The 60,948-nt window shown below is 41.6% G+C and overlaps 1 protein-coding gene across 1 annotated transcript; it reads right to left on the bottom strand.

Annotated features, from left to right (window-relative positions):
* Window positions 1-1,527: 1,527 nt before the first annotated feature.
* Window positions 1,528-43,371, bottom strand: LOC132819987 (sodium- and chloride-dependent neutral and basic amino acid transporter B(0+)-like). The gene is made up of 12 exons (XM_060831921.1): window positions 43,251-43,371; window positions 42,420-42,551; window positions 37,323-37,490; window positions 31,974-32,112; window positions 31,036-31,168; window positions 28,472-28,612; window positions 26,379-26,607; window positions 24,487-24,612; window positions 20,956-21,074; window positions 7,186-7,285; window positions 1,790-1,899; window positions 1,528-1,695 (listed from the first exon to the last, which is right to left on the bottom strand). The coding sequence occupies exons 1-12, from the start codon at window positions 43,318-43,320 to the stop codon at window positions 1,528-1,530; spliced, it is 1,635 nt and encodes a 544-aa protein (XP_060687904.1). The 5' UTR covers window positions 43,321-43,371.
* Between the last annotated feature and the right edge of the window lie 17,577 nt (window positions 43,372-60,948).

Raw genomic sequence — 60,948 nt, 5'->3', positions numbered from 1 at the left:
ACGCAGTCATGCCATTCGCACTTGGCTATTCAAATAGCAAATCGAGAGTTTGATGTTGGAAAAGCACAGCAGGTCAGGCAGCATCCAAGGAGCAGGAGAATCAACATTTTTGGCTAAAGCCCTTCATCACGGCTTTAGCCTGAAACATTAATTCTCTGCTCCTTGGATGCTGCCTGACCAGCTGTGCTTTTCCAGCACCACACTCTTGACTCTGACCTCCAGCATCTGCAGTCCTCACTTTCTCCTATTCAAGTAACAACTCAGCTGACCTCCCAAATCCGACCCTCTGTGAACTTAATAATTCAAATCTGTGCTCTTAATTACATCAAGTCCTGATCATCGATCATTCCTTTTTCACTAATTCATATTGGCTCCTGCTTAAGTAAGTACTCAAGTTTAACATTCTCCTGCTTGTTTCCAAATCTTTCCATGGTCTTGGCTCACCCTTTCCTGGAAATCTCTGTGACATGTGTGGTTGTCTAAATCAAGCATTTTGAACCCTTGCTGTTTAAATAGTTTGACCATTAGTAGATGGCCCCTCAGTTGCTGAATTACGGGACTTTGGAATTCCTTCCTCAAAACTCACTGTCTCCCTGCCTTTTCTCTCATTGAAAGCATGAAGAAACAAAATGTGAGATTGATCTTGACAAACCTGTACTGAAACCAGGAAATGTTCCACGTGGACTTTATTTGAAAACTACTGAATCCCACCACCTAATGCCACTACTTGTTATTACAACCAGACAAACGTAAAGATCTGCAATGCAGAAGACACCATTCTGAAACTGAGAGATAGTTTTGAAACAGTCCAAACTCTAACTTTGTAAGGTGCATAAATAGTGTATGAATTGATTGAGAATTTAATGAAATCAACCTAACAATCTGTGATCCATGACTGAAATACAAAACATAGAGTTTAGTGGACCTTTTGTTTATATTTGTTAAATTAAGGTGACCTGCATTTTCCAAGGTATTGCAACACACTGATATGTTCATATTTGTGATGTGTTCCAATAGTGCAATTCTTTTATTATTTTAAAACCTATCTTTGATTTAATTGCATAAATGTGATAAATTATGTTTTTTTGTAACATTGAAATAACCATAGTCCTATCAGATCACAGGGCTGCTCTCTCAACAGAGAGCGAGGTGATTGATGGTGGTTTAACCTGAGGATCAAGGGGAGAGTTCCAAAAGGAGAGTTCATCACAGTAACCTCAGCTGGTACAGGGATTGGCATCACTCAGCATCACCAACTCACCCATCCAACCAACTGAGCTAACCGATCCACTTTCTTTTAGTTGTATATTCAAACATTCACAGATACTACTTCCAGTCCACTCCAGCTTTAGTGCCTGAACCAAGATGGTATCACGGTGGACTGAACTGAGCATAAGTGAAAGGACAACAAAAAGACATTTTGACTTTGAAACAATATGCTTTGCATTGCATCTATCATGATCCAAAACCTAATTTTATGTTCTCTGTTCCTTAATCTTTAAAAGATTTCAAAGCGTCCCTCACCTGCTACAAGGTGGGGCCCTCAGCTTGGACAACTCTCACCACAGCCATGATGGGGATCCACATAATACAGAAGATGGTCATACACCAGCCCAGTGCTCCTGACCAGACAGGGTATTCAACAGATCCATATCTTAGTGGGGCAAATGTTGTCAAGGACCAGATTAAGACTGCCTGAATGTGGATAAGATACAAAACTAAATCAGAAACAGAATGAGAGATTGGGTATTTTCAGTTTAAATCAAAATAATGTGTAACAGCTTCTTACCACCAGCAAACACGGAGAGATCAGAATCCAACACATTCTCCACCACAGCCAGAAGAGCCAAGTCCTTTCCCCAATCATCATCTCAATGTCCTTGATGAATCTGTTTGTCCCTGTGAACAACAAGGAAGAAGAGAGACACCATCACTCACTCTGTCCTGTCTTTAGGGCAGCTTGTTTACTGTTGAAGTTCATCTTGTACAGGGTGGCACTGATGAACAGGTTAACCCAGAGAAGGGATTGCTCCAGATTTCAAACAGGATAAGGAAATTGATTCTTGTCACCAACTGATTGATCTTTCTCTCCCATTTTGGGAACAAGGGTCTGTCCATCCCAGCACAAATTGGAAACATAAGCTTTTCCTGGAATGAGTTCTTCTTGGGCGATGAAGGTAACTTGGAATTTGAAACACAAACAGATCAATCATGACCGTATTGATGGTGGAGCAGGCTTGAGGGGCTGAATGGGTCTATTTCTGCTAAGGACTTGTAAAATATGAAAGTGAGGAGTTCATAACAAACCCTAAATATAGAAACATGTGAACAACAGCAAAAATAGGCTAATTTTCTCTAATCTTATTACAAATCACTTTTTAGGGATACGATTAATACTGATAGAAACCAATGAAGGGTAAAGAGTGGGGTGTTTCCAATGTAAAGAACAGGGGTGTAAGTGTAATTAATTAAAACTTATAAAATACACCATTGAGTTAAATGCAATAGAGATGACCACTTAGGTGATATATTGCAACTGTAGCATGTGGGTGCTGCTGGATTCCTAAAGAAATCCAGTTATATTGGATCAGCTCAAACATTTGATATAGTACCACACATGAGGCTCCTTAATAACCTGAGAGCCCATTGTGCTGGGTGTACAGTATGACCATGGATAGTGAATTGGTGAGCTGACAGAAGATCGACAGCAGTATCTTGTCGGGATCTGGATGATGTGAGCTTGGCAAGGTTTATTCGAGAATTGGATGAGAACTGTAGCAATTCTGATGTCGGGAAGACCATATATTTTTTTTTATTCTTTCAGTAAGCAATGAGCTGAATCTGTCACTCAGCAGTGATGAGTTCCTAATTAATGGGATTATTCCCTATTAAGCAGCAAGCTAATGGTACAACACGCCTAACTAATATTCAGCTTCCTATCTTAAACTCACCTAACAAGCTCAACATTGAGAAAACTTGACCTGGAGATTAGAGTGGGGATCTCGTGAATTCAGCTTGTTACCTGCTCCAAATGACCTAAATATTAGGCACTGAGGTCTCAGAGAATACTCCAAGGATGCCAGTCACATACACTTTACATTCATGGTATTGGATCTGATATGTGCCAGTCTCTAATATCTTGCTGGGCCATCTCAGAAAATTTCTAAACTTCAGTACTGCACCACAGTCTGCCCCAGTGACTATCATTGTAATGCCTCGGCCAGCACACTCAAGAGCATGAACCCAGGCTGCATCTCCAGGCTGGTCACTTGCTGTCCCAATTCTCACTCATTCTGAGCTGGCCTGGATGCTCACAACACCTCTTCCTTGCCTTGCCTTTTGCCTTTGTGTGTTTGCTGCCTCAGCCAGGGATATTATTCCAGTCGCTCCTTGCCATTTAGTGCAGACACAAAGGAAGGAATCTTGTTGTGGTTGTCAACAGGACTCTGTCAAATCAAGGAGGGTATAATGGGGTGCTGGCACAGTAAGTCATGGGCAGTCTCTGATACCAATTCCATGTGCTTAGACATGGGCAACCAGCTGCTCAGGGTGGTCAACATTAGTGTTTACTCCACGTAAGGGGTTAGGAACTGAATGAAGTTCAGCCCACCACCTGGCTTGAGTCTTTCTGCTCTACTGTGGGCTGCTTACTTCCTGAAATGAGACAGAGGCAGGTATTAATGGAGATGAAAGGACGTGTCCCAATTGTTACTGTAGGTGCAGCTGGGAGGTATCCTGAGTGAACAAGCAGTGCAGAGGGACTGCAGGATTAATGGTGTCTGGGATTGGGTAGGTGTGAGTGAGCCGAGGGGGACAGATTGCAAGCTGTAGTGAGATTGGTAGGGCATGAGACTCAGTGGAAGGTGGGTATAGCAAGAGAGTTGCGGTGAGGGTGAGATAACAAACATGGTAGCACTTACTAGCAAAGTGGAGAAGATCATTGACTTCCTTCTTTCACTGCTGGGTATTCCTCCAGATGGCTGAGATTGCACTGATCCAGGTGGCAACCTCGGACCAGGTTGTCATGTCATGCCCTGATCTTTCCAATCCAGGGGTAAGAAGAAATCCCACCTCAACACCACACTATGCAGTAGAACCTTTAGATCCCTACCCATCAGGCAGGACACTCCGTCCCCCTGCCTGCCTGCTATGTCTGGGATCAATATAAGTAACACTGTAGGGTTGTTCTAGACTGTCAGTGTTTGTATGGATACTTAACGGGCTTTTAATGAAGTTGTAACCACATGGAGCTGCCAGTGTTGGCCTGGGTGGACAAGGTCAGAAGTCACATGGCACCACATTATAGTCCAAAAGATTTATTTGAAATCAAATGCTTTCGGAGCACTGCCCCTTCGTCAGGTGAAGTAAAGAGAAGCACACAGACGCAGAGTTTATAATCAGAGAGATCAAAATATCATACAAGTCGTGTGAGTGGAGTGTTGACAGACTGAATAATATGTCTCTGCAGGTGATCAAGAGTGTCAGATGGTGTGAATAAAGTGTCAACAGCTGAATAGCAGGTGAAGGGATGATCTATAATCTGATTCATTAAGGAAGAGAGATAATTACAAAATATTAAAAATAAGGTAGTTCTGGAGACAAACCAAATGACTGGAATAACATGGTAGGTATAAGAGTCACACGCCGAGGGTCTAACCAAAGTAACAAGTACTAATCCAAAACTGTACACATTAAATAAGGTAGAGAGATCATAATAAATTATCAAGGTAATGGTGTCAAAACTGGACAGTAAGGAAGATCTTACAGGTACAGAACAGTGTAATGGGGTCACATGTAGTACGACTTGTAACCAAGATCGTGGTTGAGGCCATCTTCATGGCTACAGAACTCAGCTATTGGTTTCAGCTCAGCAATTCTGTGCTACTGTGGTCCTCAAGATACAAAACAACACAGAATTATTGTGAGGTAGCAGTGCTAACCACTGGGCCACTGTGCCACCCAAAGTGGGGACATTTTCAGGATGGCAACCTGTAACTGTATCACAGAGATTAGAGCTAGGGCCTCGATTATGACTGGAATGAAGAAAGTAAATATACAATCACCAAGTTTCCAGATCACAAAAATAGGTGAGAGGGCATTTGGTGAGGATGATGACACAAAGATTCTATTGCGCGATACAACAGGTTATGTGAAAGAACAAAAACTAGCCAGGTAGAATATAAAGTGGAAAAATGTGAGTAATACACTTTGGCAGGAGGAATAGAGGAGTTGAATATTATTTGACTGAAAAGACTGCAGAAAGCTGCAGCATAGAAGGATTTGGGGTTCCTTGTGCATAAATCTGAAAAGCCTGGCCTTTAAATTTTATGGGTATGAGGGAAGGAAAATGGATAGTTGGCCTTTTTCTCAAAGCAAACAGAATACAAACATAGGTAAGATTTGTTATAAATGTTCAAGGCACTAGTGAGACCATGGCTGGAATATTCGGAACAGTTTCTATTCCTCCATGGGATGAGGATGCCACTGGCTCAATAGAATTTATCGTCCATCCCAGAGAGCAGTTAAGAGTCAACCATACTGCTATGTGTCCAGAGTCACATGTTGTCCAGACCAGGTAAGGATAGCAGTTTCTTTCCCTGAAGGACATTAGCAAACCAGAGGGGTTTTTTCAATCATTGACATTGATTCAAGGTCATAATTGGACTCTTAATTCTAGATTTTTATTGAATTCAATAAAACGGGGCAGCACAGTGATTCAGTGGTGAGCAATGTTGCCTCACAGCACCACGGACCTGGGTTCAAATCCAGCCTCAGGTGGCTGTCTGTGTGGATTTTGCACATTCTCCCCATGTCTGTATGGGTTTCCTCCAGGTGCTCCAGTTTCCTCCCACAGTCCAAAGTTATGCAGCTTGGTTGGACTGGCCGTGCTAATTTCCTCTATAATGTCCACGGATGTGCAGGCTAGGCTGGTTAGGCATGGGAAATGCATGATTATGGGGATAGGGTAGGGGTCTGGGTCTGGGTAGGATGCTCATCAAAGAGTTGGTGTGCACTCGTTGGGCCAAATGGCCCGCTTCCACATTGCAGAGATTTTTTGATTCAAATTGCACCATTTGCCATGATGGGATTCGAGCCTGGATCCCTAAGGCAGTACCTGGGTTAACAATCCAGCGATTATATCATCAGGTCATCATCTCCCCCTCAAAAAAAATATATTGGCTTTGGAGGCAGTCCAAAGAAGGTTCATGAGATTAATTTCGGATATGGAGAGATTTTGTTTTCAGGATTGTTCAAGTAGTTTGGGCTTGAGCTCTTTTGAATTTTGTGGAATAAGAGGCGATCTATTTTGATAAGTATATGATTGTTAACGATTGTGCTTGATCAGATATAGGAATAGAGGCTGTTTTCACTTATGCTAGAGTCTGGGACCAGAAGGCATCTCCTGAGAACCAAGAGGTTACATATTTAAGACAGAGATGAGGAAGACTTTTTGCTCTTAGAGTGTAGTGGTATTCTTTTTACCACAGAGTGCTGTTGAGGCTGGGTATATAAGTCTATTCATGTAAGATAGATTGTAAATCAGTAAAGGAATCAAACATTGTGGGGAAATGGTAGGAAAGTGGAGTGAAGGATAGTCAAATCAGCCATGACCTCATTGAATGGTGGCGCAAAATCAGTGGGGTGAATGGCCTACTTCAACTCCTCTGTCTTATGGTCTCATTGTCTTAAGTACTTATATTGCTATAAAACTCATACTTACACAGTCTGGGCTCTGTGCTGCCTCACTACATACAACAAACACACAGTAACTGCAAGCTGGCTGCTAATATTATCACTGCTACTGAAGGTCAGTCAGGAACCTTTGTACATCACATATTTGTGAAGCAATCTAACAGCAGAAAGATAAACTCCCTATGTGATCTTGGATTTGTGCAATAATACAAGTATCAGCAATTAACAAGACAATGACTGTAGTAAAATTGGCTGAAATCCAGCAAAAACAAGTGCATCCTGAGTGAAGGATGCAAAAAATGATGCTGTGTGTTTCATGCTGGTTTCTGGAACCAATTAGGTTTCATTGTCAGGAAGAGCAAGTGAATTCTGATACACGTCTGCCAGCATCTGATTCATTTGGTCTGATTTTATTAAAGAAACCTTAATTTTCACAAAGTACTTTAAATTTAATATGTTTATTTGTTTTGGTCTCTTTTATGATTGACTGACCATAGATCCAGCTGAGACCGATGAGTTGCAGGAGAGCTGTTATAACGAGAATCCAGTCCGTAACGTAATGATCCATTAAATTTAGCCAGTAAATCCCAGCCTAAAATTAAATGGAAAATTCAAAAATGTTACACAGGAAAATGATCGTACTCTTACTTTCAAATTCAGACTTTGATGAGATTTGAAAAATGTATACATGTAAGTGCTTATAATAAAAGCACAATTCTAACTAAAGCAAATTCAGAAGTCACAATGTCAGGTTATATTCCAACAGATTTATTTGAAATCACAAGCTTCTTCATCAGATGATGAAGGAGCAGTGCTCTGAAAGCTTCTGATTTCAAATAAACCTGTTGGATTATAGCCTGACATCGTATGACTTCTGAAATTGTCCACTCCAGTCCAACATTGTCACTTCCACATCATAACTAAAGCAAAATACTACAGATGCTGGAAATCTGAAACAAACACAGAAATTCCTGGAAAAAATCAGCAGGTCTGGCAGTATCTGTGGAGAAAGAAACTAACATATTGATTCCAGTCTGGTACAACTCATCTTCAGAACTGTTCCAACACAATTCTAACTCGATGCTCAATATTCCCTCATTCATTTGTGTGTGGGATTCAATTATGTTGCTGTTCCCTCTTCTCCATTCTCACCTGAAAGTCATTTTTGAAATGGGGAGATCAGAATTTACCTGCAGTGTTCCAAATGTGATCTCACGTGATCAAATAAGTGAAGAGGTTACCTCAGAGTCCAATTGGACCTTGATCAGCTGGGCCAATGGGCTGAGGAGTGACAGATGGGGTTTAATTTAGATAAATGTGAGGTGCTGCATTTTCGAAAAGTAAGTTAGGGCAGAATTTATACACTTAATGTTAAGGTCCTGGGGAGCGTTGTTGAACAAAGAGACCTTGGGGCGCAGTTTCATGCAGAAGGTGGTGTGTGTATGGAAGTTTTGGAGGCTGGTATAATTACAACATTTAAAAGGCTTTTGGATGGATATATAAATAGGAATAGTCTAGAGTGATATGGGCCCAATGCTGGCAAATAAGACTACATTAATTTAGGATATCTGATACCATGGATGAAGGATCTGTTTCTGTGCTGTACATCTCTGACTTTATGACCCTATGGGTGGCATGGTGGCTCAGTAGTTAGCACTACTGCCTCACAGCACCAGAGACCCAGGTTCAATTCCCGCCTCAGGCAACTGTCTGTGTGGAGTTTGCACATTCTCCCTGTGTCTGCGTGAGCACTCTCCGGGTGTTCTGGTTTCCTCCCACACTCCAAAAATGTGCAGGTTAGGTGAGTTGGCCATGCTAAATTGTCTGTAGTGTTAGGTGTAGGGGAATGGGTCTGGGTGGGTTGCTCTTCGGAGGGTTGGTGTGGACTTGTTGGGCCGAAGGGCCTGTTTCCACATTGTAAGTAATCTAATCTAATCTAAATACATCCTAGATTTAGACATCATGACCCCTCATGTACATCTTAACTCTTTGCCTCCAGTTTTAACTGCCTGGGAACATTGCATTAATGGGATTTGTGAAATTACCAACTCTCCCCACTCAGTATCTGAACTACATTCCCATTCAACACAAATATCTGAATAAGGGAACATGGCTCAGGAGTAGGCCATCCTGTCCCTGGGGCTTACTCCACCATTTAATAAGGTTAAAATCACACACCAGGTTATGATCCAACAGGTTTATTTGGAAGCACTAACTTTCTGACCGCCGCTCCCTCATCAGGTGGTTATGGAGTATAAGATCGTATGACATAGAATTCAAAGCAAACTTTTGAAAGCTAGTGCTTCCAAAAGAACCTGTTGGACTATAACCTGGTGATATGTGATTTTCAACTTTGTACATCCTAGTCCAACACTGGCACCTCCACATAATTTAATAAGGTTACCGCTGTTATGAATTGCTTTGAATATATTTGTGTCCTTCTTTCCATAATACAAGCAATACTGTATACAGACTCTCACATTATGGAACCATCAGTGCACTGTATAACTGAAGCTTAACATCTCTACTTTTGTATCCACTCAGCCTTGCAGCAAATGATAAAGTTATATTAGCTTTCCCAAATATATAGGTGAGGACTGCAAATGCTGGAGATCAAAGTTGAAGAGTGCGGTGCTGGAAAAACACAGCCAGTCAGGCAGCATCTGAGGAGCAGGAGAGTTGATGTTTTGGGCATAAGCCCTTCATCAGGAATGAGGCTTGTGGGCCAAGGGGGCTGAGAGATAAATGGGAGAGGGATGAGGCTGGTGGGGAGGATAGTTGAGAATGCACTAGGTAATATATCTCCCTCCCCACCCCTATCCATGGTCCATAAAGACCATTCCTTCTGCAACTCCCTTGTTCAGTCCATGCCCCCACCAACCCACCCTCCTATCCTGGCACCTTCCCCTGCCACCAAAAGAATTGCAAAACTCCACCCACGCCTCCCCACTTACCTCCGTCCAAGGCCCCAAAGGAGCCTTCCACATCTGTCAGAGATTTATCTGCACTTCCACACACATCATCTACTATGTCTGTTGCTCCCAATGTGGTCTCCTCTACATCGGGGAGACAGAACTCCAGTTTGCAGAACGTTTCAGAGGGCATCTCCAGGACACACGCTCAAACAATCCCATTGCCCCATTGCCGAACACTTTAACTCCCCATTCACTCAGGACATGCAAGGCCTGGGCCTCCTCCACCGCCAAACCCTAACCACCCGATGCCTGGAGGAAGAATGCCTCATCTTCCACATTGGGACCCTCCAACCACATAGGATCAATGTGGATTTCACCAGTTTCCTCATTTTCCCTCCCCCCACCTTATCCCAGATGCAACTTTCCAACTGGACACCACCCTCTTGACCTGTCCTACCTGTCCATCTTCCTTCCCACCTATCTACTCCATCCTCCTCTCTGACCTATCGCCTTCACCCCCAACTTCATCTACCTATCGCATTCTCAGCTACCTTACCCCCAGCCCACTCCTTCTCTCATTTATCTGTCAGCCCTCTTGGGCCACCAGCCTCACTCCTGATGAAGGTCTCATACCCAAAACATTGATTTTCCTGCTCGTTGGATTCTGCCTGATCTGCTGTGCTTTTCCAGCAGCACACTCTTCGTTTTTCCTAAATATATTGGAGGGTTGTTTTTCAGACTGGAGGCCTGTGACCAGTGGAGTGCCACAAGGATTCCTGCTGGGTCCTCTACTTTTTGTCATTTATATAAATGATTTGGATGTGAGCGTAAGAGGTACAGTTAGTAAATTTGCAGATGACACCAAAATTGGAGGTGTAGTGGACAGCGAAGAAGGTTACCTCAGATTACAACAGGATCTTGATCAGATGGGCCAATGGGCTGAGAAGTGACAGATGGAGTTTAATTCAGATAAATGCGAGGTGCTGCATTTTGGGAAAGCAAATCTTAGGACTTATATGCTTAATGGTAAGGGCGGAGGGAGTGTTACTGAACAAAGAGACCTTGGAGTGGAATCGCTGGTAGATAGGATCGTGAAGAAGGCATTTGGTATGCTTTCCTTTATTGGTTAGAGTATTGAGTACAGGAGTTAGAAGGTCATGATGCAGCTGTACAGGACATTGGTTAGACCACTGTTGAAATATTGTGTGCAATTCTAGTCTCCTTCCTATTGGAAAGATTAGATTAGATTATTTACAGTTTGGAAACAAGCCCTTCGGCCCAACAAGTTCACACCGATCCGCCGAAGCGCAACCCACTCAGACCCATTCCCCTACATTTACCCCTTCATCTAACACTATGGGCAATTTAACTTGGCCAATTCACCTAACTTGCACATTTTTGGATTGTGGGAGGAAACCGGCGCACCCGGAGGAAACCCACACAGACACGGGGAGAATGTGCAAACTCCACACAGAGAGTCACCTGAGGCGGGAATTGAACCCGGGTCTCTGGCGCTGTGAGGCAGCAGTGCTAACCACTGTGCCATCGTTGTGAAATATGAAAGGGTTCAGAAAAGATTTACAAGGATGTTGCCAGGGTTGGAGGATTTGAGCTATAGGGAGAGGTTGAACAGGCTGGGGCTGTTTTCCTTGGCACGTCGGAGGCTGAGGGGTGATCTTATAGAGGTGTACAAAATTATGAGGGGCATAGATAGGATAAATAGACAAAGTTCCCTGGGGTCAGGGAGTCCAGAACTGGAGGGCCTAGGTTTAGAGTGAGAGGGGAAAGATATAATAGAGACCTAAGGGGCAACTTTTTTCCACACAGAGGGTAGTACGTGTATGGAATGAGCTACCAGAGGAAGTGGTGGAGGCTGGTACAATTGCAACATTCAGAAGGCAATTGGATGGGTATATGAAAGGAAGGGTTTGGAGGGATATGGGCTGGGTGCTGGCAGGCTGGACTAGATTGGGTTGGGATACCTGGTCAGCATGGACAGATTGGACTAAAGGGTCTGTTTCCATGCTATACATCTCTATGACTCTATATGCTGCATCTGCACAGTAACTTTTGATTGTCACGCATCCTTCTGTCTCTCAGAGTTCTGCAATCTCTAATCATTTTGATATGATGTTTTATTTTTTATTCTTCCTGCTAAAAGGGAAACACTTCATGTTTTCCTACATTATACTCCATTTGCTACATCTTTGCCCACCGACTTAAACCATCTTTCTCTTTTTATAGCCCCCTTATGTCTTCCTTGAAAATTACTTTCCAATTTTATGTCATCAGCAACTTTGGTAACTGTGTCTTCTACTGCTTCATCTATGTCATTGATGTAAATTGTAAATCATTCAAATGCCAGAATTGACCCTGAGGCACGCCACTTGTTACATCATGAGAACCTGAAAAAAAAACACATTTGTGCTGACTCTCTGTTTACTATTAGCCAGCTAATTTTCTGTCCATGTCAATATGCTAACCCCTGTACCATGAGCTCCTATGTTCTACAATAAATATTAATGTGACACTTTATCAAATGCCTCTGGAAATATAAGAAAAAGTACATCCACCATTTCCCCATTATCCAAACACTCATATTATTTCTGACATAATTCTAACAAATTGGTGAAATATGTTCTCTCCCTTCACAAGACGTACTGGCTCTATTTGACTACTTCAAAACCTACATTGTCATGCCACAAATTCCTTAATAATAATTGCTAACATTTTACTTATGATAGATAGTAAGTTAACTGCTCTGTATTTCTTTCTTTTTGAATAAAAGATTTATATTTTCTAACCCAGTCAGAGAGTCAAAAGGTGTGGTGCTGGAAAAGCACAGCTGGTCAGGCAGCATCCAAGGAGCAGGAGACAATAGACAATAGGTGCAGGAGTAGGCCATTCAGCCTTTCGAGCCTGCACCGCCATTCAATATGATCATGGCTGATCATTCCTAATCAGTATCCGCTTCCTGCCTTATCTCCATAACCCTTGATTCCACTATCTTTGAGAGCTCTATCCAACTCTTTCTTAAATGAATCCAGAGACTGGGCCTCCACTGCCCTCTTGGGTAGAGCATTCCACACAGCCACCACTCTCTGGGTGAAGAAGTTTCTCCTCATCTCTGTCCTAAATGGTCTACCCCGTATTTTTAAGCTGTGTCCTCTGGTTTGGCACTCACCCATCAGCGGAAACATGTTTCCTGCTGCCAGAGTGTCCAATCCTTTCATAATCTTATACGTCTCAATCATATCCCCTCTCAGTCTTCTAAACTCAAGGGTATACAAGTCCAGTCGCTTCAGTCTTTCAGTGTAAGGTAATCCCTCCATTCCAGGAATTGACCTTGTGAACCTACGCTGCACTCCCTCAATAGCCAGAATGTCTTTCCTCAAATTTGGCGACCAGAACTGCACACAGTACTCCAGGTATGGTCTCACCAGGGCCCTGTACAGCTGCAGAAGCACCTCTTTGCTTCTGTACTCAATCCCTCTTGTTATGAAGGCCAGCATGCTATTAGCTTTCTTCACTACCTGCTGTACCTGCATGCTTGCCTTCATTGACTGGTGTACAAGAACACCCAGATCTCTCTGTACTGCCCCTTTACCTAAATTAATTCCATTGAGGTAGTAATCTGCCTTCCTGTTCTTGCCACCAAAGTGGATAACCATACATTTATCCACATTAAACTGCATCTGCCATGCATCTGCCCACTCACCTAACTTGTCCAGGTCACCCTGTAATCTCCTAACATCCTCATCACATTTCACCCTGCCACCCAGCTTTGTATCATCAGCAAACTTGCTAAGGTTATCGCTGATGCCATCTTCTATATCATTAACATATATTGTAAAAAGCTGCGGTCCCACACGGATCCTTGCGGTACCCCACTGGTCACTGCCTGCCATTCCGAAATGGAGCCGTTTATCACTACCTTTGTTTCCTATCAGCCAACCAATTTTCAATCCAATCTAGTACTTTGCCCCCAATACCATGCGCCCTAAGTTTACTCACTAACCTCCTATGTGGAACTTTATCAAAAGCTTTCTGAAAGTCCAGGTACATTACATCTACTGGATCTCCCTTATCCATCTTCAGAGTTACATCCTCAAAAAACTCCAGAAGATTAGTCAAGCACGATTTCCCCTTCATAAATCCATGCTGACTCTGTCCTATCCTGTTACTACTATCCAGATGTGCCGTAATCTCATCCTTTATAATAGACTCCAGCATCTTTCCCACCACTGAGGTCAGACTAACTGGTCTATAATTTCCTGCTTTCTCTCTCCCACCTTTCTTAAAAAGTGGTATAACATTAGCCAGTCTCCAATCCTCAGGTACCGATCCCGAATCTATCGAATTCTGGAAAATAATCACCAACGCATCCACGATTTCCCGAGCCACCTCCTTCAGTACCCTGGGATGTAGACCATCAGGCCCCGGGGACTTATCAACCTTCAGACCTAACAGTCTCTCCAACACCAAATCCTGGCAAATACAGATTCCCTTAAGTTCAGGTCCTTCGGTCACTGCTACCTCAGGGTCTTCCCCAGTCTTGTGTCTTCCCCAGTGAACACAGATCTGAAGTACCCATTTAATTCTTCTGCCATTTCTTTGTTCCCTGTAATATATTCCCCTGTTTCTGTCTTCAAGGGCCCAATTTTAGTCCTAAACATTTTTTTGCCTTGCACATACTTGAAAAAGCTTTTACTATCCTCCTTTATATTATTGGCCAGTTTACCTTCGTATCTCATTTTTCCTCTGCGTATTTCCTTCTTAGTAATCCTCTGTTGTTCTTTAAAAGCTTCCCAGTCCTCTGTTTTCCCACTTATCTTTGCTATGTTATACTTTTTCTCTTTTAACTTTATATGTTTCTTAACTTCCCTCGTCAGCCACGGCCACCCATGCCTCCTCCTGGGATCTTTCTTCCTTTTAGGAATGAACTGATCCTGCAACTTCTGCATTATACACAGAAATATCTGCCATTGTTCCACCACGGTCATCCCTGCTAAGGTATTGCACCATTGAACTTTGGCCAGCTCTTCCCTCATAGCTCCATAGTTCCCTTTATTCAACAGAAGTACTGTCACTTCCGACTGTACCCTCTCCCTCTCAAATTGCAGATTGAAACTTAATGTATTATGGTCACTACTTCCCAATGGCTCCTTCACTTCGAGGTCTCTGACCAATTCTGGTTAATTACACAATACTAGATCCAGAATTGCCTTCTCCCTGGTCGGCTCCAGCACCAGCTGCTCTAAGAATCCATCTCTGAAGCACTCCATAAAGTCTCTTTCTTGAGGTCCAATACCATCCTGATTCTCCCAGTCTACCTGCATGTTAACATTCCCCATAACAACTGTAGTAACATCTTTACCACAGGTCAATTTCAGCTCCTGATTCAACTTACATCCGACATCCAGACTACTGTTTGGGGGCCTGTAGATGACTCCCAAGAGGGTCGTTTTACCCTTAGTATTTCGCAGCTCTATCCACACTGACTCTACATTCCCTGACTCTAGGTCCCCCCGCGCAAGGGACTGAATATCGTCCCTTTCCAACAAGGCCACTCCACCCCCTCTGCCCGTCAGTCTGTCCTTACGATAGCACGTGTAGCCTTGAATATTCATTTCCCAGGCCCTGTCCACTTGAAGCCACGTCTCAGTTATCCCCACAATATCGTATCTGCCAATTTCCAAAAGAGCCTCAAGCTCATCCATCTTATTTCTAATGCTTCGGGCGTTCATATACAGCATTTTTAATTTGTTACTGCTCTCACCCTTCCCATCAACCCCTATTCCACTCAACCTTACAGCATGATCCCTTTTTGAATTTTCTGCCTCATTGATACAGTTGTCTTTCTTGACTTCTCTTGTTCTAACTTTTCCTTCAACTTCCTTTTTGTACATCCAGTTTGTCCCCTCCCCCCCGCTACTTAGTTTAAATGTAGCGGTGTTGCAGTAGAAAACCTGCCTGCCAGAATGCTGATCCCTAACCTGTTAAGGTGCAAACCGTCTCTCTTGTAGAATTTATGTTTGCAACAAAATGTACCCCAGTGATTCAAGAACTTAAATCCTTGCTTCCTGCACCAGTTCCCCAACCACACATTCAAGTCCATTATCTCCTTGTTTCTGGCCTCACCAGCCCGAGGAACTGGAAGCAAACCAGAGATAACCACCTTGGACGTCCTGCTTTTCAGCCTTCTTCCTCGTTCTCCAAAGTCCCGCTGTAGTATGTGCCTCCTCTTCTTCCCGACATCATTTGTGCCGACATGTACCACCACCTCTGGCTCTTCACCCTCGTCCTTGAGGATTTCCTGCACTCTGTCCGCGATGTCTTTCACCCTGGCACCAGGAAGACAACACACCATCTTTAAATCCCGTCTGCTGCCACAAAAACCCCGGTCAGTTCCTCTCACGATGGAGTCCCCTATTACCACGGCTCTATGCGATGTCCGACTCTTCCGCTCTGCCTCTGCGCCAACTTTTGATTGACAGACCTGGCCGCCTCGCGGACTGGCAGTGTCATCAGTCTCCACTGTTTCCAACAGCTTCAACTTGTTCCTGACAGGTACTTCTCCCGGGGTCTCTTGCACCTGTCTCCTCTCTGCCTTCCTCATCGTCTGCTCTCTTCTGCTCTCTTCTGGCATGATTGGTGTAATGACCTCGCTGAAGGTCTTGTCCAGAAAGATCTCATTCCCTCGGATGAGCCTAAGGTCCTCGAGTTCTTTCATCAGCGCTGCAATATGCTCGGTCAATAGCTGAATGTGCACACACTTTCCGCACATGTACGAGTCAGACACACCAGAGTCGTTGACCTCCCACATCAAGCACATAGCGCACTGAACCAGCTGGGCAGTCATGTCTTCACCCTCTTCAACTGTGGCGTAATCACTTCACTCAACCTCCTTTTCAAAGACTCCTGAGCTGAAGCCTCACTCTTCGATTAAAAACTTCCTTAGACCCTTGTTTTGTAGCAAGCCTGTGGACTCTTAATTTAGGTTCTTAACACACCCACTCTAATAGCAAATCACTTACCTTCCCGACCGACTTTGCGCTCTGCCTGAACTTCCGCCCAGCTCCCGCCGCTCTCTGCTGCGAAAAGAGAGAGTTGACGTTTTGAGCACAAGCTCTTCATTTCTGATTAAGGGCTTAAGCTCAAAACATCGACTCTACTGCTCCTCAGATGCTGTCTGACCAGTCGTGCTTTTCCAGCGCCACACTTTTTGACTCTAATCTCCAGCATCTGAAGTCCTCACTTTCTCATGTCGGCCCGACCAAGTAATAATTGAAGTTTCCTTCCGTAAAGGACATTAGTGAACCAAAGGGGTGTTTCTAACAATCAACAATGGATTCATTTGAATTCATTAGACTCTTAATTCCAGAGTCTATTGAATTCAAATTATACCACCTGCCGTGGCAGGGTTCAAACCTGGATTCCCAAAACATTCCCTGGATCTCTGGATTAACAGTCTACCGATAATACCAGTAGGCCATTGTCTCCCCTAAGGCTAGGCTAAGCTAAGCATGTTTGCAGACAATGAGGGAGAAAATTCTGATGCCGATGATCATGACATGATGCTGAGTTGCAGCATCTAACATCAAGGCAACTGAGTTACCAGTCAAGAGCAACTGAAAATAACACACTTCTCTTCAAATCGGTATACAATCACCAGGTCAGAATGAGTTGTCAAACCTCCAAAACGATTTATTGATGGTTGGATTATCAATCTTCTTAATTCACATTTTTATTGTTTGTTGGTAACCTCAGTCAATGCAGAAGTTGAACCTGTGTTGTTGGTGCCCCTCTCCCGCCGCCCCCCCCCGCCCCCCCCATTGTAAATCAGCCATCCAGGAGAAAGTGAGGACTACAGATACTGGAAATCAGAGTCAAAACGTGTGGTGCTGGAATCATCTTCCTGTTAAAGAGCTTATGGTCGAAACATCAACTCTCCTGCTCCTCAGATGCTGCCTGACCGGCTGTGCTTTTCCAGCATCACTCTCTTTAAAACCAACCATCCAGCCAACTGAGCCAAAAGAAAACAGTGTGGTGGTGGTGGATAAGCAGGAATATCATAGGGGATAGTGGAGGAGCTGATCATCACAGGAGGAGACTGAAGAGAAACAGAAGGAACATCGGTGAAAAGGGAGAAGGCTAGGAGAGGTGGGGAGGGTATATAATGTAGAGGAGGAGGGTAGAGTGTGAACAAATCAAAGGAAACATTAACGGCCGCATCTTTCTCTTAACTGGCTCATACAGAGGGCTAGCAGAGAATGTGCACTATAATGGGAAGGGTTCAAGATCTCTTCCTGCACAACGCAATTATACCCAACAGAAACAGAAATTGAAGAATATGATTGCACAAGGCCTCATTTGAAGGCTTGGCAATGAAGGGAAGCTTTTGCTACAGATTAAAAGTGAATGAACAATCCTGTGTCTCAAACATAATTTCTCTCAGAGAGAAGCACTTGGGTGCACCAACAGTGACAATGGTGGTGGAGCTGGTGGGAAGCAGAGAGTATTCCACATACAGCCATGCAGGAGCAGTCACAGGTACATGTATCTGGAAGTTAAGGGCATAGGGATCAGGCTGTTCTGCCACCTGCGGAATTCTAAAAGCAAAGGAATGTGGATGCTGGAAATCTGAAACAAGAACAAAATTTGCCAGAGAAACTCAGCAGGTCAGACAGCTTCTGTGGAGAGAAAGCAGAGTCAACATTTCAGGAACAGTGATCCTTCTTCAGAACTCATTGTTGCTAGGAAAAGATGGGATATACACTGAAGACAGGGATTGGGAGAACGGAGTGAACAACAGGTGGAGATGGAGCCCACACAAAGAGAGAACACTTGTTGGGCAGACAAAGGAATGGATACTGTTGAGCCTGGGCGAAAGAAAAGTTGCTTATGGGGACCATTAGTGAGTGAAAATGGGTTAGCTGCGATGAAAGGAGCCCAAGGTCATCTGGAAACTCTGGTCAGCATCCCATTTCCATTTGGGGTCCCTGCTGTTGTCAGGACTCGATATCAAGTTCAATATTTTTCGGGCCTGAGCACCTTCATCCATGCCATCCCTCCCACTGGGCCTGACCTTGTCAAAACAGTGTTGGGGCATACATAATGGTAAATTCATTGCTTTTGGATGCAATATTCTATCATAATAACAATCTAACTGTTTGAACATAGGACAGAAAACATTTCTTCTGGTATGCACTATCACAAATTTCCATATGTACCAGTTTAGTAAATGATTCATTGTAGGAACAAAACATTGAAAATGATTTGACATAAACCACTGAAAAGTGCACCGTCAAGACTACAACAATGTCTCATAAAAGTTCAGGGATATAACTTTGATATTTGTTACAATCTGGGCTACTTCAGACACAATGAGAGGTGTACCAACGCCAAATTAGACAATGGCTGTTTGGCTGCACTTACAAAAAAATTACAGAAGAAAACATCATCAATATCAATCCAGATGAATATTGGTCAACAGTAAGAAAAAAGACAATGAATGATTCACAACTGAGGGCATTTTGGAAAGTTATTATCAAAGTCCGGCCTGATGGGATACAAAACGTGCCAGATGTGCCCCAAGGGATTTAGCCAGACAAGGATGAGCCAGGGACCCTCAAGAGGCATGCTTTTCAAACATAAACAGATGCTTGTAGCTGAAGCTCTTTAGTAAACTCTATTGCCTCATTATACCAGGGGCATATGGGCATAGGGTGAAAAAGGCCCCTGTACAGCTCACTGTGTATTGCTCAGTTCACAACAGAAAAATCGAGAAGACTGTGAGGGTGTATCAGGCATGTCAAAGTCAGCCACCACATCAACAGAAAAAAAATTTCTCTACCCTCACAAGATTCCAATATATCTTTGGTTGAAGCTTGTAACAGATTTACTTACCATCCACGGTGACAATTTTCACCAAGTCACTGAGTAATATTCCAATTTTCCAACCACCAGACATTGGAAGGATTACTCAACTACACCCATGGTAATCACCATAAGTATAAAGTGCATTGTGTACCTGGAGAAAATATCTGAAATTGGATCATACTGCACTGATAAATATCTTATGGACCTAGGGTACCTTGGATGTGTACTACATGGGGTCTAAATCATGTGACAGCCTCACCACATTATCCCAGACCCAATATTTTTGCTGAATGAAATGGTTCATACTATTCAGCCATCCGTCATGAAATGAGCAACTGGACACCATCTCCATATTGCCATGTCACACTTCATAACAATACGTCTAGGTATGGGCTTTCTATTACCAGCAACAATCACATTAAAAAGCAAGTCAGGACACATTTGCCAAGTCATGAACAGTCCAATTTCCTGTAAATATGGGATAAACATCTTGAACATTCAGGCAGAATAAAAACAGCACTCATTTGACATCTGGGTGTGGAATTATCTAGTTTGTGAGAGTGGTAAAAGGTTTGAATCATACATCCCATCCAGGGAACATGGTCACCCACAGAAGTACTCAGAAAGTGCAGTGAGCCTTAAACCCAAGGAGTCACAATATCTAATGGAACAATGGAAAGAGGAATAGAAAATAATTTGGGGAATTGTACAACATTCTAACATTGAGCATTCTGACTGTGCACAGAACACCACCAGAGGTAAACTCAGGGAGTGAAAATGTTGAACGCAACCATGAAAGTAATCTCCTCTTTAACAAAAGGAAAGTCACCAAAATATCAGTGAGCCAAGAACAGTCAGTTGATAAATCTAGATCACAGGACAGAAAGAAGATCATGAGATCTGGAAGGATTATTAAATTATTGATTCATTATACAACCACTTAAAGTCTTAAACAGTTCAATTCTTAAACTCCTAAGCACAGTGACCTATTTTTGGAGTGATAGTTCTCACAACCAGTCTGAGATATATTTATTTTCATTCATGTATGTTATAGGAATATAGTAATATCATTTTAAGAAGAACATGCTGATGAGCATATAACCTTGATATAATACATGTCACTGACAGCTATAGACTTGTTCAGTGTGCAGTACATATTGCGAAGGGAGAGCAGCTATGCTTCCCTGTAACAACTAACCGCGATAACGAATGTGTCTGCTGAGCAATTTTATGACATAATAAACTGAACCGTGGTCCTGTTTCCCAGTCCTATTGTAAGAGTGGATTATCTGAGAATAAACTCAGAATCACATATGACATGATCACTGCACAACATTAAACAACTGCAAAAAGAAAGGACCAGAACACTAATGCCTTCTTTATTTTTTCATCCTGTGAATTTGATCACCTTTTACAGTTACTGAGTACATGTGAAAACAGCTGATATCACTGAAATACAACCTACCTGTGTCACACATAGAAGGCCAAGCAGATAAAATAATGAACAAACACCAGCTGTCAGAAGAAGGCGCTTTGATTGGACCAATGTAGGGAACTGGTCTTGCAGGGCTGTCATAACTGTTTCTAATGGAAGAAAATGTCAAATGAAGACATTAATTAATAACTTGCACAATGACAGGACAAAACACCACTGGACACACCAAAGCCCTGGAGTAAAAGGTTTCTGCATCCATTTTTCTGGCTCTGAGATATGTATTTTTCCCCCAGTTGTATTTTTCCTGTTGCTCTGATGCAGAGGAAAACTGCATCATCGTTATCCTCAAATATCACGTAGGGTGTTTCAACATGAGTGAGTTTCAACATGAGTGAGTTTCAACATGAGTGAATAAGTTTGCTGACCATCCTGCTCCCTGTAAGGCAGGTAAATAAAAATCCCCATCTCTTGAACAGCAAGATCTGTCTCAACGAAAAGATAAATTCTAGGCATGAGAGTAAAGAAAAGATATAGAACATTAACATCTGAGATTGAAAATCACCACAATAGCTATTGGACAGAGGAACATAGAAATTAGGAGCGAGTGGACAATTCAGCCCTTCAAACCCACTCTACCATTTGTCACATTCCTGGCTGTTCTTATTGTGGTCGCAATTCCTGCCTGTTTCCCACAGCCCTTTGTCCCATTTTTCATCAAAACATATCTATTTCTTTCTTGAATTTGTTGATTGATTCTGCCTCTTCTGCACTCTGGGGCAGTGAGATCCACAGATTCACAACCCTGTCAGAGAAATAGTTTCTCCTCACCCCAGTTTTGAACCTACTTCCTCTCAGGCTATATCTATGACCTCTTGTTCAAGACTGTCCGACAAGGAGGAATATCTGTTCCACATCTACCTTATCAATCCCCTTGAGCATTTTATGTGTGTCAATCAGATCATCCCTCATTCTTCTGATCTCCACATCCTTCCTCAAGTAAAGAAACCAGAACTAGATACAATACTCCAAGTATGGTCTCAACATCATCTCATAGAATTGTGACAACATTACTTTTATAAACCAGTTCTTTTGCAATAAATGCCAAGATTCCACTTGCCTTTCTTATTATATGCAGCCCCTACATCCCCACTTTCTGTGATTCATACACAAGGACACCCAGATCCCTCTACACTGAGGCACTTTGAATCTGCTTCTGATTTAATTAATAATTTGCTCTTTCATTATTGTTGCCAAAATATGTAACCTCGTACCTATCCACGTTAAATTCCATCTGCCAGATTCTAGTTCATTCTCTAGCTGTGAATTTTGTTTTGTTACATTCTGTCCCTCCTGGCAGCTCATTGATATAGATTGTCAACAATTGATGTCAGAGGATTGAACCCTGTGCTACCCCAATAGTTACAGTTCGCCAGAAGGACCCATTTATCCCGCCCCTCTGCTTTCTGTCAGTCAACTAATCCTCTATCCGAACCAATACTCTACCCCAAACACCCTCCGGTCTAACCTTTTGTATCAGTCTTAATGCAGCACCTTATCAATGTCTTCTGGAGGTCTAGATATAACACATCCACCGTGTCCCCATTATCCAACTTGATAGTTACATCCTCAAAAATTCCAACAATTTTGTCAAGTTCAACTTGTCCTGTATGAAACCATGCTGCCACTGGGGAATTGAGCTTTGTTGTTCCAAGTGGTCAGTTCTCTCCCTTATTATTGACTCCAGCAACTTCCTCATGACCGAGGTCAAACTAATTGATCTACAATTTTCCATGATTTGCCTATTTCTATTTTCAAATACAGGCTTCACATTAAAGTGTTTCCAAATCACTGGCACCTTTCCAGAATCGAGGAAATTTTGGAATGTAGTAACTAATATATCCACTATCTCTGCTGCCTTAGGGTGCAGGCCATCAGGTCCTGGGGACTAATCTGCCTTTAATCCCATCAGTTTACTTAATACCTTTTCCCTAGTAATTTCACCGAGTTCCTCTATAGTAACTGCAGATTTTGGGAAGAAATTATAATCTTCCACTGCAAAAAGACACAAAATACTGGTTTAGTGCCTCTGCCATTTCTGAGTTTCCCATAATTACCTCACCATTTCCACCCTCTAAAGGGCCACCATTTACTTTCACTACTCTCTTCCTTTTTATATACTTATAGAAGCTTTTGGTATCAGAGCTTATGGTTTTTGCTAGTTTCCTTTTATTGATCTCCTGATTCTCCAGAGTGTCTCAAACATTTGCAGTATGATATGCCCTAGTTTTTGTCTTTATGTTATCCTCGACCTCCTTGTTAAGCCATGGATTATCTTTTACCTTTCTATAATTCCTTTTCCTCTCAGGAATATACTTTAATTGACAGGTATTTAGTAACTCATTGAGCATTTGCCACCATTTTTCAAATGTCCTGCTCCTTTAATATTTTTCCTCAGTCCCCCAGGGCCAACTGCTTTCTCAGGCCTGTATAATGACTTTTGGCCAACATTAAAACTCCTGTATATGACTCTGTCTTCACTCTTGCCATCTGAATTTGAAACTATAGAAGGTTGTGATCACACCTTCCAAGATGATCCTTAACTACATGATCATTTACCAATCCTTCCTCATTACACAATACCAAATGTGAAGCAGCCAGTTGGTTCCATGACACGTTGCCATCAGAAAGAATCCCTCAGACACTCTATGAATCTTCCTTCAATACTCCCCTTGCCAAGTTGATGAATCCAATCAATATCTATGTACAAATCACCCATAATTTCTGTTGTGGCTGGCTCATAAGCCCTCATTACTGCCTCATTTATACTAAGCCCTACTTTGGAAGTACTGTTTGAGAATCTGTAAATTATTCCTACCAAGGGGTTTCTTCCCTTGCCTTTTATTTCCACTCAGATTGATTCAACATCTTGGTTCGTAGTGCCAATATCTTTTCTTAATGCACCTTGATATCTCCCTTAACCAATAAAACAGCTCCACCTCCTATTCCTACTTGCCTATCCCTTTGGAATACTCATTACCCTAGGACATTTCACTCCCAGTACTGATCTTCTTGCAACCACATTTCAATAATCTTCACCAGGTGGTGTGACTGGTCTCTATTTGTGTTGTCAGCTCATCAACTTAACTCTGAATGCTGCATGCTTTTGCTAATATGTTCTACTGGTTTGTCTTTCTCTTTTAATATTTGCTCATACACTCTCCGTTCTTACTTACTAATAACACTGAACCTCATCTCTCTCATTTACTCCAACTCACATTTTGATCTTCTATGATGCCTTCCCTCACCATCGCTGTTAGTGCAAATTGTATTGTGAAATCATTTGGATGCCGATGCAACTTTTCCCCAATTTTTATTTTGATGCAGGTGCTAATCATTTAAGACTAAGAGCTGCATTCTTCTTTCAGACAATAAGGGAACAATTGCTACAAAGAAATGTTGTGCGTTTGTCCACTAACATCACCAACAGCACTTTTTTGCCCAACACTGTCATAATTTCTTCAAAAGAAATGATTTTTTTAAGTGATGCAATGCCATTTTTACCTAAACCTGCAAACTGTGTGTCAACTCCCAGAGTGAGCAGCATGAAGAAAAATGAAACAGACCATAATGGTGCCCACGGTAACTGTGCAAGGGCCTCTGGGTAGGCAATGAAGACCAAACCGAAACCTGAACAGTGAATAGAATTGAAATGACACAATGAATGTTGCTATTAACTTGTTGTTGACATTCATTTCATTTAATTTATTACAGTTGCCAATATTAGCCAACATTTGCAAAACTATTCATGTCACCAAAGTTGTGCGGATATGTGTTTACAATAAAAAACATTAGTTATTATATATTTGTAATATTAATCACTTTCAATTCAGAAATTATAATATTTAGAAGCAGTGAACACTGAGTTCAGAGTGACATTTGCAATCTAAGCAAAAAAAGAATCTCTCAAATATATTGGTGAAACTGCCATTTTAAAACAGGGAATAATGTTGGAGAGTAGAGAATGGGGAGAAATAATTGAACGGATAATTTAGAGTGTTTCTTAAATGGTTGGGGATTGTAAAGTGTAGTTGTACAAAGAGACCTCAGTCTCCTTGGTGCTAAGTCACTGAGGGTTAACATGTGTGTGCAGCAAGCTATTAGGAAGCCTCATGGAATGTCATCCTTTATTGCAAGAGGATTTGAGTACAGGGATAGTGAAGTCTTGTTTCAGTTGTATAGCAGCTTGGTTAGGCCACACCTGGAAACTGTGCACAGTTTGGTCATTTTTTTCTCAGGAAAGATGTCATTGCATAGAGGGAGTGCAACAAATGTTCAGCAGACTTGCTCCTGGAATGGTAGAACTGTCCGATGAAGAAAGATTGGGAAAACTGGGCCTTACTCTCGAGAGTTTCGTAGAATGAAACTTACAACGTAGTTAAAGAGAACAACAGAGGAGCTGCAGGTAAGATATTTCCTCTGTCTGCAGAATCTAAAACCAGCGGCCATAATTTAAAACTAAGGGGGATGCCACTGAGGGCCAAGCTGACAAGAAATTAGTTTATTCAGAGTGTTGTGAAACATTGGAATTGTCCAGCACAGAGGGCTGTGGAGGTCAAGATTTGAGTAGATTTAAGATTGAGATTATTATATTTCTGATTCTCAGTGGTGTACAAGGTCAGGGAATGGAATGAGTAAAAAACATCGAAATGTTTGATCCTTCATTATTACATGGAGTAGTGAGGCAAACTACTCAGACTGAGTGGCCTACCCCTGTTCCTATGTTCCTGCCTCCATTCAGGCTGTCAAACCACTCAGTGCTCAGACTATTGGAGTAATCAGAATGTGTGAACTGTGTTTTATTGTAACTTTACCTGGTCATTAATTACTTATCACAGCATCATCAACCGATACAAGTGGCTTAGCACAGAACATTTCCATGATTCTTGCTCTTCATATTAAACATTTTTTAAAATGTACCACTGTCAAATTGAATATTTGAGCACATAATATGATCAGTAACTAATCGTCAATAAATAAAAACTGTCTCTGATTCACCTAAAAGCACAATATTATGGAATTCATTCAAAATTTACTTCTTAAATATAAAATGTGGCTCATATGAAATGTAATTCTAAGGTAAATAGCAAATCTTACAGCGGATTATAATGTTAACTGAGTGCTTTTGAAATTTACTATTCTGTGATTATTTCAAAAGCTCACTTTTAAGAGCTAGGGTTCAACCCCGGGCATACCATTGCATTATTCAGCTCCAATCCCTGTCCAGTATAAACCAAACATCATGGCAATGTGTCTTCAGAGCCTGGCTATCAGTTTGGATCTGAGGATTGATTATTGTGTCTGGACACTGGAATCACTGGAATGTTGGGTTGAATCACTTCAGAGAGAACATTAAAGCTGTCTGACCCTTGACAATTTTAACAGCTCTAGTTTACCTGACTGGGCAACCTCTGAAACGGGCTTATCTTGTATGTGAGCCATGTGTCCCAGGATGGAGAAGATGACAAATCCAGCAAACACACTCGTAGCACAATTAACAACACAGACAATGATGGTATCTCTGTAGCAGTTATTGTGGAACTTGTTGTAAGATGACAATGCTACTAAAGTGCCCCAACCCACTGAGATAGAAAAGAAAATTTGAGTCGCAGCATCTTTCCAGACCTGGTAAATACAAAATAGAATAGATGTCTGGAGGGAAATGAAACACAAACATGTACAACAGATAAACGACATTAATGTGAAGATAATGAGAACTCGTGTGGTTAATCCATGGTGAACTGAGCAAAGTAGCTCCCTCTGGTCAACAGTAACTCTTCTTAAACAGAACAGTCATCACTACAGTCGATTATTTACAGTTAAATTTCCTCTGGGATATCTGACACAGGTCTTTCTGGTATAATGAACGTTTCATGAACACAAATTACCTGGACCGTGATTGACGATTGGGGACGCTTTTCTAAAGTGCAAAAATTCAAAAAGTATGTTGGCTCGAACATGATTACATCGGCAACACTGTAAGTGCTCCTTGTATTGCGTGATTCTTGCATAGCGCAGGGTCACACGGAACGTGACTATTGCACTATCGAAGACGTGACTGTATACTCTTTCACCAGCCATGGTTTTCAGTGACTGACTCACTTGCAGTATTGTACTGACCATAGTTAATTCCATTCTTTGCGTGAAAGTAACAACAAAGAACACCTTTTACCATAAATAATGATCACTTTCATATTGTAATAATATCACAGTAGCTTAATATCAACAGGAACCAGTAAAATTACACTGTAATTTCTAGGATTATGTAAACAATGGTTAAATGATTTAAATGGAAATCAAAATCCAATTCCTGTCAGAAAAATTAAGCAATAAATAGTGTTCACCATTGTCTATTCACAAAGACTGCTGTATCTTTGGACTGAATACAAAATTCCAGCCATCATTATCCAGTATGCATGAGGACACTGTCAGCCTCACAAATGTGGTATTGCCTAGTCTGCCTATTTGCATTCACTGGGCTCCATGATGTTTCTGTCCTTATGCTGTTGACTGAATCACCTCGGAGATTTGTTTCAAGAAACATGACATTGAAATAGCCTTTTAATGACATGCCAAGCTTTTACTTACAGCCAGTCACAATTTCTGGCACTTAAACTACCTACTGGAAGAATGGAATCACAGCTTGGAAGTCACCCACTCAAACTTACACTTCCTTTTCTGTCTCAGTCCTTGCATTGTTATATTCCAAGTACGATAATCTGACTGGTTCAAGATATAATCAGTTGCTTTCCAATGTTCACTCCAATGTAGATTTCAGATTTAGACAATATTCTTTCAGTTCCATCTCCCACTTCCAGATACTTGCAGCACCAAATATCATTGACATAGAATGGATAAGGACAATGTTCATCAAGAGTGGCTCTTTCTATTGCCCTGATACAGCAAAATGTGGGTCAGTATTTGCTTTGTAGGTCAATGAGGTATTTCACCTGAAACTCCTGAATCATTTCCAAGATTTCAGAAAGGAGGAGGCATGAAGGAAGAATTCTATTGCATCCCAATCCCTATCATAATTCCTCATCAATTTCGATCCTCTCGTCCATCATAGCTGATGCCCTGACCTTCTTTCCTGTTAATGGCAGGATGATATAGACCTTAAACTGACTCTTTGAATTCATCACAAGCTTTGTTAAAAATTTCCAAGAATTGAATTAAGGACTCAAAAGCAATACACTGATTTTAAATCAATGATGAAAGTGAGGACTGCAGATGCTGCAGATCAGAGCTGAAAATGTGTTGCTGGAAAAGTGCAGCAGGTCAGGCAGCATCCAACGAGCAGGAGAATCGACGATTCGGGCATGAGCCCTTCTTCAGGAATGTCGATTCTCCTGCTCCTTGGATGCTGCCTGACCTGCTGCGCTTTCCCAGCAACACATTTTCAGTTTAAATCAATGATGACAAGCTGAGGCACGAATCGATTCAACTAAAAATACTAATGAGACTCAATCATTCATATTGCTGTATTTACCTCAGCATCAGCCAGTCTGGAGAAGTCTGACTGGCTTCCGATGTAGAATTCAATTCCTTTAGAAGCTCCCTCCAGGGTAACCCCTCGGATCAGGAGTATGGTCAGAACCACGTAAGGGAATGTCGCAGTGAAATAAACCACCTGAGCATGGAGAGCACCTTGTTAGATTTTCCTGTATTACTGGTACAACAGAAGAAAATAAAACCTTGAAGCAGTACAAGGCCATGTGGCCCCACCATGCAATAAGATTCTGCCTGATCACCCTGACACTTGCCCTCTCCAGAACCTTTGACTCTCTTGTACATCAACAATTTGTCAAACTCTGCCTTGCATATATTCAATGATCTGACCTCTACTGCTTTCGGAGGAAGAGTATTTGAAAGATTAAAAATTCCACTTCATCTCTATCTCATTTGGAGAACCTTATTTTGTAACTGTGCTCCCTGTTCGAGATTCTCTGAGAAGGTCAAGCTTTCTAAGACCATTCGAAATCTTTGAAGATCATTTCTCGGTCTCCTAAATTCCTGTGAGTACAGGCTCAAACTTATATTTTCAAAAGAATTAATACAAAGGTTCACTGAACTTTCTCCAATACAAATATACCCCCTAACTAAGGAGACCAAAACAGTAGCTGCTGTACCTTTGTAGCAAGTTTTGCCTACTTTTATCCATCATTCACCTTGGAATAAAGACAATATTATCCAACCAAATGGCAAATTAAATGGATTCTCATCAATGCATCGAAGGGAACAGAGGACAAACTGAAGAGGAATAGTAACATGGAAGATGTACGCAAGGATTGCGTTTTCATCTAGTTCACAGGGTTTGCATGTTGAGACTTTGTTTTGTGATACCTTGTTATAATGTGCTTATTTAAACACTGCTAAACCTATAGACATGAGGATCTAAAATTTGAATTTAGGCAACAAAATATGAAGATTTTTATTACAACAAAATGGTTTCTCGATTTAAAAGAATACTATAAAATGGCCTGTGAATCATACTGCTGAACATACTGCTGATTTGCAGAATTAACTTGCAGTTGAAAGATGAGGACAATAGAGTTTTCATAAGATAAACACTGATACATTAATTGACCATTTGAACAAACGTTGAACTAATACATGGCATGACAATTTACGTAAATTAGATATCCTTCTTAAAGGAAATACCATTGGATTAGCCTGTCTTCAATCATATCACCATATTACAATTGATTGGACATTTTTTTGTAGTTAAGAACCCTTTCCCAGAAAATATCATTAGATTAATTCGCTGTAAATCATATGTGATTGGTCTTTCTTGTAATTAAGACTGAACTATTTCTTTAAAAACACGTAAATAATGTGTAATTTTCAAATGTAATTGCGCAACTTTTCCCCAGAACACAGAAGCTTCAATCACTGTGTTGCTGGATAGAATTGCATCAAGGTACCTTAACTGAATCAACTAATGACCCTTGTTTTTTGAATAGACCGCATTTGTCGATTCCTTTGACCGATCTCGAACCCTTCTTAAGGGGACACAGGTCTTCAGACATAATAACAGAAATTACACAATGAAAAGAATCAGTTAAAGGTAATTCTTACCCAAGAAGCTCACCTCCTCACTGGGTAGGTACATAAAAGACACAGCAAGTTGTTCCTGACGTCAAGTTGGACCTTATGAGATTTCTCACCTGATTCTGCATTAAATCTCACCTTAGCACAGGCTGCTCATGTCACTAACAGATTCCACCCACAGTAACTGCTACACAGCTGTTACAACATATTCCTTCAACATTAATAACTACTAAAGGCACATTACACTGGAATGTCACATGTTGTGATTCTTCTAACAGCCTTAAAATTACATTTGCTCTTTGGTTTGGAACCTATCCAACAATACAACGGGGATGAAGGTCAGAGCTTTGTTAGTTAACCTCTGTTGTCCTCCAACCTATCACAGAATCTTCCTTTTACTCACCGAACCATATTCCCCATGTCCATTGTCTTAAGAAACCTCTTAAACTGTTATTTATTTCTCTCGGTCAGATGAAAGTCCATGGAAGTGAAAGATTAGCTCGGTTTGTCTTGACAGGTGCTTCACAAGCTGTTGAGCATTACCAGCATTTTATTGTTTTCACCTAATGATTGTTCCTCAGGTCTCAGTCCCATTCTCATGTTCAGACAAATCTCATTTCACTCAAATAAAACCCTGCCCCAATCCTTCCCCATCACCGCCACCACCCCCCCCCCCCCCCCCCCCCCCCAACCCCCAATCCTTCCTCAGCCTTCCACAGCAATTGGAAATTCACCCAGAATTCCAGTGTCAGTGAGTGAACCCTTAGAATGAGGGACACATTGCAGGGGTTTGGGGAAGTTGCTGTTCTTTCCCTCAGGAGAACGTTCTTCAGATCTCCCTCAGGCCTGAAGTGTTGATGAATTATGAATCTCCCATTTCCCATAGAGACACTGTTAACATCACCTGGGAGATAAACCAGACACTTCACAAATTATTTATCGTTTCTAGCTTTACTGTTACTTTGTCACGAGTTTTAACTCTATTTATCACCAATCATTTACCTTTCCTGAAGATTTGATTCCTTTTGATAATGCTGCCCCAACTATTAGCCAGGCAAGAAGCAGACAGAGGGCTAAATACCAGATTACCTCCCCAGTCTCATCCATTGAACTGGAACGGCGTAAAACTGCTTTACTACAGAAAATAAGAACAAAAACATGTAGTAAGTTAGGACACTCTTCATTACACACAGATGTTTTTAGACATAGTGCATCAATGTGTTTAACAAACAGAGTTGTGTAATATCTAAATTAATTTTTGATTTATAGAAGCTTTGATTCTTGCACTCAGAAATAAATGTGAAGTTTGATATTCTGTATGACATTTTTTTCCTCGTGTGTATTGATATTTTTCAATGTAAAGCTTTGTTCAAACAAGTTGATGAGATTCCCTGCAGAGCTGATTTGATGTGAAAGAGTTTCTGACAATGTTTCACTGACTGCTTCACAATGCACTGTGAAACCTATCTGGTTTAGTCACTATGTCTTCCAATGAATTCAGCTCCTTCATCTTCCTACACATGGTATCTACCTCCAGACAGTTAATCTAAATCCAGTCCCAGGACTGTGTGTTAAAATAATAACTTATTACAATTAAAAGCAGAGAAATGAACATCAGTCACACATGATTCTAACCATTTCATGTTTAAGAATTCTGGTCATGAATATTATCCTTGAAGAGCAAGAAAACAAAGAAAAGTGTTTTGCTTTATAAATATTGTCAAAGTTACAATGCTTAGAAACCAGAGGAATATTAAATAGTAAAAGTTTCCTTTCCATGATGCCATTTTGTAACAAGTGTGCAATGTAAATAATACCTCAATCAAAATGAAACAGCTTCTCTCTCATTAAACACATATAAACAAACTAACCAACCCAAGAGGAGTTACTGGCCCAGCTGTGTAGGTTATTGGTGCAGCTATCTGCAGCAAGGTACTTACTCCCAGTATTGCTCACTCGGGCCCTGGTGAGGATTGGAGATTTCTGATCCATTTGGACAAGATCCATTGTTTTCCTGCAGCTGTGTTATATTAACGATTTCAAAATATCCATCAGTCAGAGTGAGATTGCAGAGAGTCTCTGGAAAATATGTTTCAGTATTATACATCAATTTTGCATTCCATTGCAATATAACCAGGGTCACTGTTTCACTCTGACTGAATTAGTTAATCCTTTTGATTACATGGGTAAGGTTATGCATAGATCAGAATACAGAGGTACAGTCCGTGCACTCACTCTCAGCACAGTCCTGCTCTGGTGCTCAATCTGCTTAATCTCTTGTTGGATAAAAGTCTGCATAAAAGTAATTAGAAAACCAAATTAAAATGGTACTGTATATAAAAAGTTACTTCAAAAGTATTCACTAGTAGTTATTGGAGAAGACTTTAAGGATTATAATGGGCTGGATTATCCAGGGAAGGAGAGTCTCACATACCTTGCTACACCACTCCTTGTTTTACAAAATGAATGAATGGAGCTCCACAGTTCTGAGCGGTAGATTCAACTCAGGGCTCTCTCGGAAATGGGGAGCCACATTTTCAATCTGACAGTGCTTTCACAGCACAGAGCCTGCCAGGGGAAAGCAAAACCCCTTTTCACAACTGCTGTCTTCTCACATTTTAATGTTCCTGACAGCTGCTGTCAAACAGGAAGTTCATAACATAAATGTGTGTTAGGGTGCAGGGAAGGGAAGGTGCTAAACTGATAGGAAAAGGGTGCCAGCTAAATAGGGTGCATGTAGGTAGGGTGCAGATATGCAAATCGAGAGCTATGTAAAATTCCATGTGGATAGGAGCAGGGTGACAGGTTGCCAGGTGGATAAGGTGCCAGCTGAGGAGGTGTAGGGTGCCAAGTGGGTAAGATGCCATGGTGCAGGATACCAATGGAGTTTGCTAAATAGTCCAGTGTTGAGGGTAACTTGAGGATGATAGGAGAATTTTTTGGGGGAAGGGAGCAGTCTTGTTGGTCGGTTCCAGTAGCAACAACATTGGTGGAGGGGGATGGAGTCCAATGGTAACAGTGAATGGGAGGGTGGGGACAAGTTTCATATCGGCAGAGAACTGGGGGTGATATCACATTTCCAGAGGAAGTTGGGGGCAGGGTGTCACAGCTGTGAAGCCATGTGCAGGGTTTTCAGAGCAGATTGTTAATTATTGATTGTACTGAAGCTTTCTTAGTGAGGTGGAGGATTTTCATAAAGAAGATCTCCTTCTCTAGCTTTGGTTACACACAAAAAGAATGCATTTATATTTAGTTTGTGATGCATTTAATTTTAAAAGCCTTTCAGCTGATTGGTGACTGAAGCAGGATGCTGTTAAATAAGATAAGAGCACATGGCATTTGGGGCATAGTACTGGCATGGATAGAGGATTGGCTGCCTGGCAGAAGGTAGAGAGTGGTGATAAAGGGGCTTTTTTTGGGTATTGCAGCCGGTGACTAGTGGAGTTCTGCAGGTATCAGTGTTGGGACCTTCACATTATACATTAACAATCTGGATGAAGGAGCTAAGGGCATTGTTGCTAAGTTTGCAGATGAGACAAGCTAAGTGAAGGGACAGGTAGTGGTGAGGAAGTGAGGAGGTTATAGAAGGCTTACAGAGATTAAGAGAGTGGGCAAAGAAGTGGCAGATGGAATACAATGTGGAAAAGTGTGAGGAAGTGCACTTTGGTAGGAAGAATAGAAGCATAGACTATTTTCTAAATGGGGAAAGGCTTCAGAAATCTGAAGTACACATGGTCTTGAGAGTCTTGGTTCAGGATTCCCTTAAGGTTAACATGCAAGTTTCATTGGCAGTTATGAAGGCAAATGCAACTCACTTCAAGAGAGCTAGAACTCAAGAACAGGGATGTACTGTAGAGTCTGTGTAAAGCTTTGGTCAGGCCTCATTTGGAATATTGTGAGCAGTTTTGTGCCCTGTATCTAAGGAAGGATGTGCTGGCATTGGAAGAGATTCAGAGGAGGTTTACAAGAATGATCCTGGGGATGAAGGGCTTATCACATGATGAGCAGTTGAGGACTCTGTGTCTTTCCTTGAGGGTGTATCTCAGTGAAATTTTAAGAATACTGACAGGCCTGGATAGAGTAGATGTGGAGAAGTTGTTTCCATGCATAGGAGAGGCCAGGATCCTAGGGCACAGTCTCAGAGTGGAGGGATAACCCTTTTGAACTGAGGTGAGGAGAAATTTCTTCAGCCAGAGAGTGATGAATCTATGGAACTCATTGCTACAGAGGGCTGTGGAGGCCAAGTCATTGGGTGAATTTAAGGCAGAGATAAAATAGTTCTTAATTGGTAAGGTGATCAAGCATTACAGGGAGAAGGCAGAAGAATGAGTTTGAGAAACATATCAGTGATGATCGAATAGTGGAGCATACCTGATGGGACAATTGGCTTAATTCTGCTCCTATATCTTATGGTCTTATGATCTTACGGACATCCATAATTACTCTGAGCCCAGATGAACCACATTGTTGAATGTACTCTTATCAATTCACTTTCAGAAACTAGCAATGTAAAAATGAAATTTCAAATAACATAAATCTCAAGGATAAGATGAAACAACTGTTTTCAAAAATTACATTGTAATTTTAGCTCAAAAATAACTTCTTCATATCTGAATTATTTTTGGCAAGATGTAACATTCCAAATTCTGAAGTAGAAGATGTAGAAATCGATCGCTACTTGAATGAGTCCTAGCCTATGGAGATAAGGACTTCCATCACTGAATTCTGTGGGTGTATAATGGGAAATCCATGTCTTCTGGGTGTTGATAGATGTCCCTAACTGTATGGTATTAGACAGACAATGATTCTATTCTTTATAAATTAAAAACTAAAAAGATGACTTCGTCACGGATTTTGAAATACTAAATGGAACAAATAACATCAAGAGTCATCGAGTCAGAGAGATGTACAGCACAGGAACAGACCTTTCAGTCCAACTTGTCCATGCTAAAAAACATATCCGAAATTAATCTAGTCCGATTTGCCAACATTTGGCCCGTATCCATCTCAACCCTTCACATTCATATACACATCCAGCTAACTTTTAAATGTTTTAATTGTACCAGCTTCCATCACTTCGTCTGAGGCAGAGAAAAACTGAGTTCTATTCTTCTGGAATATTGGATAATGGAAATGTCCTAAAATTTCGAGAGTTTTTTTTTGGAATAAAGATATGAAGCTCTTCAATGCAAAAATACAGGACTGTGGATGATCCCTGACTGCATTGTACACTCTGGGACTGTCGGTGATCCCTGACAGTATTGTACAGACTGGGACTGTGGGTGTATCCCTGACTGTATTGTACAGACTGGGACTGTGGGTGATCCCTGACTGTATTGTACACTCTGGGACTGTGGATGATCCCTGACTGTATTGTACAGATTGGGACTGTGGATGATCCCTGACTGTATTGTACAGACTGGGACTGTGGGTGATCCCTGACTGTATTGTACAGACTGGGACTGTGGGTGATCCCTGACTGTATTGTACACTCTGGGACTGTGGGTGATCCCTGACAGTATTGTACAGACTGGGACTGTGGATGATCCCTGACTGTATTGTACACTCTGGGACTGTGGGTGATCCCTGACTGTATTGTACAGACTGGCACTGTGGATGATCCCTGACTGTATTGTACACTCTGGGACTGTGGGTGATCCCTGACTGTATTGTACACTCTGGGACTGTGGATGATCCCTGACTGTACAGACTGGGACTGTGGGTGATCCCTGACAGTATTGTACACTCTGGGACTGTGGGTGATTCCTGACTGTATTGTACAGACTGGGACTGTGAGTGATCCCTGACTGTATTGTACAGACTGGCACTGTGGGTGATCCCTGACTGTATTGTACAGACTGGGACTGTGGGTGATCCCTGACTGTATTGTACAGGCTGCGACTGTGGGTGATCCCTGACTGTATTATACAGGCTGGGACTGTGAGTGATTCCTGACTGTATTGTACAGACTGGGACTGTGGGTGATCCCTGACTGTATTGTACAGACTGGCACTGTGGGTGATCCCTGACTGTATTGTACAGACTGGGACTGTGGGTGATCCCTGACTGTATTGTCCAGACTGGGACTGTGGGTTTATCCCTGACTGTATTATACAGACTGGGACTGTGGGTGATCCCTGACTGTATTGTACAGACTAGGACTGTGGGTGATCCCTGACTTTATTGTCCAGGCTGCGACTGTGGGTTTATCCCTGACTGTATTATACAGACTGGGACTGTGGGTGATCCCTGACTGTATTGTACACACTGGGACTGTGGGTGATCCCTGACTGTATTGTACAGACTGGACTGTGGGTGATCCCTGACTGTATTGTACAGACTGGGACTGTGGGTGATCCCTGACTTTATTGTACAGGCTGCGACTGTGGGTGATCCCTGACTGTATTGTACAGACTGGGACTGTGGGTGATCCCTGACAGTATTGTACAGACTGGGACTGTGGGTGACCCCTGTCTGTATTGTACAGACTGGGACTGTGGGTGATTTATCACCATATTGTGCAGACTGTAGTTGATGTCCAGGATCACCCACAGCCCCAATCTGTACAGTATGGTCAGGGGAACACCCACAATCTCAGTTTATTTAAAAGTAGATTTTCTTTCAAACCTGAAGTGTTTTGTCCTCTGTTTCAGAAATTTCAACTTGACTCACATCAAGATTTCACATTAAGTTTTGTCAATTCACACAACATGAACCTTTGATAGTGACATGAGACATCCTGAGTTAATTAGTGTTATTGTGGAAGATGAGATGAAATTAAAGAGATGAGACATTTAAATAATTGCAACAAAAACTCTGTGTGTCTTAGAGTCAGACTGTGTAAGAAATATATGTGAGATGATCGATATTTGGAAAAACTCAGAGAAAGAGAATAAGTTAAGAAAATGATAGCTGCAAAAAACACAGTAATAGACAGACAAGGGAGTCAGTGTGAGACACAATACAGGGATGGAGAGAGATACAAACAATGAACGCAGTCAGAAAGAACACAACACAGACTTATTGACAAGGTGAAAGTAAACGTGAGACATGTGAAAGACTGTTAAATTCTGATGTTTCACTATTTATTTCTGACTGACTGTCCTGCTATTCCAGTGACTCAGTGCCATGATTCCTGCTGCTGCTTTCTATCCGAGTCTTTCTGCTGTATGGCCACAATGAGGATGGTCACTGAAACTATTGTTCATCTCTCTCCCTCACTCAGACTGACAGAATGAACAATGAACAGTCAGTGTGTACACTTTCCCCAGTAGAAGCTAACACTGTACCTTTGGGGGTCCTGCTGCATGTTTCATCTGCTCCCCACCAACTGAAGCAGTCTGCCCATGGTAGGGGTGATTGGAAGGAAGCAAACAGGTAGTATAGACTGTAGCCAACGATGCAGTTGTACGAAATGTTGGACATTGTAATCAGAAGCATCATAGCAATCCCCACACCTGAAAACAGAAGAAAGAACAGGGGAGACTGGTTTGTGAATTATTGATTTAAAATAATGTATTTGACATGCATTTGGCTGGTCATTCAACCAAATTGGATTTTCTTTCAGTGAGCACAGGACAGAACAGGGAGACTGCCGTGGCTGACCACACCTTTGGGGAAATATCGGTTTTGTTTAATCGATTATGTTGGCTGCTTCAACATTCAGTGTCCAACAGTAAAGATTTCAAAGGCTTTTTGTATTAAACAGGAAATGTTAATTATGTTATAGTTCTTTGTCTAGATTACAAGAATGATGCTCCTTGTCTTCACCTTTATATGCCCTCTCACTAATTCTTTAGGACACCATTATCATTGTGAGTGGTGATAATCACACATGCCCAGTCTTAGGCCATAAGGTCATAAGATATAGGAGCAGAATTAGGCCATTCATCCCACTGAGTCTGCTCTGCCATTCAGTCATGGCTGATATATCTTTGAACCTCATTCTCTTGAGTTCTCCCCATAACTCTTGCACCCCTTACCACCAAGAAGCTATCTATCTCTGTCTTGAGTATACTCAATGACTTGGCCTCCACAACCTGCTGCATCAATGAGTTCCACAGAGTCACCACCCTCTGGCTGTGGACATTCCTCTTTATCTCAGTTCTGATGAGTTGTCCCTTCAGCTTGAGGTTGTTCCCTCATGTCCCAGTCTCTCCTACTAGTGGAAACATCTTCTCCAGGTTTACTCTATTCAGACCATTCATTATTCTGTAAATTTCATTATTCTGTAAATGTCATTATTCTGTAAATCCTCCTAGGCTCCTTTGAGTCCTTAACTGTTCCTCATTTGACAATCCCTTCATCCCTGGGATCATTCTTGTAAACCTCCTCTGGACCCCTCCAAGGCCAGAACATCCTCTCTGAGACATGGGGTCCAAACATTTTCATATATTTCAAATGCCGTCTGACCAGAGCCTTATAGAACCTCAGTAGCACATCTCTGCTCTTATATCCTAACCCTCTTGAAATGAATGTTAACGCTGTATTTGCCTTCCTACCTGCCAACTGAACCTGCATGTTAACTTTAAGGGAATCCTAAACTCCTACCCTTTATGTTTCGGTTTTCCAAAGCCTTTCCCCAATTTGAAAATAGTCTTTGTTTCTATTCTTCTTACCAAATTGCATAACTCTCACAATTTCCCATCCTGTATTCCATCTGCCATTTCTTTGCCCACTCTCCTCACTACTGTAAGTACTTCTGCAGCCTTCCCACTTCCTCAGCCCTTCCTGTCCCTCTACCAATCTTTGCGACAACTGCAAACGTAGCAACGATGCCCCCAGTCCCTTTGTCCAGATTGTTAATGTATAATGTTGTGGTCCCAACAGTCCTTGTGGAACTGGTGGATTTATCCCTAATCTCTGCCCTCTGCCAGTCAGCCAATCCTCTATCCATGTCTGGATGGGTTACTGTTTGGAGGGTCAGTGTAGACTTGTTGGGCCAAAGGGCCTATTTCCACACTAATCTAACCATGTCAGGACCTTGCCCCTAACACCACCGGCTCTTATCCCATTTAGCAGCTTCATACATGGCTCCTGATTTTATGCCTTCTGGAAATTCAGGAAATTCCCCACAGGAATGGCCCCTACACTCACCTCTGCCTCCTGACTCTTGACATCCTGGCACACTAATGGTGCCTCCCACCAGTGAAGACTGATGCAAAGTCCCTATTCACTTTCTTCACCATTTCTTTGTTCCCCATTACTACTTCCCCAGCCTCATTTTCTAATGGTCCAATGTCCACTCTCACCTCTTTCTGACCTTTTATGCATCTAAAGCAACTCTTGCAATCTTCTTTTATATTACAATCTGCTTATCGTCAGATTTCATCTTCTTCCCCCTTATTGCTTTTGTAAGTATCCTCTGCTAGTTTTTAACTGCCTCCAAATTTCCAGACTTCCCACTAATTTTCACCACATTGGATGCTTTTCCTTTTGATTTGATGCTATTCCTGACTTCCCTTGTCTGCCGTGGTTGCCTCATCCTCCCTTTACTATGTTTCTTCTTCCTTGGGATGAATTTCTGTTTTGCCCCTCAAACTACCTCCAGAAACTCCTGCTATTGCTGCTCTACCGTCCTCCCTGTTATGGTCCCCTTCCAATCAACTCAGGTCAGCCCCTCCCTCATGGCTTTCTGGTTGCATTGACTCAATTGTAAAGATCTTACACCAGATTCCTGCTCTTCCATTTCAAACTGAAGGGTGAATTTTATCATATTATGGCCACTGCCCCCGATGGATCATTCACCTTAAGCTCCTTAATCGAGTTTACCTCATTACACAGCACCAAATCCAGAATTGCCTGTCCCTTGGAGGGCTCTATCACAAGTTGCTCGAACAAATCACCTCGTAGACATTCTGCAAATCCCTTTTTTATTGGATCCCCTACCAACCTGATTTTCCTCGTCCAGTTGTATATTGAAGACTCCCATGATTACTGCAATTGTGCATCATTTTTTACATGCCTTTTCTACCTCCTGATTTATTTTCTGACCCATATCCTGACTGCTGCTGGGAGGCCTGGACATAACTCTCGTCAGGGTCATTTTTGCTCTGCAAACCCTCAATTTTCCAAGATGGCGACAGTGTAGCAGGGCTGCATGCAGACTCTTATCTAGAGCTCATCCACTTCCATCTACGTTTTAAAAATCTTTTAATTTCTGCTCTCTCTTGATTTTTTTTCTTTTCATTTCTCGTTTCTTTGGTGGGTTGGTCAGAGGCAACAAGAGCAGGCTTTACACGGAGTGGTGACAGCCTTCCGGTAATTGGAGGTGGCAGTGATGGTAGCAAGGACATTCCCCTGCTCCTCCAGCAATCGGAGACGGAGGTGATGGACTCTTTAAGGTGCCAGTGCTGGCATATTGGAGGACGGTGGCTGGAGTGGGAATCTTGGCACACCAGCAGACTGGCCTGTCAGTGGAATGAGGCACTCCGGCTCGCAGTAGGCCCAGAGCGGGGACACCTGGTGTCACCAAGGCATCAGCGGAGCAGGAGACTCCTGGCTGGAATCACGGGAGGCCCAGAGTGGGAACTCTTGGTTGTGGGGCCCAACAGTCTACCCAGTATTGGAGGCAGCATTGAAATGGGCCCAGCAGTGATGAGATGGTGCCTGAAGAATGGTGACTCCTATAACAGCGGGTCCAGTGCAGACAGCTGCAAGTCAGTGGAGATGGGCGAGTGACACAGTTGTGGCATCTCTCTCCAGTCTCTCTTTGCAAAGGCATATTCCAGCAGGAGATGTGAGACAGTCACAAACTCCCCCTCCTTAAACCGATTTGTAGGCAACATGCAGTGGCGCAGACAATCCAGGCGTACGTGAAGAATCTCACAGGTACTGCCCTTCTCACCATGAGCCAAGTGATGTCATGGTGCTTGTTGGAAAATTCTGGCGATGAGGCATTCTGCGAAATGACTTTGACAGTCTGCTGACTAACCTGTCCTTTTCCAACAGGGTCTTGAGGATGCTACATACTGACCTCTTCCTAATAGACCTGTGATGAAAAGTGTTTTGAAATTCTTCACAAAGGAAAAGCGATATGGAACAGTCAAATTCCTTGGAGCAGTCTGCAGCAACAAGACCAGTCCCATCCTTCACAACACCAGGGACAAGTAGAACCTCAGTACATAGTCAGATTTAGTGTTTGTGTACTGAGGAGCTACACACAGCTTGATGCAGCCACACACAAAGAAGGACAGGTCATACACAAGAGAAACCAACACTTGTCACAGATGTGGTCACATTGAACCTCATATCATCCGTCATCATTTCCGCCACCTCCAAACGGACCCCACCACCAGGGATATATTTCCCTCCCCTCCCCTATCAGCGTTCCGAAAAGACCACTCCCTCCGTGACTCCCTCGTCAGGTCCACACCCCCCACCAACCCAACCTCCACTCCCAGTACTTTCCCCTGCAACTGCAAGAAATGCAAAACTTGCACCTACACCTCCCCCCTTACTTCCCTTCAAGGCCCCAAGGGATCCTTCCATATCTGCCACAAATTCACCTGCACCTCCACACACATCATTTGCTGCATCCGCTGCACCCGATGTGGCCTCTAAGGGATGAACTCAGACTTCTCCAGTTTCCTCATTTCCCCTCCCCCACCTTGTCTCAGTCCCAACCCTCGAACTCAGCACCACCTTCCTAACCTGCAATCTTCTTCCTGACCTCTCCGCCCCAACCCCCACTCCAACCTATCACCCTCACCTTAACCTCCTTCCATCTATCGCACTTCCAACGGCCCTCCCCCAAGTCCCTCCTCCCTACCTTTTATCTTAGCCTGCTTGGCACACTCTTCTCATTCCTGAAGAAGGGCTCATGCCCGAAACGTCGATTCTCCTGCTCCTTGGATGCAGCCTGACCTGCTGCGCTTTTCCAGCAACACATTTTCAGCTCCTCAGTAGGGTCCATCAACTCCAATTTCATGCAGTTACAAGATATTGTCTAGCCCTACATCTCGATATTATTTAAAAAGTTCTTAATTTGTTTTTTTCAAAAAATTCCAACTGATCTTTTAATTTGTAACCTTAAATATTTCCCTTATTTACCTTCAACCTGAAAGTAGCCAATAATAGTCATGTTAGTAGCTATTATCAACCAATGAACTTATGCCTTACCAGTGATGTCACTCTGCTGTGTTAGGTCCCGAATCCTGGGTTTCAATTCATCATTTTTATAAAAAAAACCTGACAAACTATGAGCCAAAAGCCAATAGACAGCATGTACCACATCTAATAACGTGTATGGCAGATCAGAGTGCAACACTACTTCACAAGCTTGGCTTTAACCTTTGTCAGATAAGGGAGGTTTATTATTATTTATTAAATCAACACTATTACTTTTCCGAATTTGCTGCGACTGTATCGATAAAATAAACATTCACCTTGTAATATAGGCACAGCCCTCCACACTGCAACAGGACCAAGGCTGGCAAACTGACCAAAGGAACACTCCAAGAAAAACAATGGTATCCCAACAAGGGCCAGCATGACAGAATAGGGAATAAGGAATGCACCTGGAAAATAGCGGAAAGGATTTCAATTTTCAAGTGAAACTCCATGCTTACACTGTGTGGGGTGGATTAAAATTTACCCTGAAATCTCTACGAATGTCCAAATTCCCGTTTTGTGAATTTCACTCTCTAACACAATCAGATATCTTTTCAGGTCACTTTACACAGTCATGTTGTGACATTTCTTATACATTTGTGCTTGGTTTCCATCAATCCAATGGTGTGGGTTGTGAAGAGCCCTGATTTGAGCAGTTTTGATGATAATGTACAAACCTGAACACAGGGCCTGACTGAGGAGCCTGCTATTCTGAGGATTTCACACATTGTGCAGTAAATATATCTGAGGTGGATGGCTCATGCATTCTAAACAATATCAATTGAAAATACATTGCAAATTAATAAATGAACCATTTACTTTGGTTTATAAATAGCATATATTTGATGCATCACATTGCTAATTTTAAACTATTACCTTGACATATCTCTCTCTTCATAAGAAAATAGTAGTCAAACTTGTTAGCTGTGGGATTGAATTTACCAGTTCACATTGAAATTGTTTAACTCTGCATTATTTACTATATCATTTTTAGTGCAATAAACATTTGTTATTTACTGAACTACAATTTTCAGTATAAGTCAACAAATCGATCCATTTAGTTCTGCCTTTCTTACTCTCCGATATTTTTAATTTCTCTACCATACCTCCTCCATTTTTGTAAGCCAGGTAAGGAAATCTCCAAACATTCCCAAAACCCACTGCATTACCAATCATTGAGAGCAGGTAATCAGTCTTCGAAGACCAGTTACCCCGTTCCACATTCTCATCACCCACAGCACCATGTTCATTGGCGGTATCCTGGGAGAAAGAATTGAAATGGCAAGCTCAGACATTAATCTTTCTCAGACTAGATCTCAAGTGAAATGTATAGTCACCACTCCCACAACTATCGGAAAATGGTGCAGTTCTCTATTTAGCAGCAATGTCTGTCAGGTTAGAAACAGCCAGATGTCCACAGAGAGTCTACAATTCACAACGACCAAAATCTACAAATCAACAGTATCTCAAATTGTCTTACATGGATTTTTACTGTTTTGTTTTGTTGAAATACTCACCGTATCCTGTGGAGGGTTTGGCCGATTGTCATTCAGTAAGAACCGAAATAAATGCCTTCGGTCCATTTTCAGACATCAATGAACTATTCTTCCACTTGCACAAGAATTGGAAGTAAAATGAGGACACTCCTTTTGGCCAAAAGTCCTTCAACTTCTCATGAATGGATTATTCTTGTTGAGTCAGAAGTCAGCCTCTTACTGTGTTTCATAACAGGTGTAACTCTACTTAGCTAATCATTCAATTTCCACACTAAACATTTCTATTGAGTTAAATGATTTGTTTTCAGAACAGTTACGATCAAAGGGCATTCATTCCCTGTCCTCAGGGTTTGGGCAAAGCGCTGGTTTTAAAAGGAATAGCTTCCAAGTGAATCCAAACCAAGTTGAACTTCAGCCAAAGAAAAGCTATCTAAGATTTCTTCTAAAAATGAACGGGTCTTCTCCCATATTAGAAATATAATTGTCATCCCCTGCTACCCGAGTTCATTTTACGTAATGAAATTTTAATTAGTTTTGAATGTGTGGCTGCAGTTTTGTAATCCCTATATAAGATGAAATGTACATGGATTTGGGAAAAACATGATTGCTTGTCCATTGATCTGGCAGTCTCACCTCTAACCAAATGTTTAAAGTTAGAAGATTATAAGAGAGAAGTAAATCTGTATTGCTTTCTTAGCATTCCATCATGAAATGTTATCGCCTAAATTATAACTATGCTTACTAAAGTGAGGTGTAATAGTTCTATAGTTGGAAAAGTTAAGTAACTATTAAATAGTATGGTTCCTACACTGTTGCCTCTGACTATCAGCAAGTCACCAATTGAAAGAGCAGCACATTAATATTCAAAAGTCTTCATCTGTATTGGAGTAGGTTATTGATAGGGTAAAGCAATATTCTGAATTGTATGATTAGATAGGGCTCTCTCAGTGTGAGATCCAGAGCTAATTACTGAAAAACGTCCATTGCTTTCAAATGTTATTTACTGATCAGCTTAGCCATCTGGCTGGATCATTAGAAGCTTTGCTAGGTGCATGATCTTTTGGCTGAATCACAAACACCAGTGGGTTTGGAAGAGTGATGATTGCATATAAAAATACAACAAAAAGTGTATTCTCTTGTGCAAAATGCGATGTGTCACCACATTCAGCGTCATCTTGAAAGACTGAGTTTAATGCAAAATTTTACTGCTTTTGAGTTCATCTTTCCCTCTTCTTCTTAATACCCTCCGCTCCTCCTCCATTCACTGCTTAACATCAGCCAGGGTCTTTGTAACGGGCTCCAGGGTCTTGTCATTGGGCTCTGAGTTCTTAATTATGGACCCACCCCTGCCATTGCCACGTCTCCCACAAGCCTCTATGTCTGAGCTGGAGCCATGGGCCTGATCTCCTACCTACTGCTCTCCCTGCGAAGCTGCCACCAGTCATCGGGATCCTGGCTCAGGCCTCATCTGTGACCTCAGTGCTAGAGCCAGAGCCAGCCAAGGATCTGGGACTGCATGGGGCCCTGCCCCAACCGACTCCCATGCAGAAACAAAAAAAAACACAGGAAGACCGATCACCATGGCAGCTGCAACCGCCATCAATCACCCGAAGGAGCTGTTCTCTCTTGCTGCTGCTGCTCCCTGTCTTTTGCACTGGTCCTCTGGCCCCTACACCCTCCTCTGTCTCTGACAAAAGTATAAAGGCCCATTTTCCTACAACTTTCAACTCTGAAGAAGCCTTGTACTGGACTCAACTAATTAACTCTGTTTATCTCTCTATTGATTCTGCCAGACCTTCTGTGTTCTGCAGCATTGTTTGTGTTTGTTTTAAGATATTATTCCTGCTTACTGGAGTAACTGACTCCCTGATCAATGTGGTGACACCAGCTCTTTTACACCCTCACCCATCTCCCCTATCTCACCTGAAGATTCTATAACCCAGAATATTGTGCTGACAATCATGTTCTTTCCTCAACCACAACCATCTCTGTGATAGCAATGATATTAGATCCTCATACATTAATAAACACGCACAACTCCTCTGCCTTACTCACAAGACTCCTTGCATTAAAAAATACCATCCATCTTTGCCACACTCCATTCTGCACTAACTTGAATATATTTGCACGAATTTCTGCATTGCAATGGTGGGTTCTTCAATACTTTTCAGTACATCAACCTTTACTGAACCTCCATTTAGTATCCCAGACCCCTGCAAAAATTAGTTTTAAATCCCACCATCACATTCAGCAATACCTTCAGAAAACCAGAACACTTGTACATCCCACCTTCTCCAGAAATAAATGTGGTGATCCAACACTAATCTGTTCCGGATCGCAATGCACTCTGGAGCTTTCCTGACTTCTTGCCAGCCTCTTTCTGATTGGTCAGAGTCATAGATTCATACAGCATGGAAACACTTTGGTTTAACCTGTCCATGCTGAACATAATCCCAAACTAAGTTAGTCTCACCTGCCTGGTCTTGGCTCATATCCCTCCAAACCTTTCCTATTCACGTATCCATCAAAATATCTTTTAAACGCTGTAATTGTACCCACATCCATCATTTCTCAGGAAGTCCACACACAAACTACTCTTGGTGTAAAAAAATTGCCTCATATCTTGTTCAAATCTCTCTCTTCTCACTGCTCACCTTAAAAATTGCCCGAAACATCGACTCTCCTGCTCCTTGAATGCTGCGCTTTTCCAGCAACACATTTTCAGCTCTGATCTCCAGCATCTGCAGTCCTCACTTTCTCCTTAAAAATGTCCCCCTAGTCTTGAAATTCCCCATCTTAGGGAAAAGACAACTACCATCAACTCTATCTATACCTCTCATTATTTTATAAACCTCTATCAGGTCACCTCTCAACCTCCTACGCTCCAGTGAAAAAACGTTTCAGCCTTTCTTTATAACTCAAACCTTCCATACCTGGCCACATCCTGGTAAATCCCTTCTGACCCCTGTCCTGCTTAATAATACCCTTCTCCTCTCTGACTGCATTTTCTTAAACCTTGATGGGGGTCAGGGATGGGAGCAACAATGAGAAAAGAGAAAAGGTTGAGAACTGATACAGAAGATAAAGGGAGAAAGTTCAATAAACAAGGCAGGCAAGAGCATGGCGGGCTATGAGGAAAAACAATGAATTAAACACATTTATTTCAACGCAAGAGGACTGACAGGTAAGGCAGATGTACGTAGGGTATGGATAGGAACATGGGACTGGGATATCATACCCTTTGCAGAAATTTGGCTGAGGGAGGATGATAATTGGCAGCTTAATGCTTGGCATGTTGATGCTATCGGAAGGATAAAAAGGTGCACAAGAGAGGTGAGGGAATGATGTTTTTGATTAGGGAATTCAACTTGTACTTAGACAGAATATTCCTGGGTGATTGTCTAGCTATATGGATGAACTAAAAATAAGAAAGGGGTGATCACTTTGATTGGATTGGATTATAAGCCCCCAACAATTGTCACAGTAATGGTCTGGTACAAGTTAGTTTGCCCTTGAGTTTTTTTTTAGAGAGGGGATAATTGGCCAGGCTCCATCGTGCCTGAACTTTGAATGGTTCACTGGGGCCTTGTTGTTTCCCCAAACAAATACTGCTTCAGATCAAAAGCTTGAAAGACCTTTTGAAAACTTGGTCTTGTCAAGGGGACGTGGCCAGCTCTCTAGCTCTTCAGTTCAGTACGGGAGGGAGTAGAGTCATGGGGGAAACTGGAAGCCTTCTCTCTGTCCTTCTGCCCTTCTGATTTTGAACTGTATGCTGCCTGTGCCATTGTTTGCTGTTTGTGCTTAGGGATCTGTGTACTGGGATTGTTGCAAGAATTTTCAGAACAGCATCATTAGGTAGGGTTTGGATAGGATAAGTTATCGGGTATTCTGTTTTCTGTTCCTTGTAGTTCATTTTATAATTTTGCAAATAAATTTTGTTTGTTTAAAACCTGGCAGTTGACCAAGCTGATGTACTCCAGGAATATCCACTGTACACCTCATTAAACAAATAGCAAAGTTACAGTCAGACCTAGTCCATGACAGACTGGGGGCTTTTTGCGGGATTTAAACAGCGAGTGGTAGTTGCTAGTGTCTTTTATTTCGGGTGTTGATTTGGTTGGTTTAAACCGTGTTCGGATGGCAATGGCTCTTTCAATCACCAAGGAGGTCCTGGAGGTGGAAGAAGTGACCTCGGGGGTTTTGCAAAAGGCAGATAAGACCAAACTGCAGGAATTAATAGACAAGCTAGGGTTGAATTTACCTCCTAATGTGAGGAAAGATGAGATGAATTCAGCAGTAGCTCAGTATTCAAATTTGCTGGAAACACTATCAGGATCTGTAGAGATGGCAAGAATTCGATTGTAAATGAAGCAGCTTGAGTTAGAGGGGAGAGATAAGGAAAGGGCAGCAGAAATGAAACAGTTTGAATTACAATTAAAATCAGAAGAGAGAGAAAAAGCAAACACATTAAGGGCTTTAGCCACAGAGAAAGAAAGATAATGAAGAACTCTAGCAGAAGAGAAAGAAAAAGCAAAGAGATTGAACTTTAGAAATTGACACTTAAAAAGGGAAGTCAGCACAAAAGGATGGAGATGCAGGCTGAAGGTAGGTTTAGTGAGGAAGAGAGTGAGTGGTAGTCAGAAGCCTAGTGAGAAACTGTTTAAGTATGTTCAAACAAGGCCTAAATTTAATGAGAAGAATGTGGAAGCCCTTGTCATTTCATTTGAAAAAGAATCTAAACAAATGCAATGGCCAGTCAGTGTGTGGGTTTTGTTGATCTAAACCAAACTTGTGGGTTGAGCTAGTGAGGAATTCACATCGCTATCAGAGCAGGTATCTGGGGAGTATGAGTAGGGAAAAGAATCAATCTTAAGCGCATATGAATTGGTACCAGAAAGCCTATAGACGTTTAAAGAATCTAAGGAGGGACCCTGGTCAAACTTATATTGAGTTTGAAAGAATTAAACAAAGTAATTTTGGTAGGTGGATACGAGCTTTAAAAATAGAACAAACTTACAATACCCTTAGAGAGACAATTATTTTGGAGGAGTTTAAAAATTCACTGCCTGACATAGTGCAAATTCATTTGGCAGAGCAGAGAGTTAAAAATGGCAAGCTTAGCAATTGAAGTGGCTGATGATTATGAGTTGGTCCATAAATCACGGTCTGACTTCCTGCATCAATTTCAATCCATGAGGGATAGAAGCTGGGGAAAAGAGAAATCCTCCTGTGGAAAGGGGAAGATAGATCTCAGTGAAGATCATAAGGAGACCTTATCACAGCGTAAAAAGGAAACCCCAGAAGGGGACGAAGAAGGTAAAAGCTCCAGTGTTTTTATTGCAATAAAGTAGATCACATGAAATCACAGTGTTGGTGGGCTAGGAAAAGCACAGGAAAGCCAGGCATGGGAAAGCAGGATAACCCTGGAAGTGTTGTTGGAGTGGTAACAGTGGGAGCTAGAAAGCTGCATCAGAGTGCACAAGCTGATCAGAGGTTGGTTAAGGAAGAAATGCCAGATCTGCTTTAAAAATATACCTGAAAAGGTAAAGTTTATTCATGTTAGAGTAGCAAGTAAAGAGGTTATAATATTAAGGGACACAGGATTCTCTCAGTCTGTGATGCTGAAGGATGTGGGGGACTATACTCCTGAAGGACTATTGCCAGAAAAGTTACTGGTAACAAGAGTTCATGGTGAGACAAAAAGTGCTCAATTATGCAAAATGATGCTAGAGTGACTAGAAAAGAGTAGAGAGTGTGTATAGGAGTACTGGACAAAGTCTCGGTTCCAGGAAAACAATTTGTCCTTGTGAATGATACAGCTGATTCACTGGTAGGTGTGCTGCCTACTGTAGTTGAAAGACCTGTGGATACTCAAGCAACTAAAGCACTGCAAGAATCTTACTTGGGAATCTTCCCTGTTTGTGTAGTAATGAGGTCACAGAGTCACCAGTTGAAGGAGGAGAGATCAAAGGGTACAGATAAGGAATCTGAAGTGGCATTAGCAGAGACTGTATTCAATCAGTTAGTTAAGATAAAACAGGAATAAATAAATAATCATGCAAATATCTTTACCTGTGCAAAACTCATTGAGGTTCAGCAGAAAGATGAAAACTTAAAGCAATTGTATCAAAAGGCATATACAGAGAAGGAGTCTGAATTTATCCCTGTGTGCTATTACCTGAAAAATGATGTCTTAATTAGGAAAAAGAGACCATCACATATTCAAGCAGATGAGAAACGGGCAGAGATTCATCAAATTGTATTGCCAGTGGGGTATAGAAAGGAAATGTTGCAGGTGGCACATGAATCACCACTTGGAGGCCATTTAGAAGTGAGGAAAACACAAGCTAAAATACAAAGACATTTTTACTGGACTGCACAAGAATGTAGTTGAATTTTGCCAGCTATGTCATGCATGTCAAGTGATTGGAAAACCACCGATGGTAATAAAACCTGTAACTTTAATACCTATTCCAGATTTTGAGGAACTTTTTACCAGAGTCTTAATTGATTGAGTAGGTCCCCTACCACAAACAAAAAGTGGGAACCAGTATTTGTTAACAATAATGTATACATCGACAAGATTTCAAGAGGCTGTTCCATTACACAATATCACAGCTAAAAGGATTGTAGAGGAATTACTCAAAGTTTTCACTAGATACAGACTACCAACAGAGATACAGTCAAATCAAGGGTCAAACTTCACATCCAAACTAGTTAAGGAAGTTATGGACAGTTTAGACATAAAACAATTCAAATCTACTGCGTACCATCCAGAATCGCAGGAAGCGTTAGAAAGATGGCATTGAACACTAAAGACCATGTTGAGGGCTTATAGTCAGGATTATCCAGATGATTGGGATAAGGGAGATTGGTTGTTCTTTTTATGATCAGAGATATACCAAATGAATCCACCTAATTCAGTCTATTTGAATTAGTTTTTGGACATGAAGTGAGAGGACCACTAAAATTGATTAAGGAGAAATTAATATATCAGAATTCAGAGACCACCCATTTGGACTTTGTGTCAAATTTTAGAGAATGATTAAATTGAGCTAGGGAGTTGACTCAACAGCATTTAAAAGTACCACAGCTCACAATGACTCAGCAAGTGGAATAAGAAATCAAAATATCGCTATTTTGCTATCAGGGATAAGGTATTAGTGGTACTTCCAGTAATAGGTGAACCTTTAAAAGCAGGATTTAGTGGATCTTATAAAATCGAAAGGACATTGAGTGAGGTAAACTACTTGATATGGACCCCAGACTGGAAGAAATCTCACAGAGTGTGTCTTGTGGGATACTCAAAAGATATTTTGACAGGGAAGGAAAGCAAGAGAAGGTGTTAATGATTACAGCACAGAAGGAAGAGCCAAGTTCAGAGGCTTCTGAATTGGACATTCCTCAAATTAAATGGGACAATGAGGAAGTTGTCAAAAATTGGGATAAATGATTGGGTTATCTTCCTGAGAAAAATTGAAATTACCTGAAAGAGCATTACTATCACATGGGGAGATATGAGGAAATAACCTGGGAAGTATTAGCCTAATGGTGCATGATGCAGAGATAGGAGAGGCTATTCCGATTAAGCAACAAGTCCCCAGATGTAAATAAGGAGGACATCACAGTGTCGGCAAGGCTGTGTTTGTCCTGTCTGGTGCTTAGGTTGATGTCGGATGTTTTGTTTGCTCTCAAAATAGGTAAGAATCAATTATGTCCTTTCGTGAAGGACATTAGTAAACCAAATGCATTTTAATGACAATCACCAGTGGTTACATATTCACTATTAGACCAGCTTTTTAATTTCTCATTTTATTGAATTTATATGTTTCCAAATGCCCTGCTTAGATTTAAACTCTTGACCCACATGGTTAACCTAATGTTCTGGATTACTAATCCAGTGACAATATCACTACATTACTCCCCCCCTCTCTCTCTCAATGTCACTGGGCACATCCAAATATTGCAAATACATGTTACATGTGAAATGAACATTAGCATCTTTAGTTTTCTGGTATTGGCATGGACTGTCCCATTTTTAAACAAGTAAGTTCAAACAACTTTCTGCTTTGCCTGAGCTCCCACTTGGAGTAAATTCATTTTGTCCCGTTCCCTTCAGAACGATTGCAGCACTCAAACCTGTCCATGCAAAATAGCCGCACTTGACCTGGAGTGTTCTGAAAGATATACTGCATTAGAAATGTTTAATATGGAAATTGACCAATAAACAGGAGAAATATTCGGGGATCTTCATCAAGAACTAGCTGAGAACTTTCGAGCCACACCCCTTTCAGACAGTCTAAGGGACTGGCTTCTGATTGTGGAAGAGTCACCATCAACGGAGAAGCTGCATCAGCCTTAATTCCAGTCACAAACATTAGGGAGCTTCAGACAAAGGTGCCCTCCTTGAGGCTTCCATCCAATACCTGAGTAAGTGGAAGAATCATTCTTCCTTCTCCAAAAATGAAACAAAGTCAATAAATTATATTTAGGATCTAACAGAATGACCACCAAACACATCCTCCAAAGGACAGGGTGAGTATTTTCTCAAAACTTGACATTCAAGCCACGTAAAACTCTGAGAGATAACTATGAGTTTTGAGATTTTCATTGTTGTGAACTGCAAAGTCTCTCTTCAGAGTCTGAGTGTGTTTCCATCAAACTGCTGCTAAGCAGAAAACACCAGTGTACAGTAGGGGAAAGATAGGGTTCTTGATTAGTAAAGGGATCATCGGTTACCAGGTGAAAGTAGAAGAATAGGATTGAGAAACATAACAGCCATGATGGAATGGCAGAGCAGACCTGATGGGTTGAATGGCCTATTTCTGCTCATTTATCGAATATTCTTATAGAGAATTGCACTTTTATCATGAGTTTTAGCCTGTGAAATGCTCATTTCTGAACTGACCATTTCCTTTCTTTCCCTCAGATTATTACTGATGAAAGTGTGGCTGAAGGTGATGAGAATGTGGAGTGAGGCAACTGGTCCTCAGAGACTGATTGCCTGCTCTTAGTGATTGGTTACGCTGTGGGTCTGAGCAATGTCTGGAGATTCCCATACCTGGTTTACAGAAACGGAGGAGGAACTGTAATGGATCCTAAATGCATCTGGAGAAAAGTAAAATTTAGTGAATTATTTCATTTCTTTAGAAAGAACATTCAAGTCAACAAGAAAAGGGAAATGTTTCATTTCATTCAGAATTTGGTTATGATGAATTCAATCCCGTGGGTTTTTAGCTGTATAGTGTTTTGGAGTTTGGGTTCGAATCAGGGGAAACAACAAGATTCATCTAATAGATGGCTTTCAAAATGAAACATCTGAGCCCTGGCAGTTGTGTAGAACTGTTAATCTATGAATTTTGAATATCCTTTAATGTGTTATTGTTTGAAATGCTTGCAATATCTACGTCAGGTATATTTACAGCACCGTATCTGAAATCCTCAGTTACTGGTCTTCTCAGTCAGCCTCTGGAACTCAGAGGTACATTATAACTTGCTTATTTCAAGTGCTCTTCAAACCCCCAGAACCCTAGGTCAATGAAGGCTGTGTTCTAACAGCATGAGGCCTTGAGATCAGGATGTCATGAAAAATGATGTTCATATGAAGAACGAATGCATAAAAGTGTTGTAACACAATTTTGTAAGGAAGCAAAAATATTCTAATTCCAGGAGAAAGAAAACATGAGAATATTTTTGTAATTAACTCTAACTTTAGCAGCTGCATCAAAGACTCATCATCTCCTGTATATTAACATACATTTGTACCCCAAAATCAGACAGCAATCATAGGTAATGAATTGGGAATGAGCACCTTGAATTGCTGTATCGGGAGAGATGGAATGATAGATTCAGAGATGAAAGGACACATGGATCAATGGATTGATAGACCGGCAGATACATCAATGGATATTTGGCATAACCATGAGCTGCCAGTCTCTGGTTAGTCAATAACATACAACAATTGACCTGTGCCCACTGGATAGCTGACCCATTCTCTCTCTGTGAACATCTAATACCTATGCCCACAATCCACTGACTCACTAAACCCTCTTTCCCATCTGTCACATTCCCCTCAACCAACAACTTGCTGTGTTACCCCCTTAGTCTGCTGAGAACCACCCGCTCACTACTCAGTTGCATCACAACTCCCTCATCTAACTAACACCCTAGTCCCTTACCAACTCGCTTACCAATATCTCCTCACTAATTACTTTATTTATTTACCTTCCCTCAGGACTGAAGTACAACAGGTATTTCTCTAAAATAGGGCCAAGATTTTCTGTGACAATCCACTCCAATGCCAAATGTGAGATTTTCCAGACTGATGTATTGGAGGCTGAGCCAGTTCAGTCCTGAGATATAAAGTGACAATCTTAGATCTTGGTCCACACAAGAAATCTGAACCCAGGTCAGACTTTCAAAGAGGCATAATTTCAATGGAACCTACCTAGTGGAAAGGAGGAGATTCAGCTTGAACAGATGATTGTATCTTCCATTAAAATCCTTTCCTATATTTTCCAGGTGCATTCCTTATTCCCTGCACACTCATGCTGGCTCTTGTTGGGACACCATTGTTTTTACTGGAATGTTCCTTTGGCCAGTTTGCCAGCCTCGGAGCTGTTGGAGTGTGAAAAGCTGTGCCCATGTTAAAGGTTGGTGTTTGTTGAATAACTCATGCTTAGTAACAGTTTAAACAAGTCATTTCATTTAATTTTCTTCTTGAGTCAGAGGTTCAAACCGAAACTTGTCAAATGTATTAATGTGAATACGGTTGCTTTGAAATGTATTAATTGTTGTAATGTGAGGAAGTGTAGCAGTCAATTTGAGAACAAGCTCCAATAAATAGCAATGAGTTAGCGAAGAGATAATATTGATATTTGTGGATAAACATTATCTGGGGGTCACTGGAAACAGCTTTCCTGCACTGTCTCAAAATAGTGCAAAGGGGAAACATTTAGATCCACCTGACAAATGGGTCCTTGAAGACACTAGTCCCATTTTTGAAGATGCTTTCAGTCCTGCATTGAAGGGTCATCCTGGATTACATGTTCATGACTCTGGAATGATATTTGAATGAACCATGTTATGTGTCAGAGACAAAAGGGTTCTTCACTGAGTAACATTTGTTTGTTTAGGTACAATTACAATTCTGCAAATGCAAATTCATCCCATAGACTTGTATGTGTGTGTGTGCATATGAGGTTTTCATTTACTCTATTTCCATCTTTATAGATACATATGTTATTGTGCATCCTTACAAATTGACCACTTCGTAATGTTATGTCATCTTATCGTTATATTTATAATGGCAAATGTGCAAACAAATTTGATACTGCAGCTGTACCCTCCTTTCAATGGAAAATAAAGAGTTTTATTTTTCGTGCAATACAGGCAGGCCATACTGTACAAAATGCACAAGGGTACTAGAACAGAGCGTGGAATATTATGTTACAGTTGCAGAAAAGCTGCACAAAGAACAAGGTTAGTATTAAATTGGAAATTTGCGAGGTCTATTCAGAAGTCTAATAACAGTGGGGAAGAAGCTGTTGATTGGATCTTTTGATACATTTGTTTAAGTTTTTGTATCTTCTGTCCAACAGAAGACTTTGGAAGAAATTACAGCCGGGATGGGGAAGGGTCTTTGCTGTTCAAGAAAGACGTTAATGAATCAAGGTGTCACCATTATAAATCATTATTTAGAAATATCAATAGGTCATCATTACAAATCATACTTATATTTTCCAGTTTTTTTAACTGAATTAAAACTCCATTCTGACATACACAAAGTTCTTCCTGAGACACATTTTCATTCTTGCATTATGCTATAGATTCAGGCCAGAATATACCTTTCTGGAGTTACATGACTCATGAAATGTGAAACTCTGGCATAAAAGGTTTGCACTTTCAGTTACTCTCTTAATGCTGTCACTGTTCTCTGTTCAGTCATTGAGACCATTATTATTTTTCTTTTATTTTTCTCATTTTTGGTTTGACATGGTGAATGTTGTCTGATTCACGGTGTCTAGGACCCTGCAGACTCAGTCAACCAGTACACGTGAAATGAGTTTACCCAGATAACTCTTCTTGAAACAGGGAAAAGATGACACAGCACAAGCCAGCAGTCAATATAACTGTCACAACTTTATTTGAAGACAACACAGATTAAGAACTAAACTTTACAATTCTAAGTTTTAACAACTTTATTTCTAACTACCCAATTCTTTGAGAAACTTAAATACCTACCGGATACTCATAACTTTCACTGGTTCATCTAATTCTTTTCCCGCATTTTCCTCTCTCTTCATGGGTTGATTCCCTCTGTCTCTCTCTTTGTCTGGTCAGAGGGTGAGTTGCTCTGATCTTTGCCATGTCCTAACTTGCCGCTGGCTTGTCTAGAGAGTGGGGTCGGGTCGAGCCCTGTACCTTCTTGACAACCTTCACTAATTTTCCAAAAACTTAACCAACTGAGGGCATTGAGTTAACTGGTTTTATCACCATGAAACATTGTTAATAGTTTTTGGTGATTTGCCAACAGTGAAGCAAGTATTCACTAACAGCAAAGAAAGGACTTCCCCAGTTTCTGGATTGATCAGATGAGATTGAAGGATTTAAACATGTGTCCTTGTGGAGAGATGGGACCAATCAACAAGTCACGACTGAACTGTGCCAGCAGGGACACTACCATCAGCATCACACATGGTCAGACAATGTTTTCAGTCAGTGCTAGTGATAAAAATCCATGTGGAGCAGGATCCCCAGTGAAATTCTTAACACATCCTGTGGTTAATAGAAGGAAACCCAGCCATTGCAGACTGTAGGTGGGAGTTGGAACTCCTGTCCACAATATATAATGGTTGGAATCCTTGGGTATTAATTAGCACCCAAGGGCTGAAGCAGGAGCATGATTGAAGTTTCATGACACAAAAAATCAAATGTTAATTAATCTAAAACACTAGCAACCTGAGGTCCTGCTGGATAGTAGCAACTCTGTGCTCCTATATGCTTTAGAGAGTTGGAAAACTGGCAGAAACCAGCTCAAAAGTACTGGCAGCGGTAATGTTGCAAATTCCTCCACATTCAATGTCAAGAAAGGTCCAACAGCAGTGCCTTTGCCAAAGCAAACCTGCCAAGAATTACTTCATATCAGTTGCACTGAGCAGGCCATAGCTTTCACATGCCTGATACCAAACTTCCCCAGAACTGTTCTACTCAGTCTCAGTCACTGCAGGAGACTCCCACGAGGACAGCAGAAACACTGAAGCATGTCCTCAAAGCATTCCCTGAGGAGATAAAAGACCTCTGTTGTCTCATAGGAGTATCTAGTTTGTGAACATCCAAAATGGTGAAGCCTTATCTGAGAGGACACTAAACAGATCAAGACAATCAATGCAGAATGTGCTGAAATGAAATTAAAGCATCAGAAGGAGTGCACACAGCCTCAAACAGCCCACCTCAACCGCATGAGGCTGAGTCTACAGATCACGCATTGGACTTACCAATCAACCTTACCATCCTCAACCTGAAGGAACTGCTTAAAAGGCGAAAAGGCTCAAAGAAAACTTTAACCAAGGTGATACCTGGCTCTTGGTGGAGCTGAAAACAGTTCTGAAAAACTCCCATTGCAATTACAGGGGGTATAAACAAGAAAAAGCATTTATCAGGGTCTTTTTTGGCCAATTGAACAAAACATTTTCTCAAAATTCCTCAAATCTCAGGAGTGACAAGACATTGCACATGAGTCAGGGCTTCTGTAGAGTCAGGCTTCTTCCTGTATCTTTCCCCTCTGTGTTGTTCCAGGAGTGGGCCCCATTCAGGAGCTGCTGTACATGCAGCAGAAATTTTCTATGAAAACAGAAGTGAAATATTTAACAATTCCTACACAATATTAATCCACCGATTAATTCCACTGTAAAAGAAAGCTGTTCCTAATCATATTATATTGCAGTTTGTTCTAATACTTAGCAGGTCATATTGTAGCGAAACATGTTCAATCTGTGTGTTTATTACAGAGATCAGACTCCCATGTCTAAACTGACTGAATTGTGATATTCATTTGCAATGAAATCTGGAGACACGTATTATATCCAAATAATCTTGAAATTAAATCGAACTGAATTTTTAAAAAATGCTCTATTGCAGGAACAGTTTTTCAATTTAAACAGCGTTACCAAGTAATCAATTTATTCTAATTTTATGAAGTAGCTACTACATCTAAAAGATTATTATTTTATTGAGAACACGACACTAATTAGTCAGTGTTTTTTTTAACAAAACCCTGATCACACACCCTCGAGACACATTGTGCATTGATGACATTGTGGTAATACATTTCCAACAAGGGCTACTGTGAGTTAAAGAGAAGCCCCAAAAGACTGTTCTGAAATAGACAACCAAACTTCTGACTAAACCATATAATCAATGACCTTTAGAAACACAGAGGCAACTATGCAGCTGCTGACTAAAGCAAATACCCATTCACAAATCTTGTTTTGAATACCAACTGGGTGAACGAGCATGGGTTAACATTCAGTGGGCATGGGCACACAGAATAGACATAGATAAGAGGTTTTGTTCTCACCTTTCACAAAAATTCTCAAATCCAGATTAATGTCTAAAGCCTGTGAGAGGCTGTGAACCAGGGCCATGGTGAAGCTGCCCCATCTTCATTAAAAGTTGAGGATTGCTTGAAGATTCTTGCTTCTTGGAACCTGTCAGCTTGGGAATGTAGTGGTGAGGGATTGTTAACTGTGCACTTACTCTAGACCAGCAATAACTGGCCACGCCTGGAAGGGGGCTGACGACTGGAATCAGAACCCATTGCCATCTTTAAATGACTCTGGATTGGTTTGGACTCGGCATAGACCTGGCCCACTTTTCCATGAATACCCAGGACTTTCCCTCTGTAATCACCTCAAATCCAACAAGTTTTGAGAGATCTACATGCCTCTAAGTCTGTCTCTAGCAGTCAAAGCTCTAAACTTTGGAATTGCTCCATACATCTCCACTTCTCTATTTCTCTTTTCTCCTTCTCAACATATCTTCACACCGACTGGTTCAGCCAAGCTTCTGTTCTTCTACTGTGTAATTTGTCGTGAGGTTTGGTGTAAGATTTTACTTTATGACACTTCTTGGGAGTACAGTGGGATATAATATAACAGTGGAGGCACTGTATTACTAAGGGTTGCTGTAAAGTAGGAGTCTGAGAGGCTGTCACAGAAACTGTTTCCTGATCTTTCAAACATTTCCTCACCTGCCACAAGGTGGGGCCCTCAGCTTGGACAACTCTCACCACGGCGATTATGGGTACCCACATAATACAGAAGATGATCATACACCAGCCCAGCGCTATTGACCAGACAGAGTATTCAACTGGTCCATATGTTGGAGGGATAAATGTTGTTAAGGACCAGACTAAGATTGCCTGAATGAAATAAACACAGAAAGTAAAATCAGTAACATGATGAAAGGGACTTACTGTACATTTTTACATTCAGCTTAAATCACTCAAAGATGTAACATCTCCTTATGGTTAAAATGCATGGAGAGATCAGAATCCAACAAGCTCTCCACCAGAGCCAGAAAAGCCAATTCCTTTTCCCAATCATCATCTCACTGTCCTTGATGAATCTGTTTATCCCTGTGAATGGCAAGGAAGCAGAGAGACACCATCACTCGCGCTGTCCTGTCTTCAGGGCAGCTTGTTTTCTGTTGAAGTTCATCTTGTACAGGTGGCATTGATGAACAGGTTAAACAGAGAAAGAATCGCTGAAGATTTCAAACAGGATGAACAGAGTGTTCCCTATCACCAAATCGATTATCTGTACTCCAAGATTTAAAGGTCTTGAAGGAACTCTCACACTGTTTCGAGAAGACAAGTGTTCAAGGTGAATGGGAGATGAAGTGAGGTGGCAGGTTGAGGCCAAAGGTGCCAATGAGTGGGGATTGATGATGTGGTGAAGTCATGTTGGTTGTGGAGCAGGGTTGTGGAAGATTTGGATCTGGTCAGGTATGGAGTTGGGAGTGTTTGATAGTGGAGATGAGAGGTGTGTGTTGTCTGGAATAGAGAGTGGTGGGTGGTCACATGCCCATGGGAAGTGATGTCACAGGTGAATGACTTGGTGGGAGACTGTTAATGTTATTCATTGTCAGGTCAACGTGAATGATTGCGGGAGTCGTTTTTATAATAAGAGCAGATTTTAATCCTTCTAACATTTCCTGGGTAATTATAAGTCAGTCAGAACTTTCTGAAGTCTATGTCTCTAACTCAGAGTTGGAACTTATTCAGAGGATTTTTGACACTGGGTATTTCCATGAGTATCATACATTCCCAGGCAATTCCCATATAGCCAGTGTGTTGGGACATCTGCCTGATCCTGGTGTACAGCTTCCAGCCAATGCCTGGTCTCCCAAAATCTGGAAATGTAAAATGTCGGCTAAGAAATTGCATTCATCACTTTAGAATTGATGAGCCTGATCTTTGTGTGAACAATGGTTAAGGGAGTGGAAACAATGGCTAATGTTAATTCCTGTAAACAGGTAATCAGTAAATAGTATTCCCTTGGCTGTATTCTTAGGGCACCATAGGGCAAGAAAATGATCAAGAAACTTGTCCAATGGAATGAATGGATATGGATAGCACAGCTAAAAGACATTGGAGTGTTGGCTGACCATGATGGTATTAAATAGGGGAACAGGTTTGATGGACTGAATGGCCTACTCTTATTCCTGTGTCCCAAGATAAAGGATCAGGAAGCATATTAATGTTCCTAATCTCTATGATGATCAAGACACTCACAGGAACAATCTCATTAAGGGAATCTCCTGATTCTGTAGGATCATCATTGTGGTCAGGGAAGTGAGAAGTCTTGAAACAATGTTAAGAATCTACCCATGTGATGCTTCTGTTATGAAGGTGGAAGGGAATATTTGGGGGTTTTGAAACAGTCAGAATGGACAAAGAACACAACTGTATAGAAATAGGCCTATCGGCCCTCTAAGCCTGCGCTTACACATTTTGCTCTTCCATAATAAAACTGTCCTCACGAACAGGATCTGTATCCCTCTATTCCCTTCCTATTCATGTATTTGTCCAGGTGCTTCTTGAATGCTGCTATTGTGTCTAGTTCCACCATCTCCTCTAGCAGGCGTGTTCCAGGCACTCACCACCCTTTGTGTGAAAAACATGCCTTGTAGATCACTTCGAAACATCCCCCACACCTTGAAAGTGTGTCCCCGAGTAATTGATCCCTCCACCCTGGGAAAAAAACCTCTTACCTTCCACTCAATCCATGCCATCACAATCTTCTAA

Source organism: Hemiscyllium ocellatum, chromosome 11, assembly GCF_020745735.1.
Source record: "Hemiscyllium ocellatum isolate sHemOce1 chromosome 11, sHemOce1.pat.X.cur, whole genome shotgun sequence".
Classification (NCBI taxonomy): domain Eukaryota; kingdom Metazoa; phylum Chordata; class Chondrichthyes; order Orectolobiformes; family Hemiscylliidae; genus Hemiscyllium; species Hemiscyllium ocellatum.
The sequence above is the reverse complement of the archived record's forward strand: the minus strand, read 5'-3'. Positions and strand labels throughout refer to the sequence as shown.

Coding starts and splice junctions, on each gene's coding strand:
- LOC132819987 (XM_060831921.1), bottom strand. CDS start 43,320: ATGATTGGTAATGCAGTGGGTTTTGGGAATGTTTGGAGATTTCCTTAC. Junction 37,491..42,419: donor GGCTGTGCCTATATTACAAG/GTGAATGTTTAT, acceptor TTCTGTTTTCAG/GTGTGGGGATTGCTATGATG. Junction 28,613..31,035: donor GAATCAAATCTTCAGGAAAG/GTAAATGATTGG, acceptor CTCCATGCTCAG/GTGGTTTATTTCACTGCGAC.